This window comes from Aquarana catesbeiana, linkage group LG01, assembly GCF_042186555.1.
Source record: "Aquarana catesbeiana isolate 2022-GZ linkage group LG01, ASM4218655v1, whole genome shotgun sequence".
Taxonomy (NCBI): domain Eukaryota; kingdom Metazoa; phylum Chordata; class Amphibia; order Anura; family Ranidae; genus Aquarana; species Aquarana catesbeiana.
Genome location: NC_133324.1, coordinates 926,197,191 through 926,269,279, shown reverse-complemented (window position 1 = coordinate 926,269,279; position 72,089 = coordinate 926,197,191). Strand labels below are relative to the sequence as shown.

The following is a 72,089-nucleotide window of genomic DNA, read 5'->3' as shown; positions in this document are numbered from 1 at the left end:
AAGACATATCCATGCTAACCCGATGAAGGAAGATCCATACCTACTCTATCAAGGAAGATCTATGCCTGCTCTATGAAGATGGATTCATGCCCGCTCTTTTAAGGCGGATCCATGCCCGCTCTATAAAGGCAGATCCATGCCTACTCTATGAAGACAAATCCATGCCTGCTTTATCAAGGCAGATCCATCCCTGCTCTATCAAGGCAGATCCATGCCTACTCTATGAAGATGGATCCATGCCCGCTCTATTAAGGCAGATCCATGCTTGCTCTTTGAAGGCAGATCCATGCCTGCTCTATGAAGGCAGATCCATGCCTGTTCTTTAAAAGTGGATCTAAGCCCACTGTATGAAGAAAAATCCATGCCCACTCTTATCAAGGCAGATCCATGCCTGCTCTATGAAGACAAATCCATGCCCACTCTATCAAGACAGATCCATGCCTGCTCTATGAAGATGGATCCATGCCCGCTCTATCAAGGCAGATTAATGCCCGCTCTATGGAGACAAATCCATACCCGCTCTATCAAGACAGATCCATGCCTGCTTTATCAAGGCAGATCAATGCCCACTCCATGAAGGCAGAACCTTGCAGTGCCGGATTTAGACCTCGGGGGGGCCTGGGGCACTTCAAGTTCAGGGGGCCCATCAACAAAGAAATTAAATTATATGACAAATATAAAACTCAACTGAAATGATTGATAAATTGCATTTGCTCAAAAATAAATATAAAAATAAAGTTAGGTTCTGAAGACACTGATTTTTTTTCTTAATTTTATTGACTGTAAGAATATGCATTACAAAGGTAATTGGAACCGGCAAGTCATGCATTACAAATATGCATCATACTACAATATTTACAAAAAGTCTTTCTTCCTGCACTCAGCATCTGAAAAATCTTTAACTAACTTATCAAACTGTATCATCTTGAGGACACTGCTCTCCACAGCCAGTAGGCACAGGACACTTAGAATTCCTTTACAATTCAAAATGTGGCATTGGACACGTTTTTTTAAAGCAGGAGAAACTAGCATGGTGAGCAGCATGGGAGCAATATAGTGGAAGGTGAGCAATGACTGGAGAAAGAAAGAACTGAGTTGCAGAGAATCAGCAGAGCTGGGGACAAGAGCAGGAGAAACTACCAGATGTCAGACATGGTGTGCAGCATGGGAGACGGGACTGGAGAGAGAGGAGGATCAGCAAAACCAGAGGATCAGCAGATCTTGGGGTTACTACTGAGTGGAAGATCAGCAGAGTTGGGGGTTAATAATGAACGGGGGATCAGCAGAGCTGCAAGTTACTACTGAGCAGGGAATTCGCATAGCTGGGGGTACCACTGAGTGGGGCATCAGAAGAGCTGGGGTACTACTGAGCCAGGGATCTGTTGAACAAGGGTACAAATGAGTTGGACGGGGTTCTACTGGGCTCCTCAAATAGAAAATCAATACACACAGGGCATTTACCAAGCTTCAGTAAAGCTTCAAAAAAACATCACGGAAGCATCAAAAACACATAAAAAAAAGCATGCTGAAGCAGTAGGCACTTTAATGTGAGTTAAAGTTGAAGCAAGTGTGAATGAGCCCTTGGTCTTTCATGGGTCATCGTGGTTCTCAGGTAATTCTTTATTAGTGCCAATTTGCTGAATGATCTTTCTCCGGAACAACTAGTGACCATCGTGCTCAAAGATATTCTTATGCCCCGTACAGACGATCGGACTTTCCGCCAACAAAACCGTGGATTTTTGTTCGAAGGTTGTTGTGAGCCAACAACTTGTCTTGCAAACACACGGTCACACAAATGTTGGCCAACAACTCCGAACGTGGGAGCGCGGTGACGTACAAGACGTACAACGAGCTGAGAAAAAGGAAGTTCAATAGCCAGTGCGGATCATACACACGATCGGACTTTCCGACAACAAGCTCACATCCAACATTTCCCATCGGAAAATCCGACCGTGTGTATGCGGCATAAGAGCTACAGTAGCACCAGGAAAGGTATCAACAAGCTTTGAAATAAAACTGCCTGTTGGGATGGAGTAAAACATGACCAGAACTTGGCAAAGGCTGCAAACTGGGCAATTTCCTCAGCAAACACACTACTGAAGTCTCAAGGGAAAATAGGTTTCTTTTTTTTTTTTAAAGAAGTCTTGGGCCCCCTCTGGAAAGGGGGCCTGGGGCAGTTGCCCCTTTTGTTCTCTTTTAAATCCGGCACTGGATCCATGCCCCCTCTATTAAAGCAAATCCATATCTACTCTATGAAGGCACATCCATGCCTGCTCTGTGAAGTTGAATCCATGCCCACTCTATGAAGGCAGATCTATGCTGGCTCTTTCAAAATGGACCTATGCCCACTCTATGAAGACGGACCCATAACTGCTCTATGAAGGTGGATCCATGACCGCTCTCTGAAGTCAGATTCATGCCTGCTCTACTGAGGTGAATGCATGCCTACTCTATTAAGGCAGATCCATGCCCACTTTATGAAGGCAGATCCATGCTGGCTCTATGAAGACAGGCTTATGTCCAATATGTGAAGATGGACCCATACCCGCTCTATGAAGGCGGATCCATGCCCACTCTATGAAGGCAGATTCAAGCCTGCTCTATTAAGGCAAATCCATGCCCACTCTATGAAGGCGGATCCATGCTGGCTCTATCTAGAAAGATCCATGGTGCTCTATGAAGGCAGATCCCTTCTGGGTCTATGAAGACGGACCCATGCTTGCCCTATGAAGATGGACCCATGCCTGCTCTATGAAGGTAGATCCATGCCTGCTCTACAAAGGTGTATTCACGACCGCTTTATGAAGGCGGATCCATGACCGCTCTATGAGGCTGAATCCATGCGCGCTCTATGAAGGCGGATCCATGCCCGCTCTAGGAAGGCAAATCCCTGCAGATTGAGCAGAGTTGACAACCTATCATCAGTGTCTTTCTGCTCTAAGACCTTGTTTACACTTCTAGTTTTGGGGGGGGGGAGTGATAAAACAACATGGCTGTTGCCTGACAGGCAGTGCTGCCTGACAAACGGGACCCATTCACCTGAATGAGGCCACATAGCAACTGCCCCACAACCATGTGCAATGTATGTGGTCGTGATGCTGTGTTGCAGGTTTGTGGGTGTTATGTCTCCTTCTCACCACCTGTAAAATGCCCTGTGAAAAGCAATCCACCTTGGATCACTCTTCAGATGGCAACACAGGTATACATGAGCCCTTGAATTGCCCAATTAATAGACTACAGGAGGAGACATGAGACTAAAGTATTTCTTGAAGCTTAATCCTGGGATCCTGCCCCCTGTGATATTCCCTCTTACGTAGAGGCCCCTTATATATGTAGGTTTTATATATATATATACTTTTTTTTTTACCAGTTACAGGTCCATAAAGACATGGAGGAGCGAGTTTGGGGTGTTGTTTAAAAAAAAAAAAAAGAAGCTCTATTTGCGGGGAAAAAATGGCGTCAATTTTATTTGGATACAACATTGCACGACCGCGCAATTGTCAGTTAAAGCACAGTACCGTATCGCAAAAATGGCCTGGTCAGGAAGGGGGTAAAAGCTTCCTGAGCTGAAGTGGTTAATGGACTGACAGAGCAATAGGTGAGAAGAATGAACTCAGTGATGTTCTAATTCTACAAACATGAAGTTTGTAGAATTAGAAATCCTCGTCTAGTAAAGCAGCTTCGTGCCGTGAATGGCAGCCTAGTGAAACATTTCCATTAAGATTAGAACACCTGAATATCCTAAACTGAACGTACCTCTCAAGCATGAAACTTTTTTTTTGCAAATATTTCATATGGTTCTTTCTGATAACGGGATTAATACAGCATGGCTGGATAACACCATCCAGGCTGTTTATCTAAAACCAGCTGATTGCATGTTTCTATTTTATCAATAAAATTTACAAAAAAAAAAAAAAATGCAATGCTTCCTATTTATAAAGCTTTTAATCTGCTTATATTTTGTGAGTCTTCATTACATACATTTTTTTAAACCCATTGATGTCCTCATTGGGACTCTGTGCTTCTCCATGCAATGCAGGCAGATCATGGCTGGTGGGAGGGCCCAGCAAGAGGCAACAGCTTCCTGAAAATATCACAGCACCCTGCCTAAGTACTATTCTCATCCACCCTAAGCCCTAATGCAAGAAGTGGGCTGACCAGGGTAGTTTGCATGCAATTGCATCCTGGTAGGAGGGTTCGCTCCTCCAGACTGACATCCAGCCAGCAAGGAATTTTGATATTTGTATAACTCGAGTTATACAAATATCAAAATTCCTTGCTGGCTGGATGTCAGTCTGGAGGAGCGAACCCTCCTACCAGGATGCAATTGCATGCAAACTACCCTGGTTTACTCCCACATGTGATGCTGAGTAGGAAGGGGCTTGGTCAGGGCCGTCTTTAACACAGGGCAAAAGGGGCAGCTTCCCCGGGCCCAGTCATTGTTGTGGTTGTTATTGTTAATTGGTTGGGTGATCAGAAGCGAGTGAAGGGATTAAACAGTGGACGCTATGCAGATATCCATTTTCCTGTACGTCTTTCCTCTATCTCACCACCCTCAGCTGTCCTCCAGTTCTAGCATATTACCTTTTAAAGTAATATAGTATATTACCTTAAAAATAATATATAATAATTATTTGTATATTACTTTCTTATGGTAATTAACCCCTTGCCACCCAGGCTAATTCTGACACTTCTCTCCTACATTTAATCATCATAATTTTTTTGCCAGAAAATTACTCAGAACCCCCAAACATTATAAATATTGTTTTAGCAGACACCCTAGGGAATAAAATGGTGATCGTTGCAACTTTTTATGTTACACGATATTTGCGCAGCAATTTTTCTAATGCGAAAAAAAAAAAAAACACTAAAGATAATTTTTGTATAATGTGAAAGATGATGTTATGCCGAGTAAATAGATACCTAACATGTCACACTTTAAAATTGCTCACGCTCGTGGAATGGCGCCAAACTTCAGTACTTAAAGATCTCCATAGGAGACGCTTTAAATTTTTTTACAGATTACATGTTTAGAGTTACAGAGGAGGTCTAGTGCTAGAATTATTGCTCTCGCTCTAACGTTCATGGAGTATGTAACCTGTGTGTAGGGATGAGCCGAACACCCCCCTGTTCGGTTCGCACCAGAACATGCAAACAGGAAAAAAGTTCGTTCGAACACGCGAACACCGTTAAAGTCTATGGGACACGAACATGAATAAACAAAAGTGCTAATTTTAAAGGCTTATATGCAAGTTATTGTCATAAAAAGTGTTTGGGGACCTGGGTCCTGCCCCAGGGGACATGGATCAATGCAAAAAAAAGTTTTAAAAACGGCCGTTTTTTCAGGAGCAGTGATTTTAATAATGCTTAAAGTCAAACAATAAAAGTGTAATATCCCTTTAAATTTCGTACCTGGGGGGTGTCTATAGTATGCCTGTAAAGGGGCGCATGTTTCCTGTGTTTAGAACAGTCTGACAGCAAAATGACATTTTGAAGGAAAAAACTAATTTAAAACTACCCGCGGCTATTGCATTGCCGACAATACACATAGAAGTTCATTGATAAAAACGGCATGGGAATTCCCCAAAGGGGAACCCCGAACCAAAATTAAAAAAAAAAAAATGACGTGGGAGTCCTCCTAAATTCCATACCAGGCCCTTCAGGTCTGGTATGGATATTAAGGGGAACCCCGGCCAAAATTAAAAAAAAAAAAAAATGACGTGGGGTTCCCCCTAAATTCCATACCAGACCCTTCAGGTCTGGTATGGATTTTAAGGGGAACCCCGCGCCAAAAAAAAAAAAAAAAAACGGCGTGGGGTCCCCCCAAAAATCCATACCAGACCCTTATCCGAGCACGCAACCTGGCAGGCCGCAGGAAAAGAGGGGGGGACGAGAGTGCGGCCCCCCCTCCCTCCTGAACCGTACCAGGCCACATGCCCTCAACATTGGGAGGGTGCTTTGGGGTAGCCCCCCAAAACACCTTGTCCCCATGTTGATGAGGACAAGGGCCTCATCCCCACAACCCTGGCCGGTGGTTGTGGGGGTCTGCGGGCGGGGGGCTTATCGGAATCTGGAAGCCCCCTTTAACAAGGTGACCCCCAGATCCCGGCCCCCCCCCTGTGTGAAATGGTAAGGGGGTACATAAGTACCCCTACCATTTCACGAAAAAAGTGTCAAAAATGTTAAAAATGACAAGAGACAGTTTTTGACAATTCCTTTATTTAAATGCTTCTTCTTTCTTCTATCTTCCTTCATCTTCTGGTTCTTCTGGCTCTTCTGGTTCTTCCTCCGGCGTTCTCGTCCAGCATCTCCTCCGCGGCGTCTTCTATCTTCTTCTCCTCGGGCCGCTCCGCACCCATGGCATGGGGGGAGGCTCCCGCTCTTCTCTTATTCTTTTCTTCTCTTCTTCATTTTCTTCTCCGGGCCGCTCCGCAATCCATGCTGGCATGGAGGGAGGCTCCCGCTGTGTGACGGCGCTCCTCGTCTGACAGTTCTTAAATAACGGGGGGGGGGGGCGGGGCCACCCGGTGACCCCGCCCCACTCTGACGCACGGTGACTTGACGGGACTTCCCTGTGACGTCACGGGGAATGCCACAGGGAAGTCCCGTCATGTCCCGTGCGTCAGAGGGGGGCGGGGTCACCGGGTGGCCCCGCCCCCCGTTATTTAAGAACTGTCAGACGAGGAGCGCCGTCACACAGCGGGAGCCTCCCTCCATGCCAGCATGGATTGCGGAGCGGCCCGGAGAAGAAAATGAAGAAGAGAAGAAGAGAAGAAAAGAAGAAGAGAAGAGCGGGAGCCTCCCCCCCATGCCATGGGTGCGGAGCGGCCCGAGGAGAAGAAGATAGAAGACGCCGCGGAGGAGATGCTGGACGAGAACGCCGGAGGAAGAACCAGAAGAGCCAGAAGAACCAGAAGAACCAGAAGATGAAGGAAGATAGAAGAAAGAAGAAGCATTTAAATAAAGGAATTGTCAAAAACTGTCTCTTGTCATTTTTAACATTTTTGACACTTTTTTCGTGAAATGGTCACACAGGGGGGGGCCGGGATCTGGGGGTCACCTTGTTAAAGGGGGCTTCCAGATTCCGATAAGCCCCCCGCCCGCAGACCCCCACAACCACCGGCCAGGGTTGTGGGGATGAGGCCCTTGTCCTCATCAACATGGGGACAAGGTGTTTTGGGGGGCTACCCCAAAGCACCCTCCCAATGTTGAGGGCATGTGGCCTGGTACGGTTCAGGAGGGAGGGGGGCCGCACTCTCGTCCCCCCCTCTTTTTCTGCGGCCTGCCAGGTTGTGTGCTCGGATAAGGGTCTGGTATGGATTTTTGGGGGGACCCCACGCCGTTTTTTTTTTTTTTTTTTGGCGCGGGGTTCCCCTTAAAATCCATACCAGACCTGAAGGGTCTGGTATGGAATTTAGGGGGAACCCCACGTCATTTTTTTTTTTTTAATTTTGGCCGGGGTTCCCCTTAATATCCATATCAGACCTGAAGGGCCTGGTATGGAATTTAGGGGGACTCCCACGTCATTTTTTTTTTTTAATTTTGGTTCGGGGTTCCCCTTTGGGGAATTCCCATGCCGTTTTTATCAATGAACTTCTAAGTGTATTGTAGGCAATGCAATAGCCGCGGGTAGTTTTAAATGAGTTTTTTCCTTCAAAATGTCATTTTGCTGTCAGACTGTTCTAAACACAGGAAACATGCGCCCCTTTACAGGCATACTATAGACACCCCCCAGGTACGAAATTTAAAGGGATATTACACTTTTATTGTTTGACTTTAAGCATTATTAAAATCACTGCTCCTGAAAAAACGGCCGTTTTTAAAACTTTTTTTTGCATTGATCCATGTCCCCTGGGGCAGGACCCAGGTCCCCAAACACTTTTTATGACAATAACTTGCATATTAGCCTTTAAAATTAGCACTTTTGATTTCTCCCATAGACTTTTAAAGGGTGTTCCACGGCATTCGAATTTGCCGCGAACACCCCAAATTGTTCGCTGTTCGGCGAACTTGCGAACAGCCAATTTTCGAGTCGAACATGAGTTCGACTCGAACTCGAAGCTCATCCCTACCTGTGTGTATCTGGCTCATATACTAGCCAGTCCCTCACCAGCCACTGACCTCACCACATGTCCCTGCCATACTGTCAGCAAAAGGGACCTTTTATTACAAGTCTGGTTTACTTTGAACTAATCTATATATGCATCAGTGGCGGCTGGTGAAGTTTTAGGATGGGGGGGCGCCAGGCCCCGCCCTTCCTTTTTGACCCCTCCCACTTGGTGAAAAGGGGCGTGGTTTCAGCTAAATAGTGGGCGTGGCTCTAAGGTGGTGTGGTTAGTGTCTGAGTTGAACGAGGGATGGAGGGAGAGGGAGAGAGGGATGGAGGGACAGCAGGCCCAGATCCTACACAACAATAGAAATATGTGTATTCTAGAAAGTTTAACAATTAACAGATAAAGAAATTGCAGCAGTGTCCCCAAATTGCAGCAGTATGTGTCCCCAAATTGCAGCAGCGTGTGTCCCCAAATTGCAGTAGTTTGTGTCCCCAAATTGCAGCAGCATGTGTCACCACCAAACCCCCCTCCCCCATTACTTACCTTGCTATGTGTCCTCTCCAGCGGTGTCTCCTGTGGAGAGCTCCGTTGTTCTCATACTTCCTGTTTCCTCTCTCTCTCTCTCTCTCTCTCTCTCTCGAGAGAGAGAGAGAGAGAGAGAGAAGCAGGAAGTGACATCATACTCAGATGTCAATCAAACCGCCCGGCCATAGTAAAAGATACTAGCGCAGGGAGGAAGCTACTCGGCGCTTCACAAAGCACCGCAAGGCGGGCTAAACGCCCGCAAATGCAGCGCCACGTCTGCAATCTTGTGATTGCATAGACGTGGCCCTTCCCATAAGTGCACTGTGTCCGGCGTCCAAATACAGTGCACTTAAGGACCTTTTTTCGTATTTTTTTTTTTTAAAGGGCCTGCTTACAATTTTTTTTTTTACTTTTTTTTTACAGCCGGGGGGGGGAGGCGCCCAGGCGCCCCCTATGGATAGGCCGCCACTGATCTGCATCTATATTTCTTGACTGAAATGTCTGAACCCAGGGTGTCAGCAGACTTGCAAGGTCAGGGCAACCATTGGGGTACCGTACATTTAAGCGGCCCTCATGGGGTAGCGCTACATGTGAGTGATCTCTGTGTCATCAGCTGGACACACCTGGGGGCCGTGACCTGGTTCCAGCTTGCTTCAAGTCCACCCCCACCAGCGGCTGGTAAAGTTTTAAGATGGGGGGGCGCCAGACCCCACCCTTCCTTTTTGACCCCTCCCACTTATCATAAGCCCCACCCCTAATAGAATACACCCACTCCGTCCCCTGTATTCCACTTGCTTCCACCCATAGTGTCAGGAGTATACAGCTCAGCATCACAGGACAGAGTATACAGCCCCAGCACCACAGGACAGAGTATACAGCCCCCGCATCACAGGACAGAGTATACAGCCCCAGCATCACAGGACAGAGTATACAGCCCCAGCACCACAGGACAGAGTATACAGCCCCCGCATCACAGGACAGAGTATATAGCTCAGCATCACAGGACAGAGTAAATAGCTCAGCATCACAGATCATGGTATATAGCACAGCCTCACAGATCATGGTATATAGCATAGCCTCACAGATCATGTTATATAGCACAGCCTCATAGATCATGGTATAAAGCATAGCCTCACAGATCATGGTATATAGTGCAGTCTCACAGATCGGCGCAAACAAACTGAAAAATTACACTGTTAGTAATAAAGGACTCTATTATGCGTTCTGCATATTGTAAATCGCACATGTCTGCATTCTGCACAATGTAAATCGCACATGTCTGCATTCTGCACATAGAAAATAGCACATGTCTGCATTCAGAGTATCCCCCATCAGTGTTCCCCATCAGAGTATCCCCAATCAGTGTCCCCCATCAGAGTGTTCCCCATCAGAGTGTCCCCATCAGTATCCCGCATCAAAGTCCTCTTCGCATCAGAGTCCAACCCCTCTCCTCCCCCTTCCACGTGTACTCATAGCCAGTGGCGGCACAGCTCTCTCCAGCAAGTGTCAGCAAACTGGGAGTGACGTCTTCTTAACTCGGAGAACAAAGCACCCAGCCGCCCTTAGTGATACTACGGGCAGAAGTTGTCCGGCGCGATGGACTGCGTCACAAAGCAGGTCAAAAGCCTGCAAATGAAGCGCCTCGTCTGCAATCTCGTGATTGCATAGATGTGGCAGTTCCCATAGTGCACTGTTTCCGGCGTCCAAACACAGTGCACTTAAAGGACATTTTTTCTATTTTTTTTAAAGGGCCCTTTATTTTAACTGTATTTATTTATGTATTTATTTATTTATTTTTTGTGACTGCTGTTGGGGGGGGGGGGGGCGACGCTCCTGCGCCCACTGTGGACGGGACACCACTGAATTCCCCACCATCAGGGGACTTGGTGAAGAAGCAGTCTGGGGCTTAGACTCAGTATCCTGGGGAACACCAGATTGACATTCTACAAAGGGTTCACTATCATAGAAACCTAACAGAGGTATCACCTCCTTGTTGCTCTGGATAACCCAGTACATCTACTAAGGTTTAATGGTCTCTTATTATGATTATTATTATTATACAAGATTTGTATTGCATTTTACAATATAAACAAAGACAGCACAGATATAGTTCAAGAGAAGAAGGTTTGAAGAGCCCAGCTTGTGGGAACTTACAATCTAAAGAGAAGGACGAGTACGAGACTTCTCTGAAGAGATAGGTTTTCTGTAGGCTTGCACTGATGCTGTTTTTTTTAATTGCCGATACCGAGTACCGATACTTTGCAGTGCGATTGGCTCAAATTAATCTGCAAAGAATTGCATGTGATTTCCCCCACTGCTCCTGCGTGTATGTATAGAATAGGAAAATGGACATCTAGTGGGCAGTTTATTAAAAAAGTTAGAACTCACAGTACATATCTGGCCAAATGCAAAATCTTCATAGGTGTCCCTGCCCCACCAATGATAGCAAATCAGCTGGAGGTGCTCACAAGGCTGGAGGAGAAGTTCTGGAAGCCCTGTGGATATAGGCTTAGGGGCGGACTGCCTCTACTTCTCCATCCCTGTGAGCACCTCTAGCGGCCGTGATTTGCTATCATCGGCGGTACCGGGACACCTATGAAGATTTTGCATTTGGTCCGATACTGTATGTACTGAGTTCTAACATTTTTAATAAATTGCCCACTAGATGGCGCTTTTCCCTTTCTAGACACACACAGGAGCAGTGGGGGAAATTGCATGCGATTCAAACAGGAATCACACCACATTCCGGTTCAAATCACCTGGGATTCTTTGCAGTGCGATTTGCGCCAGTTCATTTTGTATTGACGCAAATCGCACTGCAAAGTATCGATAGCATTTGCGTGAGTACTGATACCCGCGCAAATGCTTGGTATTGACACTGATACCGGTGTTGGTGCATCCCTAGTTTTCAGGGATTACCTAATGGTGGACAGAGTAGGAGATAGCCAAAGAGATTGGAGAAGGGAGTTCTAGAGGATGGAAGAAACTCTGGAAAATAGGTGATCATGGGATGAGGTGACAAGGTAGCTAGGAGGTCTCAGGAGGAATAGAGAAGACAGTTTGGATGATATTTTGAATTGAGGTTGGTGATGTACCTGAATGCAGAGTGGATGGCTTTGTATGTCATGGTTAATATTTTCAATGTTATTGGTTAGATCAGGGTTTCTCAACCAGGGTTCCATGGAACCCTAGGGTTTCTCCAGAGGTTGCTAGGGGTTCCTTTAGCAATGAGTAATTTCTACCTCTCAGATAAGTTCCTACAGATTTTTTTAGCTATCTGTAAGGTGGTATTTTTTTTTTTTTTCTGAACACAAGCGTAAATAGTATTCTTCCCACTGACCATTACACGAATGTATGAGTTTTAGATATGGTAATTTTTTAGCAGTGGTTCCCTGAGACTAAAAAGTTATTTCAAGGGTTCCTCTTTGTTGATAAGGTTGAGAAAGGCTGGGATAGATGATGATCAGAAGCGAGTGGAGAAATTGACAGCGGACACTATGCAGATATCCATTTTTCCTGTACGTCTTTCCTCTATCTCACCACCTTCAGCTGTCCTCCAGTTGTAGCCTACATTCTAAATCTACATTCAATGCGTAACAAGTTGCGAATTTGACAGCTATTTATATATTTCACTCGATTTCCCACTCCTTCTTGAAATTGGTGGCAGCGATGGGGCCAAATTAATAAGAGCTTTGTCATGAAATGTGCTGAAAACTGGGCAGAGGTGATCTCTTAATTGGTTCTCCGAGGTTTCCGAGTTGTGAGGCTCCGGGAGAGGTTGGGTCATCTTTCAGGTGCTTCTCCCTACTAATAAACTCCAAACCGTCTGATGCAACACAAAGAGAGACATCAAATGACAAGTACTTTAGAGGTTGGAGAAAAATAACCATTTCATCTCTATAAAACAGGTTTTATTGATCCACGTGGTCTGAACTCACAGATTTTCCTTATTAGCAGTATTATAGGAAATCTAATCTGAAAGAAGGATATTTATATATTAACTCTTTCTGTACTGGGTTGGGTATCACACATAATTCACCCCTGGAAGCTCTGGAAGAGGTCCAGCCTGGCCTGTTGAGAACTCAGTGCCACCTTCATTAAGCCCCTTTGACCTGTAGATCACATTAGGTTCCTCTGAAAGGTGCCAACTATACTGTAGAATGGTAATCAAATCATACAAGTCTGGTGAGGGTTCAAGCCTAGTGAACCCTCGTTTTGGGATTAATTAGTTAAGCCAATCATTTTGTTTCATTATATTTGTTATGTTAGAGTGATTTGTTTTCGAAAATTTGTTTCGTATATTCTGATTCATTTTGTATATTGGCTGCTCTGAGTCGATTAGTATTTTCAGAAGTTATTCTAGAAGATTGGGATTTATTCCATATGTTTCCAGTGCGACTTGAATGTTATGTGGCTTTGGCCAATCATAACAATATGGAGAGTGACACATATGTTTGAAATAAAAAAAAAAAAACCTTTAAAGTCACAAATGAATGAAACCAATAAATAAAAATGAATGAGTTGTTTTCATTATAAATTATGAAGTGTTTGCTGAAATTCCCTACTATTGTGATTTCAGGAGATTCAGTATATTATTCAAACCCATTCAAATTTTTTTTTTGCAAATGTGAAAGCATGAAGGCCCATTCATATTTATGTGTTGTAATGCGCATTGACACACGTGCAAAATTCTGCCTTGATTTTAATCACTTGTCCTCTGGAAGATTTAACCCCCTTTATGAAAATAAAGGAATAGAATAGAAAACAATATAACTAAATAGAAAAGAATATAATAGAAAATGAGAAAATAGAATATAATAAAACAGAACAGAATACAAAATAAAAGAATAGAAAAAAATCGAATAGAAATAACAGAATAAAAATAAAGAAATATAATATGATAAAATACAATAAAAAATAGAATAGAATAAAATAGACTATAACCATCTTATGAAATTCAAATTTTAAATAAATTAAATTCAAATTCAACAAGGGGGCCCCCAGAACCCCCCCCCCCCCATGTGAATGAGTATGGCCTACCCATTCACCAAAAAATTGTAAAAAGCAAGTAAACACACTACATGAGTTTATGTTCTTTATTAATTGAATATAATAGAATAGAAAAGAATAGAATAGAAAATAAAAGAATATAACCATTTCCCAAAATTTGAACACATTTTTTTTAATAGAATAGAAAAGAATAGATTAGAACAGAATAATAGAATAGGAAATAAAAGAATAGAATTGACTATAATAGAAAAGACCAGAATAGAATGGAATAGAAGAAAAAACAATATAATAGCGTAAATTAGAAAGAATATAACCATCTTTTGAAATTTGAATTTCGAATGGAATAATATTGAATTCAAATAGAATAGAAAATAATAGAATAGAATAGAAAAGAATATAATAGAAAATAAGAGAATATAATATAATAAAACAGAACAGAATACAAAATAAAAGAATAGAAAAAAACAGAATAAAAAATAAAGGAATAGCATATAATAGAATACAATAAACAATAGAATAGAATAAAATAGACTATAACCATCTTATGAAATTGAAATTTTAATAGAATAAATTTGAATTTGAATAGAATAGAATAGAAAATAAATATAACCATTTACCAAAATTGATTTTTTTTAATAGAATAGAAAAGAATAGATTAGAAGAGAATAGAAAATAAAATAATATAATTGGCTATAATAGAAAAGAATAGAATAGAAAATAAGAGAATAGAATATAATAAAACAGAACAGAATACAAAATAAAAGAATAGAAAAAAAAACAGAATAAAAAATAAAGGAATAGAATACAACAATAGAATAGAATAAAATAGACTATAACCTTCTTATTAATCTGAAATTTTATTAGAATACATTTGAATTTGAATAGAATGGAAAATAATAGAATAGAAAATAAAAGAATATAACCATTTACCAAAATATTTTTTTTAATAGAATAGAAAAGAATTGATTAGAATAGAATAGAAAATAAAAGAATATAATTGACTATAATAGAAAAGAACAGAATAGAATAGAAAAAAAACAATAGAATAGAGTAGAATAGAAAGAATATAGCCATCTTTTGAAATTTGAATTTTGAATAGAACAAATTTGAATTCAAATAGAATAGAAAAGAATTAAATAGAAAATAAAATAATAGAATAGAATAGAATAAACAAAAGAAAAGAATAGAGTAGAAAGAATATAACAATATAACCTTTTTCCGAAAATTTGAATTTCGAATAGAATAAATTTGAATTAGAATAGAATATAAACAAATAGAATATAATAGAAAAGAAAAGGATAGAAAATAAAAGAATAGAATAGAAAAAACAATAGAATAGAATGGAATAGAAAGAATATAACCACCTTCCAAAATTCAAATTTTGAATAGAATAAATTCGATTTTGAATGGAATTTGAATAGAATTTGAATGAAATTCGATTTGAATTTGAATGCAATTAGAAAAACTTGAATCAATTTGAATTCAAATAGACATAACTAATTCTGAAAACAAATTAAGCCAATTTAACAAACTAACAAATTTATGTAAATAACAAATCCAAACAAAGCGAAAATAATTTTTTTTTTTGTTCTGCACGTCTAGTCAGAACGTTGATCCGCTTTGTTTTCATATGCAGATCACAGTTCTGGCTCTCTGCCTAACGATCGGTGGGTGCCGGTGAACATCGGGTATTGCGCACCAGCCGATCGGCTTCTGCTGTGTGTAATCAGCAGAAGCGCGCCGGCGGCGGCACACATGCGCACCCCTCTATCTGAAAGTGTTAGATGACATATATATATATATATATCTGATCTGGCACACAGGTGCTGCCCTGTTGCAGTAAAACTGCTATAGGGCAGACCTTAACCACTTGCTGCCCGCCATATAGCAAAATGACGTTGGCAAAGTGGTTGCGATATCATGACGTCTTCAGGATATTAGGCCGCTGCGCGCCCCCGGGGGCGCGCATAGCGGCGATCGTTGTTGCAGGGTGTCAGTCTGACACACCACAACTCCGATCTAGGTAAAGAGTCTCTGACAGAGACTCTTTACCACATGATCAGCCGTGTCCATTCACGGCTGATCACGATGTAAACAGGAGGAGCCGTTTATCGGCTTTTCCTCACTTGCGTCTGTCAGACGAGAGTAGAGGAGTGCCGATTGGCTGCTCTCCTGGCAGGGGGGTCTGCGCTGATTGATTATCAGCGCAGCCCCCCTGAGCATGCCCACACTGGACCACCAGGGACGCCACCAGGACCACCAGGGATGCCCACCACTAGTCACCACAAGGTATGCCACCCTAGACCACGAGGGATGTCAATCAGTGCCCACAATGGATGCCAATCAGTGCCCACAATGGGCATCACTGATTGCCAAGCATTATTGTTTGGCACTGATTGGCATCCATCAGTACCATCCATGCCACCTATCAGTGCCCATCCGTGCCGCCTTTCAGTGCCCATCAGTGCTACCTATGTGTTCCCATCAGTACTGCATATCAGTGCTGCCGAATAATTATCAGCGCAGCCCCCCCGAGGATGCCCACACTGGACCACCAGGGACGCCACCAGGACCACCAGGGACGCCACCAGGACCACCACGGATGCCCACCACTAGTCACCACCAGGTATGCCACCCTAGACCATGAGGGATGTCAATCAGTGCCCACAATGGATGCCAATCAGTGCCCACAATGGGCATCACTGATTGGCAAGCATTATTGTTTGGCACTGATTGGCATCCATCAGTACCATCCATTTGTGTACATCAGTGCCCATCCATGCCACCTATCAGTGTACATCCGTGCCTCCTATCAGTGCCCATCAGTGCTACCTATGTGTACCCATCAGTACTGCATATCAGTGCTGCCCTATCAGTGGCCATTAGTGCTGCCCTATCAGTGCCCATCAGTGCAGCCCCATCAGTGAAGGAGAAGACTTACTTATTTACAATGTTTTGTAACAGAAACAAAAAAAAACATTTTTTTTTTCCAAAATTTTCAGTCTTTTTTTATTTGTTTAGCAGAAAATAAAAATCCCAGAGGTGATCAAATACCACCAAAAGAAAGCTCTATTCGTGGGAACAAAATGATAAAAGTGTAGTTTGGGTACAGTGTAGCATGACCGCGCAATTGTGGTTAATGGCACTAGATCACATCTAGCATTGAAAAGCATTGACCAAAAATAGTTCAGGTCTGTTTTTTCATCCATTGATGCTCCTTATGGTCCCTTTTAAGGCTCGGTGCTTCCGGTTGGTTGTCTTCCTGCCATCAGAGAAAACAAAATAAGGTCACGTTCGCCTGCCTGCATCCCACACAGCTGCACGAGGAGGACAGCAAGGAATTCATGTGTTAAAAAGCGGTGCCCTTGGAGAGAGGCAGCGCAGTGAATCGTGGCTCTCACTACATTCATATTAAATAGCCTTGAGATCGGAGTTAGAGAAATTTCCATGTGAAAAGAAAAAAAAAAAAAAACTTGCACAAACTATGACCACAATGCAGTAAACAGTTCTTATACAATCATCCAAACACCATCTAGCTGGAGTGATATTCTGCACCAAATTCATTCCTGAAGGTTGCAGAGTATTCTGTGTTTATCTGCTTATATAAAGACAGAACAAAATGAAGAGTTATTCTTTTGTGCGCAGGTTATATCCCCTACATTGCTGGAGGCAAAGCACAAAAAGGAATAAAACTGCGGCTTAAAGTGAACCTGTCAGTATGTCAATATAGACACTTGCATTGACAATCCATGAAAAAAAAAAATGCTGCTCGCCACGTGTAGGCATGGGCTCGAACATCAGCTGTTCATTTGTTTGTAGAATAAACAAACATATGGGGCGCTCGCAGCAAGTTCACCTGCCGCGAAGCGCCCCATAATTCACTGCGAGATCGCAGTGCATTGACGGCTGCTGATTGGCCAAAGCATGCACCTGACCTGTATGCTTTGGCCAATCACAGTGTGATGTGCTGTGAGAGCCATGATTGGACAAAGGCAGGGTGCCTTTGGCCAATCATGGCTCAGGGGCTAAGTCCATAACCCACGCTATATATGGCTGCTGCTTACACGGCAGCCGTATATAGTGAATGAATTGAGATTAGGCAGGTAGTGTACAGACAGTCAGTATGTTATATATAATAGAGTCCAGAGTACATAGTTTTCAGAGCTGGGCTCAGCCCTTCCTTCTCTAAGCTGGCCGCTCAGGTGTTGGCTAATTGCCAACTCCCATCTCTCTCCACAGTTACCCAGCTGTTGTTGATTCTGCTCGTCAGTCCTGCCTACTTAAAGCCATCCAGCTCACTTGATTTCTGCCTTCACCTTTGTCAACATCACAGAGACTTTCTCCTGCATTTCTGTTGAAGGCTTGCTCGGCTGACGTTCTTTCTGGCTCCTGATCCTGCTTGCTGTAATACTACGTTTATCTTTGGCTCTTTGACATTTCCTTGGCTGACTACCCGATCCAGTTACTGAACTCTGGCTTGTTTTGACTACACTTACTCTGTTTACCTTATTATTATTATTATTAAACAAGTGTGATTTAACGTTACTTCTGTCTCGGTCTGAATCATGGTTCCTGATAATAGTGCAGTCAGTGTAGTATATATAATACAGTTCAGAGTATATAGTGCAGTCCGTGTAGTATATATAATACAGTTCAGGGTATATAGTGCCATCAGTGTAGTATATATCATACATTGCAGAGTATATAGTGCAGTCAGTGTAGTATATATAATAAAGTGGAGAATATATAGTGCAGTCAGTGTAGTATATATATAATACAGTGCAGGGTATATAGTGCAGCACAGAGTATATAAAATAGTGTATTGAAGTGGTTAAGGGGAACCCTATGACAGAATTAAGAAAAAAAACGGTGTGGGGTCCCCCACAAAATCCATACCAGGCCCTATAGGTCTGGTACAGATTTCAAGGGGAACTCCACGCCACTTGAAAAAAAACAAAACAGCGTGGGGTCATCTGGTTACGTCAGTGGGTGGCCCCGCCCTTGCCTATATAAGAGCTGTCAAAGTGAAAAGACAGCAGTCAACGGGAGGCAGAGTTTTTTTCGTTTTTTCTATTTTTTGGGTCCATCGGGCAACGTGATTGGATTTACATCGTGGGATACTTTTTTTTTTTTTTTTTTTAATAAAGGAATTGTCAAAAACTGTCTCTTGTGGTTTTTACTATTTCACACTTTTTTTGGTGAACTGTTCTACATATCACACAGATGTGCCACTTTGGAAATCCCGGGCCGTGCTGAGGGGATAGAAATCCGTCAGTTTTCTCGGTCCTTCTCTGTCCTTACGTTTGGACATCGCTGCCGCTGTGTGCCCCACGTCCTAAGGAGTCGATAGATGTGTGTTAGGGGTGTTGTAATGCGCTGTGAGCCGCTTAATGTCGCCCGTTGTAGCAGAGCTTAGGTGTCACACATCCATCAGCTCTGGCTGCCGGCTCCGCCCCCCAAGATGTGCCACTTTAAAGGCAGACTAAGAGCACCCCCCAGGCACGATATTTAAATGAATATTTCATTTTTATTGTTTCACTTTAAGCATTATGAAAATCATTGGTCCTGAAAAAAATGATCGTTTTAAAAACTTTTTTTTTGCATTGATACATGTCCCCTAGGGCAGTACCCAGGTCCCCAAACACTTTTTATCACAATAACATGCATATAAGCCTTTAAAATGAGGACTTTTGATTTTTCATGTTCGTGTCCCATATACTTTAATAGGGTTTGTATGTTCACTAGAACTTTTTGCCTGTTCGAGGTGTTCTGGTGCAAACCAAACCGGGGGTTTTTCGACCCATCCCTAACCACATGTGACACCTGCTAGTTTCTCTTGCTCCGGTCCCCCAGCTTTGCTGATCCTCTGCAGCTCTGCCCTCTCTCTCTGGTTCCGCTCACCTTCTGCTATAGTGTTCCCATCTTTCACACCACGTCTTAGATAGCAAATGTCACCATGTGGCAATGTGTGGATGAGAAGGGATCATAGTTAGTAACGTGGGTTCTGGAACCAGTGCAGCTGGACAACAGCCATAGCTATAGGATATGGATAAAACAATGTACAACAAAATGATCCAGCGCTCAATGGGTTGACGGAGAAGGCAGTCTCACAACAGGCAATGGAAAGTAAACATGGATAGTTTATTCAATAATATACATATGAGCCAATCCTGTTGTCAATGCAAGAATAGGTGGGGAGAGATGAAAGGGAAAGCAAATAGCTCACGGTGTCACTGGAGGTCCTCGGAACAACAGGGGGCTGACGGCATCCAAGTGTGGGGAACACGCTCGTAGCAGGGAAGGCGCCAATGTCCCTGCTACGCTTCAGCCAAATAGAAGATCCGCTCACCGGCGTGTGGAGGACAGCTGGACGTGATAGAGGTGGAGGCAGAAACAACGTTCAGCGGGAAGATGCAGAGCCGAACTCCGTGCTTCACATTTCAGAGATGCCAGCTGGCGTGCTGACAGGGAGTGGGAAGGTGCCACGATCCACGGATGGATCCTAAGCCACTCTCTCCTGATGGAACCAACCTCGTTTGTGGCTGCTCACTGCTGGGTGGAGGTGTCCTGAAAGGATGCAACATCCGGGAGGATGGAACCAGAGCTCGGTTGGTTGGCGTGGATGGTGGTTCCCGTGATGACGCATTTCGCGCACATGCACTTTTACAAAAAAAGCGCATGCACGCGAAACTAATCGTCACGGCAACCGAGAAGCTTGCGGGTCACACTGGCCCTCGAGTAGATCCAGTCACCATAGCCTCCATTAGCGCTGACCGCCATCCACGCCAGCCAACCGAGCTGCACCAGACACTTCCAGAATATATACACATGAACTGGGCGTGACTGCTGATGACGTCTTTCTAGATCGCTTGTTGGTTTCCCAGTGCATTCTGGGATATCTCAAACCTGCAATACCTCCAAAACAAAGCTAAAGCTGAATAAAAACCCCTCAAAAGCTTTAGGTGATGTAAGAGAGCGTTGTCATAGACTTCTATGGAGGCATTGGTGATGTTTTAAAGCATCAAGAATGCAACATGGGTATCATTTTTTAAGGGAAGCAAAAGCAACGCGTGAACAGGACAGTAAGGTAACTATTTGGGTGCTTCGATTACATTCAGAGTGCTTTAAAAAAGCGTCTCCAATGCCATATTTTGAAGCAAGTGTAAACGAGCGCTTAGGGTACTTGTATACGGTAATGATGTACAAACATCAGAAATTCCTGGAGGAAAATAATGTAAGAATGGACTGCAACACATGAGTGTATTTGGGCATATTCGCAGGTACACATGCACGTAAAAATTCTTCTAGCTTTTTAAATCAACAGTGTGCGATGTATGCATGTAATCATACGTACACGTGAAAAAATACTGACTGGCAATGCAGATTTCTGTCTTTTTTGTACCATTTAGCTCAGTAAAAAAAAAAAAAAAGCCCGTAAGCCTAAAATCTTGGCACTTTTAGGTTACCTTGTGCAAGAGGCCTTAGTGTGGTTAACCTTTTCTGTAGTCCAGACTATTTTGGTTTCATTTTGGATAGAGTAGAGAATCAATAAAACCCTTTTTTTTCATCTACATCCCTTTTGGAGATATTTTTTTTCACCATCTTGACTTTTTCTCCCCCTACAAGTCCATGGAAATAGCAAAGCAGATGAACCAGGTCAATTGACGGTCAACTGCATCTGCAATTTATTCTTCTGAAGATTCTCAAACAGTATTTCAAACTGACGTCAAAAGCAGAAAGCGTTTACCCATTGGCTTGTCATGGGAACAAGTGTCCTCGTGGGAAGATTCCTGCTATATTCCTGTTGTGGTGGCAACTAAAATGTTGGGTTTTCCCTCACTTTAAGTCCCAGTGACAATGGTGAACGGGACAAACAGAGAGGGTAAATCCTCCCAGGGGGGACACAAACAGTACTTTATCCAAGGTCTACAGTACACTTTTACACTGTAGCTGAACTCTAATGCCCCATACACACGATCAGATTTTTCAACGACACATGTTGAATGTGAGCTAGTTGGCGGAAAGTCCAACCGTGTGTATGCTTCATCGAACATTTGTTGGTGGACTTTCCGCCAACAAATGTTTGCTAGCAGGTTCTCAAATTTTCCGCCAACAAATTTTTGTTGTCGGAATTTCCGATCGTGTGTACACAAGTCTGTCACACAAAAGTCCACGCATGCTCAGAAGCAGAAGCGGCCGGTCTTGTAAACTAGCGCTCGTAATAGAAAATTAACATTCGTGACGTGGCAAATTATGAAATCTCCAAATGCAGCGCACAATTCTCTTCTTCTTTAATGGGATAATAATGAAGCTGCTTTTCTGGTGTTACTGATGGAGTTATTGCAAACAAATTTTTAAAGGCTTTTCAAAGGCTTTTTTTTTCAAGTGATATCAATAATAATAATAATAGTGCTAAGTGAAAAATGCAAAAAGAAAAGCAAAATCAACACTCACCAAACTTCTACTAACATGAAATTAGCAGAAGGAGCCCAAGGGGTGGCGCTAAAGATCTGAAAAACCACATGGTACGTCTAGTACGTCACTACATTCATAATTGTTGGCCAACATTTGTGTGACCGTGTGTATGCAAGACAAGTTGGAGCCAACAACCTTCAAACAAAATTCCACAGTTTTGTTGTCGGAAAGTCCGATCGTGTGTACAGGGCATTAGCATTCATAAAAAACACACATAATGAAGCCCTGTAATCAATAATAACTCATTAAGCGTAAGCTGTATAACTACCTGAATTACATTTGGTATTAGCCTCTTGCAGAGACTGTATGACAGAGCTAGAGTGTGAGAGGAAGAAGCAGTACAACGAGCCAAACAGTTTATATGCTTTCAAGAAGCATGCTGCTTCTTTTTTCACTGTCCAGTTATAGAATGAGGGCAGTTCCATGGCAGCCTTGTCCAGAGGAAGTGAGTTGAATGATACTGCATTTAGTACAGTTGTCCTTTAAATAAACTCATCATATCCCCGAGTGCCACCTTCCTGGTAAAAAGATAAGCTTATTACAGTGCTGATTCTCCTTTCACTGTCCAGTTATAGACTATGGGCCGGTCCATGACAAGCCTTGTCCAGAAGAAGTGAGTTGAACAATACTGCATTTAGTACAGTTGTCCTTTATTAAGTAAACGCATCACACCCCTGAGTACCACCTCCCTGGTGAAAAGATAAGCTTATTACAGTGCTGCTTCTCCTTTCACTGCCAGTCACAGGCTGTGGTCCAGGATGACCTGGGATCAGAAGAAGTGAGTTGAATGATGCAAGACATCTAGCAGCAGAACAAGTGCATTACTTGGGCAATCTCTAGAATGAGAGCAAATGTTGCAGCAAGGTCCTCCATAGAGGCTCTTCTCTTTTGGGGTGTCAGGGCCCCCTATTCTGTGACACCACCCATGCTCACCACCCTTAAGGCCTGAAGAGTGAGTTTGAGCTTTGAGTCCCTCACTCCACAGCTACTCTCCGCGAATACCCCACTGTGGTTAACCCCACATTCTCACATCTGTACTGCCTTCTGGACTTTCCCCAGGCTCGGTCAAAATATAAAATTAAACTATTCTCCCACATAGTTGATCAGGGCAGATTGCTTCCTTTCCCTACTATCTGCATGAAATACAATGTCTCTGCCACTCATTTGTCCTGATACTGGTAACTATTCCATGCTTTTGACAGTCAATTTTCTAACTCATCTGTGATTTTAAATATGTCAGTTCTAGAGGAAGTTGTGAGGACAGATTGTTCTGTCAAACCCATGTCTGTTCTGTATAATCATCTGTGTATGGTCACACTTACAGATTTGACCTCCCTATGGAATAGGTGGCTGGCTGATATACCAGACCTGGATGGAGATGACTGGTCAGATATCTGGGACTTCCACTTTAAACAACTCATCTCTTTCAGGGACAGGCTCATCCAATTCAAAATACACAGGACGTATTCAACTCCGTACAGGGTTTACAAAATAGACCCGAACTGCCCCCCCGATGTGTTGGAGATGTCCCCATACTCCGAGTGACGCATATTTTTTTGTGCCTGTCCCGCTATTGTCCAATATTGGGTGGATGTTGTCCACATTATTATCTCTGTTTCCGGAATTACGTTTTCCCCCTCTCTGCGCATCTGCCTGTTGGGTCTAGTTGAGGATCTAGCACCTACAATAGCTGAACAGACCTTGCTGGGGCTCCTCCTGTTTTACGCCAGGAAGGCCATCACTCTCACCTGGAAAAAACCCACTCCTCCATCAATTATGTTCTGCAACAGCCACAGCTAGTTAAAACTGCTCTACCCTTGTATAAGGATACCTATATGTAGCACCCTCTTAGGTAGGTGCTAGAGAGAGTATAGTTTTTGGGTTTCCCTGCTTAACAGGGGGCTATTAGGTAAACTTAGGTGCTCTCTGCTTACCAGGGAGCAGTGATCCATTGCCGTGTCATATCTGGTCTATTGGATGACAACATCCGGAGACCAGATTGGCGGCCACATTGGAGACAAATGCCGCCAACACATGGATCTCTAATGACTGGAAAAATTCCAAGAAGAAGAAGAAAAACGACCCCTGAATAGAAATACAGGGGCCTTTGTGTGCTGGGTACATTTGTGAGAGCTTCCCCTCAGGGAAGACTATGCCTCGACCATTACAAAGAGCAAAATTAAACAGATGTAGATATTAAAAAACATCTGTCCACAATACTAAAATAAAAAATACAAACACACAAAGAAACCCAAGCTCACTAAAAGATTAAAGGCAAGAGGGTATACAAAATCCACCTTAAAAAAAGCATTTAACAGTGTAAAAAATACCAAGACACAAGACCTTTTTTCCAAACCCAAGGGGAAGGGAAAGGAAGACAGTGTCACGAGAATTGTATTGCGGTATTTCAATGAACATGATAAAGTGAGGAAAATTCTCACAAAATATTGGCCTATTCCCACCGAGGACCCCGTTCTTGGGAATTTGGTGACTAAGAATCCACAAATTACATACAGAAAGGCAGGATCTATTGGTGGAATGCTCACACAAAGTGAGTACAAGGGAGACCCAAGCAGAGACGCCTGTAACACCTGGGGTACCTTTCCACGTGGAGCCTGCTCACAATGTGTGGTCATTGGCAAAAGGACACATTTTACACTGCACAATGGGGAAAGGCTTTTGGGTCAAACATTTTGCGAATTGTAAGACACAAGGTGTTATATACCTCATGCTGTGTTAATATGGTGCCTTTTATGTAGGCAATTAAAGGGATGATGGCAATTACACACCTGGTGGTAACACGAGTCATCAAATAATATTTTATCTTTTAACTGTTTTAATCTTTTTTATTTTGATGTTATTGGCTGGCATTCTGCCATGAAAAAGATGTGCTGCTGAGCTGAGATGGAAGTGTTCATTTCTGGACATGGAGGGTATCCAATCTATAGCTAATGGATGCCGATCCTTCCTTATTTTTTGATGAGAAAATGAGAGGAAGTATTCAGACGCACATTTAGTGGCCGGCCAAGGCACAAGAACGGATCCCAACAGGTCTGAGGCCGGGCAGATGTCTCAGTCTCCATTATTCCCAGTGGGGCATCCCCAGGAACAAACCTTTTATGTTTCATTATCTTCACCATTCTCGACGGGATTAGAAACATCAACATTGTCTTCCTTTACTTGAATATGCGAAGTTTATATAAATCAGCCCATCATTATAATCCTGCAGGAAGGAATGAGTGTTTTATATGGAAAATACATGTTCTATTGACAGATAATAAAGGATGTCAATTAGCATATAGATGAAGTGATTCTACATTATTGTAATGTGATAAATCCCTAGATGGACCTATTTGTTTAGCAGAGTCTCACCACTGAGGTTTCCACTTTGTAAATGTGACAGATTGGACTGACAGCACTGTGTAACCGATCTCATAAAGACAGATTGAGGTTTGGCGCTGATTAATGAATTCTTCTTGGCTATAGTGAAGCTGACTTGTTAAAAAGCATCCATGCTTAAAGTGAACCTGTATTTGTCTCCTGCAGGACAAAGCAACAGGTTCTCTTTAATTCTGGCTACACCAGAAGCACATAATTAACTTACTTTCACTCTCCAGAGACTCCATTTGGTTGCTAAGAATGGGCTCATCATTAGACATGTGCACTGCCAAAAAAATGTGTTAGTTTTCGTTTTATTCGTTTTTTTTTTTTTCATTTTTCGGGGCATTCGTTATGATCGCAATTAGTAAATTCGTACATTTGTAAATTCGTACATTCATAACTTCGTACATTCTTAAATTCGTACATTCGTACATTCACACATTCGTACATTAGTGAATTCGTAAATTCGTACATTCGTACATTCGAAAATTCGGAAATTTGGAAATGAGAAATTCGAAAATCCGAAAACCAGAAAATTAGAAAATCTGAAATAGTAACTATTAAATTATAGGTATTGTAATCTCCTTTCAAATTTGGCTGTTAGTGAATGTAATGAATACGAATCTATCCGAAGTTACGAATTATCCGAAATAACGAATGCCGCATCTAAACAAATGGAATGGAACAAATTAATAATAAATAATAATAATAAAAAGTTATTATTATTATTGTTATTTATTATTATGAATTCATTACGTTCCATTCGTTTGGATACGGCATTCATTATTTCGGATAATTCGTAACTTCGGATAAATTTGTATTTGTTACGTTCACTAACAGCCAAATTTGATAGTTAATAATAGTTACGTTTTTATTATTATTTCAGATTTCCGAATTTCCGAATTTCCGAATTTACAAATTTACTAATTTACTAATTTCCGAATGTATGAACTTTTACTCATATGCTTTATTATACTATTCTGTATATATGTTATTACATGCAGACTATTTGGTCACTGATGTGGTCCAATCACCAGACATTATTAATACTATGATGCAGTCACATGCAATAAACTGTCTGATGATTTTTTACTATGGCACCATTATGACTATAATATGCTGCTATGCTATCATGCTGTTTTATAATGTTTTTACTATGTATATTACTATGAAATAAAGTCTCCTTGGTTTACTATAATCTACTGTTCACAACTTGTTATTATGCAATACGATGTGGTCGCATACATGGTGCATCCATTTTCTCACCTTTATTATGTTGTGTTACCTTCCCAGCTGCATGCCTCATCTAAAGTCCCAAAACCCCCCTTTTTCTTTTTTGTTGTATACAAATTAGGGATGGAGGTACATTTTTTCAAATGTCCTCATATAAAGTCCCATTTAGTTAGGTTTCTCTTTTTCAATACATGTGGCCACTCATTAAAATTAGAAGAAAAGAGGTGCGTAGAGGGTTCTTTACTGTAAGAGTGGCAAGGATGTGGAATTCCCTTCCACAGGCGGTGGTCTCAGCGGGGGCATTGATAGTTTCAAAAACTATTAGATAAGCACCTGAACGACCACAACATACAGGGATATGTAAGGTAATACTGACATATAATCACACACATAGATTGGACTTGATGGACTTGTGTCTTTTTTCAACCTCACCTACTATGAAACTAAGTGTAGCAATATGTTGCTAAATGTTATACCTTCATTAATTGTAACCATATTGCTACACTTAGAGGCGCCTCTCTTCTCTTTTATACTCAGTTGTGACATGACGCTACTTGTATCTCTTGTATATCAAGTCAAAAAAGTTATTTAAAAATGTTGCTTGTCTTGCAAAACACTCTCAAACCAAGTTACTCTCTAACCAAGGTTTTGCTGTACATAGCTTATAGAATGAAAGATATATTTATTAATACTTTCATTAAATACAATTTTAAACAATAAGAAAACATGCCATGAATCAAAGATTAATCAACACAAAAGGCACACTACAGAGGGGGGTGCAAAAGGGCATAGTACAGGGTGAGGGGGATCAGGACAGCACAGTACTGGTTCTGGGAAGCTCCCTGGGACACGGCCATGCTGGGACAGCATAGTAAAAACCCCCATAGTAAAAATCCCCCTCCGACGCTGGCTCCTGTTGTTGTGTCAGCTCCATTGTCTGCTGGTGACATCACCCGGAGATCCTATCCTTGTGATATCACAGTTTTACTTTCAGAGGGTTGACGGCAGAAGACATCACGGGAGGACATCAGAGAAGGGAGAAGACATCACCGGCGGGAGAAGGCCGGAGGAAGAAGACATCAGAGGAGGGAGAAGACATCAGTGGAGGGAGAAGACCAGAGGAAGAAGATATGTATGACATTCTTCATTTTTAATAAAAGATTTGTCAAGCACCATCTCTTGTTTTTTGTAACACTACACTTTTTTTTTTTTTTTTGGTGAATGGGTAGGGGTACAATACTCATTCACATGGGGGGGGGGGGGTGGAATCTGTGGGTTCCCTTGTGTTTTTTTAATTTTGGATCAGTTAAGATGATGATCCAACTTGGATGTGACTTACATTCAAATCAATGGGCTAAAATCGTGACCAAGTCAGACCAAAGTAGTGCGGGAACCTTTTCCGAAGTCGGACCAACACAAGTCTGACCAGTTAAGATGGCTCTCATAAGGGTCTGGTATGGTCTTTGGGGGGGGGGACCCCAGTATTATCTGCAGTCCTAACTTTATAAATTTTGAGAGCCACCATAGTAGGAGCACATATATAATAATGGATAGATTGAGGGTGGTTAGGGCCTGGAGGGAGTCCACTCCCCTTTAAAGGCTTTGTTGCAGGCTGGCTGGTAAGTTGGACTTCTTTATAAAAAGAAGAGCAATCATGTCAATAAAAATTTGCTCCATGGTTTTCCTACCAAAGACCCAAGAATGAACCAACCCATCTTATGTGGTCAGTCAACATGAAGAGGACCAAGAGTAGAGGTGTTACGCTTATCCTCCCTCACATGTACCCAAAATAAAATCCCTCAGCACCAGAGACAATCAGATTTTGCAGCCTTGCAGATTATGGCCATAGATCAGATCAAGGCCAATAGGAGATAAAATAAAATAGTCACACAACTGAAAATACAACCAAAAGAAAGCTCTATTTGTGGGAAAAAAAGGACGTCAATTTTGTTTGGGTGCAACGTCGCACTGGTCAGGAAGGGGGTAAATTCATCCGGGGCTGAAGTAGTTAATTTACGCTAATCAGCCTTGATTAACTCCTTATTCTCCTTCTCCATTTAATTATTATTTTCCTGCTGATTTTTTTGTCACTTCAATTTTATAAACTATTAATAATTAAAACTTTTTTTTTTTTTTTTTTGCTTCCTTTGTTCGTTATTATTTTTACACCTTTAACATATATTTACAAGTTTCACATTGAAAAAAAGCGCAAAAAAACAAAAAAAAAATGATAATTTCATTTTAAATAACTTTTCAATGCTTTGTACCATTGCTGACAGCTGAATTGTAAGCAAAACAGTTGTGGCGGGTATCGGTAATTGGTATTGGCGAGTACTAAAAAAAAAGTACTCGCAAAAAAAAAAAAAAAAGATGGTATCGGTTCACCCCTAATAATTTTCCAGAAGGTCTTCTGTTCCTGTATATAAATTATTTTATGTAACCTTTCACCTGCATGTGTTAAACGCCGTATCTCAGGTCTGTAGGCTCCAGCAGGTGGCTTTATGATGTTTTATTGTCAACATCCTGAATACTACATTTTCATAGTGAGTGCTCAGCTAAGTAACATCTGTTTCCTGGTTTTAATCTAGTTTTAGATTTACTGTTTACTTTGCTTTTCTCTGTAATAACAGATCTGAAATAGTTCAATTCATTAGGCTTCTGAAAACCATAATTGCCTTTTTTTGATACTCTATGTCGCTGTCCTTCACACCCGATGTATGTTTAATTTTCTCTTCTGTGATTTCCAGTCCCATCTGTTTTGATTGCTCTTCTAATTCAAGGAAACATTTCTAAGAATCGCTGCGTTCTGCTAACAAGTTCTGTATCATCCGCATATGCTGGAGTTCTGTTATAGATTGTACCATCGCCTTTCATCTCCCTAGTTTTCTTATCACTTTTTCCAGACTTGAGATCGACAACATGCGTGACGGGATGCTGGCTCACTCTACTTAACACTGTTTGTTTTTTTTTTTACTTTTGCTCTTGTTCTTTTGGTTTTATTGAGACTTACTGAACCAGCCAATCAGTATAGAGCAACAGCAGACTCTCCAAATGCAGGGGCATCAGTATGTATAAATGTACAAAAATGAGTGCAGCTAATGAAAAAAAAGGTCCTAGGTCCCACAAATATAATGGCCACCCAAAGTGGCAAAAAAATCCCAAAGGAACGTGTGATGATCAAAATAATAAATGTATGAACCAATGAAATGGTATCATAAACAAAAAAAAAATACACAAAATATGTAAGGTGAAAGAAATTCGTGCCTAAAAATGAAATGATGTCACTCAAAATCCATAAATGAAACAATATTCAGTGTATAATAGTCCACTATAGAAAATGAGTCCCATGAGTTGAGAGAAGGTCACCGGTAAGAGGATACAAAAACCTTTTCCCTCGTTGTGTGGTCTGCCACCATACAGTAAGATTGGCACGCTTACCAGAAGGTGTGGACTCATGTACTGGTGTGTATTGAGTCAATCATGCAGCTTTGAGGGATCACCTCAACAATATCCCGCACCTTCAGAAACATGGTAAGGGAATCACCCCGTCCAATGCTGGATGGAAAGGATCCACTTTCAAGAGGCAGTCTTCATCTGGTGAGGTTGCAGTCACCCCATGGGGTAAGGCATGACAACCTTCGTGATCGCAGGTGGAGATGACCCATCTTCACACAGAATGAGCTCAGTTGCTCTTGAAGCCCTGGGGGTCCGATCCCGAGTCCTCTGGGTTGGTGTCAAGCGGGTGGTAAAATTAGACCACACTATCATAGATAGTGCCAATCTTACTGTATCGTGGCGGACCACACAACGGGGGAAAACTTTTTTGTGTCCTTTCATGGGTGACCTTTTCTCAACTCACGGAACTCATTTCCTATAGTGGACTATTATACACTGAATGTTGTTTCATTTATGAATTTTCAGTGACATCATTTTATTTTTAGGCACAAATTTCTTTCACTTTACATATTACGTGTATTTATTTTCATTTATGATGCCATTGGTTCATACATTCAATATTTTGTTCATCACAAGTTCCTTTGGGATTTTTTGCCACTTTGGGTGGCCATTATATTTGTGGGACCTAGGTCCCTTTTTTTCATCTTTTCACATATATTTATTTTGAGATTTTTTTCATCTTTTCACATATATTTATTTGAGAGCTGCACTAATTTTTGTACATTTATGCATATTGAAACCCCAAATGATGCCCCTGCATTTGGAGATTCTGCTGTTGCTCTATACTGATTGGCTGGTTCAGTAAGTCTCAATAAAACCAAAAGAACAAGAGCAAAAGACAAAAAAAAAAATAACAGTGTTTAGTAGAGTGAGCCAATATCTCATGTTCAGTAGAGTGAGCCAATGTTTTCTGCCCTTTACTTTTATTCATTTCACTTTACAATTATCGCTGAAAATAAGATGTAAAGGAGGTTAAAAAATGACTCTGCATCAGCAATGCTACTAATATTTGGGTTATTCTACTAGAGCAGTGGTTGCCAACCAGTGGTCAATGGACCACGGATGGTCCATGAGAAGATGTTGGTGGTCCACAGGGGTTCTGCCACAAATCAGCATTGTGACGAAGGTAAACTGACCAATGTTGTTTCCAGTGTTGTTCTCAATGCACACCGACTCAATACGTATTGATACCCAATGCCTCCTCTGTAGTTCCAGCTTATGTGAACTCAGGGGGAAGCACTGGGAGAAGTGCAGAGAGCGGGAGGTGAAGAAGGAAGAGACTTCCAATGGCAGCACTGGCACTAATCACAGACTGGGAGTGAGCACGGAGCTTGAGCACATTGCTGGATAAGGAGGTGAGATCCAATGATGAGCATGTGTAAGGCAGCAGTGCAGGGGGGGGGGGGGGGGTTGGCAGAGAGCCAGAGCATTGTGTGTATAAAGCAGCAGTGTGATCCAGGGGGAGGGGGGCAGTGCTTTGTGCACTGGTCCAAATCATTTAGTGGAGGGGAGATTATGGTGTGGGGTTGTTTTTCAGGGGTTGGGCTTGGCCCCTTAATTCCAGTGATGGGAACTATTAAGGCATCAGCATATCAAGACATTTTGCACAATTTCATGCTTCCAACTTTGTGGGAACAGTTTGGGGATGTCCTCTTCCTGTTCCAACATGACTGCGCACCAGTGCACAAAGCAAGGTCCATAAAGACATGGATGAGCGAGTTTGGGGTGGAAGAACCTGACTGGCCTGCACAGAGTCCTGACCTCAACCCGATAGAATGAATTAAAGCGGACACTGCAAGCCAGGCCTTCTCGTGCAAAATCTGTGCCTGACCTCACAAATGTGCTTCTAGAAGAATGGTCAAACATTCCCATAGACACACTCCTAAACTGTGTGGACAGCCTTCCCAGAAGAGTTGAAGCTGTTATAGCTGCAAAGGGTGGGCCAACTCAATACTGAACCCTACGGACTAAGACTGGGATCCCAATACTTTTGGTAATATAGCGAATATCCTTTTTTAAAGGACAAAAAACTTTTTCATGGCAATATTGTCTGCAAAAAAATATTTTATTTCATTTTTTATGCAATCTACAGCCACAAAAATGTGAAAAACAGAATTAACTTATTTTGCAGTTTGACCAGTGTCCGTTTTAAAACAACTATTGTTATTGTAGATAAGAATTTAACATTTTATTCTATAATTTGTTCTATTTCAAATGATAGTAAAATGATGTTTGTAATACAAAACATGGTGAGGGCAATTGCAAAATGAAAGCAGTATTAAACCCAAAAAACTTTACTGCGCCAATGCCACCAAAAAGCCCAGTGAGGCGTGTCGTGTTGTTTGGCATATTGTAACTGGGCTTTTTTGTGGCATTGGCGCAGTAAAGGCTTCTTTCAGGCAACTTGGCTATCCTCATACTGTGGTCCTTGAAACGACCATACTGTCTTTTCCCAGAGCAGCCTTTATTTCTCCTGAGGTATCCTGTGTGTTTTTCTTTGTATCCCGAACAATTCTTCTGCCAGTTGTGGCTGTAATCTTTCTTGGTCTACCTGACCTTGGCTTGGGATCAGGAGATCCCTGAATTTTCCACTTCTTATTAAGTGATCGAACGGTACTGACTGGCTTATTCAAGGCTTTGGATATATTTTTACAACCTTTTCCATCTTTATAAATTCAGTTCTGGGGAGTAGAAAAGAACCGTCAAAAGACCCACGTAACAAGGTAATGGACTTTATAACTTTGAACTGAACATCTTTAGAATTTTGACAGTGGTCTACCTGACCTTGGCTTGGGATCAGGAAATCCCCGATTTTTCCACTTCTTATTAAGTGATCGAACGGTACTGACTGGCTTATTCAAGGCTTTGGATATCTTTTTACAACCTTTTCCATCTTTATAAAGGTCCATTACCTTGTTACTCGGGTGTCAGGGCTGGGCTCAGCCCTTCCTTCTCTGAGCTGGCCGCTCAGCTGTCGGCTAATTGCCAGCTCCTATCTCCCTCCACAGTTAACCAGCTGTTGTGGATCTGCTTGTCAGTCCCACCTACTTAAAGATCTCCAGCTCACTTCATTCCTACCTTCGCCTTGGTCACATCACAAGAAGCCATCTCCTGCCTTCCTGTTTAAAGACTGGCTTTGCTGACATCCCTTCTGGCTCCTTATCCTGCTTGCTGTTTCTCTACTTGGATACCTGACTTCTGGCCTGGCTGATGACCTGATCTGGTTACTGAACTCTGGCTTGGCTTACTACCTGATCCAGTTACTGGACTTTGGCTATGCTTTGACTACGCTTACTCTATTTAACTTTTTATTAATAAACGTGTGATTTTTACTGTACTTCTGTCTCAGTCTGGTTCATGGTTTCTGACAGCGGGTCTTTTGCCAGTTCTTTTCTACTCCCCATGGCTCAGTGTCTAGCCTGCTCAGTGCATTCACGTGAGAGCTAACAAACTCATTGATTTTTTTTAAACAGACACTAATTGCAATTTAAAAAGACACAGATGTTGGAAATTAATCTGTGATTGCCATTTTAACCTGTGTGTGTCACATTGTGTGTCTGTACCAAGGCCAAACATTCCTGGGGATGGAAACTTTTGATCAGGGCCATTTGGGTGATTTCTGTTATCATTATGATTTAAAAAGGAGCCAAACAACTATGTGACAATAAATGGCTTCATATGATCACTATCCTTAACCGCTTTAAAACCATCCGCCACATTTATATTGCGGCAGGTTGGTTCTCCTGTTCGAATCGCCGTCATTGTACATCGACTGCTTTAAGAGCTCTAGGGGGCGCGCACGATGCCGATGCCCGTGGCCGGCGGCCGCGATGTTCTCTGGCCACCCGCGATCTCTCCACAGAGAGCCAGAACGGGGATCTATCAATGTAAACAGACAGATCCCCGTTCTGAGAGGGTAGGAGAGACAAATCTGCTGTTCTGAGTGATCAGGAACAGTGATCTCTCTCCTCCTCCAGTCTGTCCCCTCCCCCCCACAGTTAGAAACACTTCCCCAGGGAACACATTTAACCCCTTGATCGCCCCCTAGTGTTAACCCCTTCCCTGCCAGTGACATTTACACAGTAATTTTTTTTTTAGCACTGATCGCTGTATAAATGTCACTGGTCCCAAAAATGTGTCCAAAGTGTCCAGTCTGTCTGCCGCAATGTCGCCGTTCTGCTAAAAATCTCAGATCGCCGCCATTACCAGTAAAAAATAAATAAATAAATAAATAAAAATGCCATAAATCTATCCCCTATTTTGTAGATGCTATAACTTTTGTGCAAACCAATCAATTTACCCTTATTGCGATTTATATATTGGCCTAACCTGATGAAGAAATTTGTTTTTTTTTGGATATTTATTATAGCAAAAAGTAGAAAATATTGTTTTCTTTTTCAAAATTGTTGGTCTTTTTTTGTTTATAGCGCAACAAATAAAAACCACAGAGGTGATCAAATACAACCAAAAGAAAGCTCTATTTGTGGGAAAAAAAGAACGTCAATTTTGTTTGGGTACAGCGTCGCACGGCCACGCAATTGTCAGTTAAAGTGACGCAGTGCCGTATCACAAAAAATGGCGCGGTCATTAGGGGCAAATCCTTCCGGTCCTTAAGTGGATAAACAAACATTTTTTTGTTGGCATGATCAGTCATATTTTCAATTTCAATGTCAAAATTTCACTATTTCTGTCAGGGTATGCAAACTTTTGAGTACAACTGTATATTGCAGCTTATCAATTCCTGGATGGAATGGCTGCATTCGTTTTTTTTTTGTTTTTTTTTTAGGCTTTCTTTCTTCTATTTTCATCTGGTGGTCCAGCCAGTAAGTCTGTTGTATTTCAAAAGAACATGCTCTCTTTCAGATGTATCAGTTTACAGAGTTGAGACAAACCATTTACTGTTGGCAGGGGTGCTTACAATAATCAGATTTTATTTATTTATGTAAAACCTTTATCCTAAAAGGAAAAAAAAACAGTTTGCTGTTACTGCTTATAAAGTGTGAGCTGGTATTTGTCTTCAATTTGTTAGAGTATCTAAATCTGCAAGTAAATTTAAAGTGGCTGTAAACCTCAGACATGAACTATGAACAAAGCAAAGCCCTCTAAAGCGTGTCTCAATTAAAAGCTGTGTTGCCCTGCTATAAGCACGAATCACTTCTGAAAAGTTTTCTTGACACCAAAAGAAAAAAGGTGACGGGGAGGGATCTCAGCTCTGTTCCTGTGTGCTGTCTTGAGGGGGGGGGGTGTCTCTTCTCTCCAATTAGCTCTCAGAGCTCCCCTTACTGAGCTCTGCAGAGTGTTACTTCAGCTCTCTGCCCCCTTTTTTCTGAACCCTTGGACAAGCTGATAAATTCAGCACATTGAACGAATGTAGAGAAGAGAAGACAACACATAAACAGGTACAACTTATGTAGAAGGATAAGGTACAGCACTGGGATGTGTTTGATGGTCAGGGAGACCCTGCAGAGGTAAAGCTACCACAAGAGAGCGAGGAGAATGAATGTTATGTTTTTGCAGTGATGGAGAGAAGTGAGAACCCCCTGCGTGGGAAGACCTATCTGTATGAATTTTGACTTGCCTTTAACCACTTTAGCGCTAGAAGGTTTACCCCCCCCCCTTCATGACCAGGCCATTTTTTGCAATACGGCACTGCGTTAATTTAACTGACAATTGCGCGATCGTGCTACGCTCTACCCAAATAAAATGTATGTCCTTTTTTTCTCCACAAATAGAGCTTTCTTTTGGTGGTATTTGATCACCTCTGCAGTTTTTATTTTTTGCGCTATAAACAAAAAAAACAATATTTTTTACTTTCTGCTATAAAAGATATCCAATAAAAAAAAAATGTAAAAAATCTTCTAATTTCTTCATAAATTTCGGGCAATATGTATTCTGCTACATATTTTTGGTAAAAAAAAAAGTCCCAATAAGTGTATATTGATTGGTTTGCGCAAAAGTTATAGCATCTACAAACTATGGGATAGATTTACAGATTTTTTATTTATTTATTATTACTAGTAATGGCGGCAATCAGTGACTTATAGCGGGACTGCGACATTGCGGTGGACAAATCGGACACTAACTGACACTTTTTGGGGACCAGTGACACTAATACAGTACAACAAAACAAAACAAAAACTCTTGCGCATAAATGTGTGGCCTGACAGTTCAAAGTTTTCGATTGATGGTAGCTTTCAGCCTTGCTGCCCTCAAGGATAGGGAAATCCTAACATGCAGACAAAAAACAGAAAAGAGAGGGCGCACCGGCCTTGTGCATTATCTTTAAAAAAGTTTATTAAAAGAAGGAAACGTAAAAATACTACTCACAAGGGTAGATAATAATCGCGCATAATGGTCTATTGATGGTGATAATGGATACACCGATAGCAGTCTCCAGACCTACGGACAAGATGCGCAGCTGCTGGCTGACGCGTTTCGAAGGTAGCACCTTCTTCCTCAGAGCCTAGCAGTGTCCATCTCTTATAGCTACATAAATAGTGTGCTCATCTAAGGAGCACAGACCAGGCTGACCCAAGAGCCACTCCCACGTGAATGGGCGGTCAAGAGGCGGGCCCTGGCGTAACACCATAGAAACCATATGTATACATATATGTAGGCACACCACAGTGTGTGGGGAACACAAGTGCACAAGTGTGGCAAGTGTCTCAAAGAGGATGGGAAAGGGGAAAAGCCAGAGGGGGAAGGGTGGGGGGGAGGGGTGGGGGGGAAAGATATATATCATGGTGGTGACGGTGATAGCAGGGGTAATGTGCGCATGGAATGTGTGATGCAGCACATCAGACAGCCAGGCACCTCTAAGCTTAGGATTCCCATAAATGCAACCACTTACATAGACAAAGAAAGTTGTAACATTCGAATCGCACTTTCTTTGTCTATGTAAGTGGTTGCATTTATGGGAATGGGGTGGTGCGCGTGCATGCCCCAGACCCAGAAGTGCAGGATCACGTACAGGTAGAGTCAGGTCCATAAATATTGGGACATTGGCACAATTCTAATCTTTTTGGCTCTATCCACCACCACAATGGATTTGAAATGAAACAAAGAAGATGCACTTTAACTGCAGACTTTCAGATTTGAATTGAGGGTATTTACATCCAAATCAGATGAATGGTGTAGAAGTTACAATGGCTTGTATATGTGCCTCCCACTTTTTAAGGGACCACAAGTAATGGGACAATTGGCTGCTCAGCTGTTCCATGGCCAGGTGTGTGTTATTCCCTCATTATCCCATTTACAGGGAGCATTTAAAAGGTCCAGAGTTAATTTCAAATGTGCTATTTGCATTTGGAATCTGTTGCTGTCAACTCTCAATATGAGATCCAAAGAGCTGTCACTATCAGTGAAGCAAGCCATCATTAGGCTGAAAAAACAAAACAAACCCATCAGAGAGATAGCAAAAACATTAGGTGTGGCCAAATCAACTGTTTGGAATATCCTTAAAAATAAAGAACGCACCCGTAAGCTCAGCAACACTAAAAGACCCGGAAAACCATGGAAAACAACTGTGGTGGATGACTGAAGAATTCTTTCCCTGGTGAAGAAAACACCCTTCACAACAGTTGGCCAGACCAAGAACACTCTCCAGGAGGTAGGTGTATGTGTATCAAAGTCAACAATCAAGAGAAGACTTCACCAGAGTAAATACAGAGGGTTCACCACAAGATGTAAACCATTGGTGAGCCTTAAAAACAGGAAGGCCAGATTAGAGTTTGCTAAACAACATCTAAAAAAGCCTTCACAGTTCTGGAACAACATCCTATGGACAGATTAGACCAAGATCAACTTGTACAAGAGTGATGGGAAGAGAAGAGTATGGAGAAGGAAAGGAACTGCTCACGATCCAAAGCATACCACCTCATCAGTGAAGCATGGTGGTGATAGTGTCATGGCGTGGGCATGTATGGCTCTCTTGTATTTATTGATGATGTGACTGCTGACAAAAGCAGCAGGACGAATTCTGAAGTGTTTCGGGCAATATTATCTGCTCATATTCAGCAAAATGCTTCAGAACTCATTGGACGGCGCTTCACAGTGCAGATAGACAATGACCTGAAGCATACTGCGAAAGCAACCAACGAGTTTTTTAAGGGAAAGAAGTGGAATGTTATGCAATGGCCAAGTCAATCACCTGACCTGAATCTGATTGAGCCTGCATTTCACTTGCTGAAGACAAAACTGAAGGAAAAATGCCCCAAGAACAAGCAGGAACTGAAGACGGTTACAGTAGAGGCCTGGCAGAGCATCACCAGAGATGAAACCCAGCATCTGGTGATGTCTATGCGTTCCAGACTTCAGGCTGTAATTGACTGCAAAGGATTTGCAACCAAGTATTAAAAAGTGAAAGTTTGATGGATGATTGTTAATCTGTCCCATTACTTTTGGTCCCTTAAAAAGTGGGCGGCACATATACAAACTGTTGTAATTCCTACACCGTTCACCTGATTTGGATGTAAATACCCTCAAATTAAAGCTGAAAGTCTGCAGTTAAAGCACATCTTGATCATTTCATTTCAAATTCATTATGATGGTGTATAGAGCCAAAAAGATTAGAATTGTGTCGATGTCCCAATATTTATGGACCTGACTGTATGTGATCCTGCCCAGGTGAGCCACTTTGCCGTATGCAGTATACGGTCAGCAAGTGGTTAAAAAAAAGTGGGCTGGCATGCCCTAAAAATACAGGTTGGGAGTGGCGCAACTCATTGTAAAAGCACCTATTGCTTAAGTTTAATCACCCCAATCTCACAGGGTTTACAGCCACCATAACTTTATGTGACATCCTTTGATGTATTATCTCCATCCAAGCATGTAAGGAATTCAATGAATACAAGGCTCAGTCTAGACCTCACCCTGCATTTACAAAACTGGTCACACTTTTTAACGAGTGTCAAGGCTTTTGCCTTCATTTCCTCTATTTTGCTCTCAGTGATGGCGTGTGCTGATCTAAGGAAGGAGCTGGAATGTTCCATCTGTCTGAGCATTTATACAGATCCTGTAATCCTGAAATGTGGACACAACTTCTGCCGGATCTGTATTGACCGTGTGCTGGATACACAGAGGCAGTCTGGGAGTTATTCTTGTCCCGAGTGCAGACAAAAGTTCAAAAAACGTCCTGCTGTTCAGAGGAACATGAAACTGTGCAACATCGCTGACAATCTCCTTTCTATTCCTTCAGATGGAGAAGAGACCGGGATATTCTGTACTTACTGTATTCATGCTGATGTACCTGCCGTGAAATCCTGTCTGCATTGTGACGCTACTCTGTGTGACAATCACCTGAAAGTCCACAGCAAGTCACCAGAACACATCTTATGTGACCCCACCACTTTCCTGGAGAACAGGAAATGCTCCGTTCAGGAGACAATCCTGGAGCCTTACTGCAGGCTGGATGGAGAACAATTGGGACACCAGGAAAAGACCCTGGATGAGGCTTCTGAGATGAAAAAGAAATTGAAAAGTGTTCTTCAGAGACTGATGAAAAAGAGAGGTGAGACTGAGAAGAGCGTCCATAGCCTGCGGGAGCGCAGTAGGAAATTACAAGGAAAAGCAGCTGGTGAAACCGAGAGAGTCACTGCCCTGTTCAGAGACCTCCAGAGAAGGCTGGAAGACCTTGAGAAGAGAGTCCTGAGTGAGATCTCTGGGCAGGCAGAGCGGGTCTTGCTTTCACTTTCCAATCTAATTCAGCAGTTGGAAATAAAGAAGGACGAGCTGTCCAGTAAGATAAGACAAGCTGAAGAGCTATGTAACATGACAGATCCACTGATTGCCTCACATGAATCAGACGTGGGTTTCTTGTGTGCTACTGAAGATGAAGACAAAGAGGACAGAGAAAGATATGATAAACTCCTCCAGGATGGAGGGGATCTGGATTTAGCTGGGATCTCACACACATTGCACACAGGTATATCTAATATAATGTCTGGTGTAAATGAACAGAAATGTAAAGACATACATCCACCTTCTAGCACAAGGGACAACATCATTGCTCAACCATCCAGCCAACACCCTCAACCCTTCCCCACTTTACAACACTTACTCCACCATGATGGTGGGCCGAATATTGGGACTGTACAGCAACCATTGAAGCCAATGGTTAAAGATATATTACTCAATGTGTGTACAGCTAGTTTTAATCTACACATATCAGATGACAGGAAAACTGCATCCTTTACAAATGAAATCCAAAATCGCCCAGAAACACAAGTGAGGTTTCGGGATTATCCTCAAGTGTTAAGCAGTCAGAGTTTCTCCTCGGGGCACTACTATTGGGAAGTGGATGTTGGGGGGTCAGGGCACTGGACGGCCGGGATGTGTTACCCTAGTATAGAGAGGAGACGGCCTCAGTCAGCGATTGGACATAATAAGTCATCCTGGTGTTTGGAGAGGTGGAATAATCAGGTTTCAGTGATTCATAATAAGAAAGAGATCCTATTACTTGGCAATGTCTCCAGTGATAGAGTCAGGATAGATGTGGATTATGAGGCTGGGCGGATCTCCTTTTATGATCTGTGTGACCCAATCCTACACCTTCATACTTTCACCACCACCTTCACTGAGCCCCTCCATGCTGTGTTAGGTGTCTGGGGAGGTTGGATCAAGATATTTGGGGGGATGAGATATGAATAAATTTGCCTAATCAATGGTGACATCTGCGATTTTGGCCACTCCACTGTTTGCATTATATATAGACTTTGATGTTCTTACTGTACTACAACTTTAATTACATATGTTTATCTGTAATTACTCTACCCCCCCACTGTGATTGGCTGATACATGTCACTATCATGACAGCTGTGTTAGGTGTCTGGGGACGTTGGATAAAGATATAAGGGGGGATGAGATATGAAAAACTTGCCTAATCAATGGTGACATCAGAGATTTCGGTCACTACACTGTTTGCATTATATATAGACTTTTATCAGCTTATTGTACTGCAACTTTAATCACATATGTTTATCTATAATTACTCTACCCCCCCCCTCACCCACCCACTGTGATTGGCTAACAAATGTCACTATCATTACAGCCTGTGCTATTATTGTACCTACTAGTTATTATGTATGGGGGCGGGGATGGATATCTGATATAATAATAATAATTATTATAGAAATAAAATATTATAATAATTGTGAGTTGCTACCAGTCAGCGGTGAGTGTTTTTCTGTGTGGAGCTATTAATTTATTTTTATTGATTTATCAGATTTATTGATAATAGAGAACTAGACTGTTGGCTGGAGCGCTGTCTAGTGAGGGGTCTTCACCTGCATTGATGGATCCCTGTGTATTGTGAGGGGAAGGAGGAGCCAGCTAGGGGAAGGGTCTTCTTTGTGACACCTGTGCAAAGCTCCATATTGATTATTATTATTATACAGGATTTATATAGCTGCAACAGTTTGCACAGCGCTTTAAAATATAAAGGAAGGCAATACAGTGACAATACAATTCAATACAAGAGGGTTAGGAGGGCCCTGCTCCTGGGAGCTTACAATCTAATAGATGTCTATAAGTCAATCCCTAAGTGTCTGCCAGCCTTGCCATGTTCCCCAGTTCAGAGTAGAAGCATCTACAACATATATTAGCGCAGGCTGCCATTCAAGGATGGAATTGACCTTCTGGAGGTCTATTGAAATACAAGTGGTTGAAACAATCAGTCCCAGAAATTGAATTGTTACTTTTTGTAATTCACATTTTTTTGACTTTCACAATTTAGGTTCCCTTAGGCCTTTTCCACATGGGCGGACCGATCACACCCTTCAGTCTCCTCTATAGAGTGGTGGGTTTCAACAGACATGTTCATTGACACCTGCCGACATCCGATCCTATCCACTAAAAATACATTGCTGGGGATCCGTTTCCCATCCGTCTGGCAGAGAGCGGATTAGAATGCAGTCGGGTGTAAAAGAACAGGTGGTCTGTTTACATCCGATCACCAATAGAGGAGAGTGGGCTGTGTCCGCTCTGCATAAGCGGAGTGGACACGGACCAGCCATCTGCCTGCTCAGCGGGGATCAACAGACTCCAACGCAACCGGCCCCCTGTGGAAGGGGCATTAGACAGCTGATAATTTTCTTAAAGCGGAGTTCCAGTCATTTTGGTTTTTATTAAAAGCCAGCAGCTACAAAAAGTGTACTTTTAATAAACATACACACCTGTCCCACGATCCAGCGATGCGGTTGCCCAAACCCTCTCTTGCAGATACTGTAACTCACTTAAGCAGTATTCAACTTGCTTACACATGGTAGAGGCACAGGTTATTCTGTCATCGTCAAAACCTTTCCTCAGTGGAGAGGGGAGAATGTATCAGTCTCAGCTACACAGGCTCGACGGTGGAATGTGATAGCACGGAAGTTGGAGCTAGTGGAACAGGACCTGATAATACTTATGGCAGCATCCAAGTGGGATTGCTGGACCGTTCTACTCACCTTTCTCTAAGTCTACGATCAAGCTGAATACCCTGTTTCCCTGAAAATACGACCTAGAGTGATTGTCGGGATGGCTGCAATATAAACCCTACCCCCCAAATAAGCCCTACCCTGTTTCCCCGAAAATAAGCCCTACCCTGAAAATAAGACCTACAAGGACTTTAACTAGGGCTTATTTGGGGGGTAGGGCTTATATTGCAGCCATCACTAACAATCACGCTAGGTCTTATTTTCAGGGAAACAGGGTAGCAAGGTGAATGAGGTTCTTGAGAGAATTAGGAGTTTCCATCCTGGATAGTTTGTCTTTAAGCGTCTCAGGTAGTCCTAGGTGAAAATAATATTACCCTGGAATGTAATCTTCAGTTAACAGTCTTGTCGAAATGCATGCAAAGTGGATTGTGCAGTAGAAGTCTACTGGGGATCATTATAGAGCTAGGCCGTGGCTTTGAATAAAGGATGTAATGGTTCCCAGAACTAGACAATTCTGCTGTAACTGGCAGTGGGCCCAGGACTGTGGTTCTTTCTGAAGCGGAGAAATGATGAAGCCCATTTTGGTAGACTCAAGAGAAAAAGTCTGTGATTGCTGAGCAAATTATAGTCAACAGGTGTTTCAAAATGCCCACAAATGGATCTGTGTTGCAGATGTGTATAACTGGTAGATGAGGGTCACTGAGCAGAAACCAGGCACAAGAACAACGTGATAGCAGATCAAAAGGCAAAGACAGAGTCCCAGAAATAAGCCAAGGTCAGTAACAGCCAAGCTAACAGGATGTGAGGCAGTAGCAGAATCCAGAAAGCAAGCCTGGTCATATAGTACACAGCGAGGTAGAATTAGTAGATCAAGTCTCAGGTAAACAAGGACAAGCTGAAGACCACTCAGCAGCTTTCTTCTGTGGTGCTTTTGTTTCTATAGCCCCCTGGATGCCAACACCAGTGCTGACTGTGCACGCTACGTTTGGCACATGCTATATTTTGCACCTACTGACAAGAATCCGACCTTCTTTACAGCAGGACAGTAAAATGCAAACAATTTAAAAAAATCATTGGAAGTTTTAACCTCTCTTTGGTTTTCTACTAATGTGTTTTTATCTGTTGGATTGATTCGCCATCAATTTCTGTCACTTCCAATAGAGGCAAAGTTGACAATACAAATCTAAAAAGGCAGATCCAAGAGTTGCTGGCACTTCAAAGTTTATTCATTCAATAAACAGAGAAAAAAAGTCATTAAACAAGCTTACATGCTTTTTTCTCACTCACGCTATCCAAAGCTAAAAAAAAGTTTTTGGTTTTATATTCACACAATTGCGTTGCTTTGCCCTGTATAGGCAAATCACGTGTTGCTTTTCAAAATCTACATACTATAGTAGTCCATGTCTATGGTGGATGGTGTTAAACTCATCACAGTGATACTGTACATGCAAACTGTCTTTTACATTAACCGCTTCAATACTGGGCACTTTCACCCCCTTCCTGCCCAGGCCAATTTTCAGCTTTCAGTGCTGTCACACTTTGAATGACAATTGCGCGGTCATGCAACGCTGTACCCATATTACATTTTTATCATATTCTTTTGGTGGTATTTAATCACCACTAAAAAGGCCAGAAAAAAAAGAAGTTTTTTCTCAGTTTCCGTTAAAAAATGTAAATAAGTCATTTTCCTCCTGCACTGATAAAGCTGCACTGATGAAGCTGCACTCATGGGCACTAATGAGGCTGCACTGATGGGCAGTTGGGCACTGATGAAGCTGCACTGATAAGCTGCACTGAAGGTCACTGATGAGATGAAGGGCACTAATGAGGTGGCACTGATGAGGAGCCACTAATATGCAGCACCGATGGGCACTGATAGGTGGCACTGACATGCAGCACTGATGAGCACTGATAGGTGGCACTGATAGGTGGCACTGATAGGTGGCTCAGATACGCGGCACTGATGAGCAACACTGATTGGCATCACTGATGGGCACTGTTGGCGCTGCACTGATAATCAGGGCACTGTTATCTGTGCGGGTCTCCCCTGAGAGGAAATGCCCGCTGATCGGCTCTCCTGTCAGTGTGAGGAGAGGAAAGCCGATAACCGGGATTTCCTTGTTAACATGTGATTGGACGTAGCTAATCACGTGTGTAAAGGGCAGCGTCATTGGCTCTTTACTGAGATTGGGGATGCGCCATGTCCCAAAGACACAGCACCCCTCTGATTGTCGCACTGTTCAGCCCTGTGGGCACACAAGCGCGCCAAGATTGTGACGACGTCATATGACCTCGTCCCAAAACAAGAGAACCACCCCGCCACCGCCATTTGTCTAAAACCGGGCGGGAGGTGATTAAAGCAGATTTTCACTGCATTTGAGCACCACAAACCAAAAACACAATTTAATTCACTTTTAATATTCAAAGCAAATTCCCCCATCTATCCATGTCTCCATGCTTTATTTTGTTCAGAAATCTCTTTGAAAAACAACCCCCTAAAAGTCCCATCATGCCTCTGCCTCTGGGTGTCATGCTTGTGGCTGTCAGGTTCTTGCTATGCCTCATGGGACTTGTAGTACTGCAACAGCTGTAGGTCCGCTAATTGCATAACCCTGCCCTAGTGTTTCTGGTCGTGCCCATCTTGAGTAAGGGCAAAAGATTCATGTAGCATTTACTTCCTGGAATCCATCTGCCCTTAGCTTTTTTTTTTTCACTTCCTGTTTCCTGTTTCACTCACATGCAGCAGTTTAATGGATACTTGGAGATCTTTGGTGACACATTCCCTCATCCCGGTCTGGTCTGCCCCCCGTTTGTGCTCTGTTGGGTTGGTTTTCCAAGCCGGAAAATGAGCCGGACGCTCATTACTGCCGCCTCTGGGTATCAAGCAATTGGTAGTCTGATCCAGCCTTTGATGTACTACACACGCATCGACCCCTGATGAAGCGAGCATGGTCTTGCGAAACGCGTTGGGATACTTTTTATGCATGTGTACTCTGCAATTTACATTTTATACCTTGATACGTGTAATGACATTTTCTACTGTATGTATCATTTCAGTGGCTTAGCTATGATTCATGTTAATGTATGCATGACTATTTTAATACATTTTGAGACTGCATTTACTCTGTCAATTGTTGGCTAAAAGCATTCACCTCATTTAAAGTCCCAGGGCAATTTCCTGTTTTGTGTTAGCTCAAGCATGCATGCAGGAGAGTGTGCCTAGCTGGGAAACCCCTCCCCCTCTCCTCCTGAAGACTCCTGGGATGTATGACATAATTTGCCTAGGCAAGAAACCAGGAAGTAACTGAATAAATGTAAAAAAAAAAAAGTTTAAAACAAGTAAATATGATATACTTTCCTATCTATTTACTAATGCTAGCAGCATAAGGATTAAAAATAATCAATGTTGATTGGGAGAGTGAAGTTCCACTTTAAGAAATGAGAGCATGATGGTTATCCCAGTGGCTTTCTTGCCTTTATCGTCTCCCTAGAACACCCAGCAGATGTCTCCCTTAAAGTGGCTTTTACTTGCTCTTTAAATGGAGTTTGTACTACCGTATCAATTGTGAAAATGTCACAGGATTCTTTCCAATTGAGTTCAGCACCTCAATTTATAAGACTTCCAACAGAAATTGTCCTTCGGAACATCTTCTCATAAACTGTACATTATATTGCCGGTTCATCCATCACAAAGCTGGCAAGAAAAAGAGCTCCATTCACTGGAAGAATATGTGGCAAGGAATAATGAAAACGGTTCTTTGCAACCTCGATGGAATTCACATCCCTGTTACCACTTCTTCCAATACATAAAACGACAAGTAATATTTGAAAATGTCTACATTTTAATATGGCAGCTTCTCTTTTTTTGGTTGGATATGGCCACTAATGTGTTCAAGGGTATATTACACATTTGAGGGTGGGGGGGTTGGGGAATGGGACCATATTTCATGCTACACCAGTGGCGGCCCGTCCATACGGGGCTCACGGGCGCCGCCCCCTATCTATGTGCCTGGCCTCCTAATCTACATGCGGGGCGCCAGATGCATGGATTCCAATGTTTTTATTTATTTATTTATTTTGAAGCACGTGATTGAAGCCAGAGGCTCTAATAGGCTTTAAAAAAGGGTGGGCTCGGGTTGCAGAGCATTGAATTTTCACTACTAGCACACTGATTCTCCTCCCGGTCAATCAGGAAGCCCCATTTTCCGACTGGCCAAAAGGAGAAGCGAGCCCATTGGCCTAGGAGGAGGAGGGAGAAGACGCACAGCTGCCGTGAAGCCGAGGAGGGGAACCCACCGCCCCTCGGGAATCGCTGCCCGCGCCATTGATGGGGTGAGGGGGGTTAGTGGGTGCGGGTGACCCCAGCCACCAGGCGCCACTGGGCTACACCGTAAATATAGAAAGTAAATATAAGAAAGTCTTTAAAGCTGAACTTCAGAGAGAAACATAGAAAAAAAGAAGCTGCGTAGTCATTAATCATTAACACATCATTATATATTTGGTAAAATTGCCTAGTTTTAAATTGGTATCTGTCTCTTGCAGTCCCTGCACAGCAAAAATTGTAAAAATTATCTTTTTTCCTTTGCTAGAAAATTGCTCAGAACCCCCAAACATATATATATATATCAGTCACCTACTTTGAAGTAGGTGAGCTTTCTGAGTTTAAATGATAGTACGGTTTCAGGTAAATTTAGGCAGGCTTGTATTGGGATTTCAGGCCTGGTTGTTTGTTTTGAGAACTGGGAGTGTCAGTGTAGTGCAGGGTGTGGTCACCTGTGCTTGGACCCAGAGATGCCTCCTCTTGCTTTCACTGGAAATGGTTCTGGAAGAGAGGTTGGACTTGGGATCTGAGTGACAGGCAGCTCATGTGTTAGTTCTGGCCAATCATTAATTTGTTTGGCAGGAGGCGGGACTCTCATATAAAGCTGGGGTCACATTCTACTAGAGAGTCGCGGAGAGGGAGAGCAGAGAGAAAGCTCCCTGCGGGAAGCCAAGCGGAGCCCCCCCCCCCCTACAGGGAAGGAGGGGGAAGACCAGGCCACACGGAGGAGAGAAGTTAGTGACAACGCACAGCATGTAGTCGCTGGTGTTACTGGATGCCCCTGTGGGGAAGGGAGCGTGCCAGACTGGAGAGAAGGGATGGAGAAACCATTTCGGAAGAAGTAGCAACTAAGCGGAGGACAACTGGGTGATCGATCGTTTATGAGTGGCACATGGACTGTTGATCAAGTCAGTGAAAGCCCAGGGGAAGGGTACTACCAGAGGCTGAGGGATGTTGGTACGCAAGTCAGTGAGACAGGTGGTGATGGCCTGTGACTTTGGATTCAACAATACCCTGGGATTCCAATCAGACAGGCGGGAGGAATTATTCAGAGTAATCTCTTCCTTAGTTCAACTTGGAAGTACTGTACAGATGGGAAGTAGTGGTCAAAAGGCGGTGGTAGAGCTCCAAGCACAAGCAGAGATACAGATTGTTCTAAAAAGGTCTACGGCTGAAGAGTTTATTCAGAGTAACTCTTTATACAACAGCCTATGTATTCTCTAGTAAATCTACCCAAGTCTATATGCAGAGTTATTGCTGTTCGTTTTCATTGTTCTCAAGGACCAGACTACTCCTGTCTTCCCAAAGAAAAGTTATTCGGAGTGACTTTTCATAGATCGCATTTGTTCTATGTCTTTGCATGAGAAGGCAAAGGAAAGACTATAAAGCAGCAAAAGAGCATCTCAGAAAACCCTTCTTCTATCCCAGTTCATGTTATACCAATAAAAGCAAGAGAAAACGACAATATGGACTGTTTCTATTCCTATGGGCTGCGATAGAACACACAAATTGCAGCTTCTTTGGGGTAGTGCTATATATACATACATACACACACACACACACACACACACACACATCTATATACACACATATATATATATATATATATATATATATAGCAGAAACCCTAGGGAATAAAATGGTGGTCATTGCAACTTTTTATGTTACACAGTATTTGCGCAGCAATTTTTCAAACGCGTTTTTTGGGGGGAAAACCGGTTTTATGAATATAAAAAAAAAAAAACACTAAAGTTAGCCCTATTTTTTTTTTATAATGTGAAAGATGATGTTACGCCAAGTAAATAGATACCTAACATGTCACCCTTTAAAATTGTGAACACATGTGGAATGGCGCCAAACTTCGGTACATAAAAATCACCATAGGCGACGCTGTAAACATTTTTACAGATTACATGTTTTAGAGTTACAGAGCAGATCTAGTGCTAGAATTATTGCTCTCGCTCTAACATTCGCGGCGTACATAACCTCCGTGTATCTGGCTCTGATACTAGCCAGTCCCTCACCAGCCACTCACCTCACTGCATGTCCTTGGTCTCAATGCTGTCAATCAAAGCCAGTGAAGAGGGAGCGGGGGGGTTGGGTCAAGTCCTGCTATCTGTAACTAAAGACGCAGTCAGCGAGACTTGGGGGTGAGCTTACATAAAAGCTTCCTATGGGGGCACTTGCCGGAGAGGAGGAGCCAGGAGCACCAGCGGGGGACCCGAAAGAGGAGGTTCGAGATACTCTGTGCAATTTATTGCACTGAGCATGTACGTATAACCTGTTATTTTTTTTAAAAAAACGTACATTTCCAATCACTTTAACCCACAAAATACCACACATCTTCGAAAGTGCGGTACTGTACCAGAGCACAGTGGAGAAATCTAAAGGGGCTCTAAATGTCTACCTGCTCCAGTGATGGAAATTCTGGAGTATAGAAGAGATTGTGCTATACATCTTCTCTTATCTATGTGTGGCTCAGACCCAGAATGATTCACTAAGGAGTCTCTCTAGGTGGCATATCTTGTAACTAATATTATCAGTTTTCAGAACAAATGCTATACACATGGTGTGACAACCACGGCAGGGAGCAAAAAAAAATCCTCTATGAGATATAATCAAATGTGACACGCCAAGCAAGTAATAATGTGAGTTACATACAAAAGTACAAATTTCACAATCACTCAGGACCTGTATTCTTAGAAAATTTCCTTTAAGCAAAACTCCAACCAAACAGCTAAATACAAAGCTGAAAGAAAATGTATCCATCCATTCACCCACCTATCTACCATCTACATACCTGGGGACTTTTGTAAATGAGGGGGCAATACAGGGGGTAGGGCTAAAACTGGGGCACATAGCGAGTTGTGCCAAAGCCTAGGAAATGGTTGCAGCATGCGCCAAAATAGTGCTAATGGTGGCACACTTCGGCAAACAGTTACAAGGTCTGGTTGAAAAAAGCTAAAGCTTGTTAAAGCTATGCCACGAAGAATGAAGGAAGTTCTGAAGGCAAAAGTGGGTCCAACCCGGTACTAGCAAGGTGTACCTAATAAAGTGGCCGGTGAGTGTATAATTTAGATCAGTACTCTCTGCTAAACTGAGTGAGCCAGATGGTACTAAATGTTCCATAATGTTTGCTTTTTGACCAGTGTAATATTATAAGGCAGACACTCAGGGGCAGAGCCATGGCGCCCTGCACTCACAGTATTTCCTCAATTTTCCAAATTCAGTGACACCTGGAAGACAACATCTAGTGGCCGAACTGAGTTACCACAAAGGACATCACTGGAAAAAAAAAGTGAGTATGGCAGCGAGAGCTATTCTAAGTTTTAAAATTGGCTCAAAGAACTTTTTTACAAATGTAGCAAGGTCCCGGCCTATTGGTGACCTCCAGAGTTAGGGAGAGCTGACATCCGTCTTTGTAGAGTGGGTTACAAGGCATGGTGGGTGTAATGCAAGATGGAGTGATGGGCGTCAAACACTTTTTAAATGCAAAAGAGATTTACTGTCTCTTAACAGAACTGCGGGAGAGAGGGTTAGGGCCAGGACACCCTTAAGTAGATGCAATGTTAATTTGCAGACTCCGAGACTTCTATAGGTAGACATCTATACAGGGGAGGGCCTCCAGCTGGATACCACTTCTGTATAGATAGGACCGCTGTCTCCTATGGCAACAGATCTTGGAACAGTCACTAACGGTAGTTGTACTTAACTTTTGGCAACACAGAATAGTTCTTCTTACACTACAGTCTCTCACTGTAGACTTTCAATCACTGAGCTCCCAGTCTCTCACTAGACTTCCAGATCTGATTGCCATTGAATCTCCTGAACTCTTCCACGGCTAGCACGCTGCATACTCCTCAAGCGTCACCCCCGCTTTCCTGCTAGGTCCCTGGCTTGGCACTTGATGCTCCTCAAGCGTCATCCCCACTATCCTGCTGGGTCCCTAGCTTGGCACCTGCTGAAGCTTTCCCCCTTCTTTACCGTCCCCGGCTGGTGAGAAGACTGCTCAGGTACTGGATCCAGCTTACTCACTGTAGTCTTTGGTAACAAGGTGGATGGTCCCTTAGTGGCGACAGCTTCCCCTCTACCTCCGACCACAACTGGTTCCCCGTCCGGCTGAACCTTCACAACTTGGTTGGACTCCAATCCTGCAGTCTGAACCCTACGCTGCTTCTCTTGCTCCTGGATAGGCTTTAGGCAGCCTAACAGCCAGGTGTCCCCGGGATAGGCCTCTGGCTTGACCTAGCAACCCGGGGTGACGTAAAACACTTCCACTGTCCAGGTGGCACAGAACCCCGATCACTTGACTCCACCCAAATAAATTGGCTCTCTCAGCAGGCCAAGGGACCAAAGAAAACCCCATCCATCCATAGTCTGACCTTGCTACACCTTTGTCAATCTAATGCCACCAGAAAGCACCACCTAGTGACAGAAGAGAAAAGGTACAGCAATCCAGAGTTAGAGAGGAATCAGTGGATCTTCTAACAATCAGCCAGGATGAATAATACCTGACAAACTAAATGTATTAGCAACCCTGCCTAAACACCAGGGTGCTACACAAGAAAAAAAAATACTATTAAAAGAGAGTAAGCTTAGCGAGTACTTTAACCGCTTGCCGCAACCTTTCATTATACTGCAGCAGGTTGGCACGATTCCGCGAACACCGTCGTAGCTATACGTCAGCTCGCGGGATCGGCATATCAGGCACGTACGCGCCCGCTGCACTGCGGGGGTGCCGATGCTCGTGGCCGACGGTCGCGATAACCGCCGGCCACGAACGATCACGAGCACGAGAGGTAGGACAGGGATGTGTGTGTGTAAACACACACACATCCCTGTTCTGTTCTGAGAGGAGTGACAGATCCTGTGTTCCTATTAGCTAGGAATCACGATCCGTCACTTCCTCTAGATCAGTCCCCTCCCCCTACAGTTAGAAACACACACAGGGAACACAGTTAAACCTTTGATCACCCCCTAGTGTTTAAACCCTTTCCTGCCAGTGACATTTTTACAGTAATCAGTGCATTTTTATAGCACTGATCGCAGTATAAATGCCAATGGTCCCAAAAATGTGTCAAAAGTGCCCGATGTGTCCGCCATAATGTCACAGTCCCGATAAAAATCGTAGATCGCCGCCATTACTAGTAAAAAAAAAAAAATAAATAAAAATGCTATAAATCTATCCCCTATTTTGTAGACGCTATAACTTTTGCGCAAACCAATCAATATACGCTTATTTCAATTTTTTTTTTTTTTTTTTTTTACCAAAAATATGTGAGAAAAAATTAGCTTTTTTTTAATTTATATTTTATATTTATTATAGCAAAAAGTACAAAATATTTTTCAAAATTGTCGCTCTTTTTTTGTTTTTAGCGCAAAAAATAAAAACCACAGAGGCGATCAAATACCACCAAAAGAAAGCTCTATTTGTGGGAAAAAAAGGACGTCAATTTTGTTTGGGCGCAGCGTCGCACGACCGCGCAATTGTCAGTTAAAGCGACACAGTGCAAATCGCAAAAAAAAATGGCCTGGTCATTCAGCAGCCAAATCTTCCGGAGCTGAAGTGGTTAAATATCAAAAGTTCTACTTAAATGAACATGAAACTCATAAGAAGAATAAAACTGCACATTAGATTATATAGAGCTGCCAAGGGATTATAACATTTTACAAACCTATCTGTATACAAGACTGATTAGGAGTAGGGATGAGCCGAACACCCCCCCGGTTCGGTTCGCACCAGAACCCGCAAACGGACCGAAAGTTCGCACGAACGTTAGAACCCCATTGACGTCTATGGGACTCGAACGTTCGAAATCAAAAGTGCTCATTTTAAAGGCTAATTTGCATGGTATTGTCCTAAAAAGGGTTTGGGGACCCGGGTCCTACCCCAGGGGACATGTATCAATGCAAAAAAAACTTTTAAAAACGGCCGTTTTTTCGGGAGCAGTGATTTTAATGATGCTTAAAGTAAAAAAAAAAAAGTGAAATATTCCTTTAAATATCGTACCTGGGGGGTGTCTATAGTATGCCTGTAAAGTGACGCGTGTTTCCCATGTTTAGAACAGTCCCTGCACCAAATGTCATTTTTAAAGGAAAAAATCTCATTTAAAACTGCTTGCGGGTTTAATGTCATGTCGGGTCATGGCAATATGGATGAAAATCAGTGAGACAAACGGCATGGGTACCCCCCAGTCCATTACCAGGCCCTTTGGGTCTTGTATGGATATTAAGGGGAACCCCGCACCCAAATTAAAATAAGGAAAGGTGTGGGGCCACCAGGCCCTATATACTCTGAACAGCAGTATACAGGCGGTGCAAACAAGACAGGGACTGTAGGTTTGTTGTTAAGTAGAATCTGTTTGTAATTTTGAACATTTTTAACGTGTTTAGCTCCAGCCAAAAAATCTTTTCTAAGCTTTTTGGAAAACATAGGGAAGGGTTATCACCCCTGTGACATTTGTTTTGCTGTCTTTCCTCCTCTTCAGAAGATTTCACCTCACTTTTTTGTCCCAATGAAAAATGTTTTTTGAAAATTTGGGTTTTTTTGTGGAACAAGGATTGGAAAGCATCAGTGGAAAGGAGAACTTGTTTTCCCATATTAACTCTTACAGGAGAGAATTTCCCTTCCTAGGGGTAGATTTCATCTCACTTCCTGTTGTCTCCTTCCGTTTGCAAGTAGGAGTCGTTTGTAAGTTAGATGTTTGAAAGTAGGGTCCTGCCCTATATACTCAGCAGAAATTTGGGCCTTAGGTGTTGCTGTGGCCACAACACTGTAAGCCCTCACAGGGCCCTGCTGTGAAATATTAGATCAAGAATTGTAATTACATGCCCCTGTTGAACAGGAGCTGAAAAATTAGGCCTTAGGCACTGGTGCTGGTGCCACAACACTGCAACCCCTCACAGACACTCTAGTTGGAACGCAGGAACGAGCCCTGCTGCAAATTATTGCTTCAAAAATTGTAATTACACGCCCCTGTTAGACAGGGGCAGAAAAATTGGGCCTTAGGCACTGGTGCTGGTGCCACAACACTGCAACCCCTCACAGACACTCTAGTTGGAACGCAGGAACGAGCCCTGCTGCAAAGTATTGCATCAAAAATTGTAATTACACGCCCCTGTTAGACAGGGGCAGAAAAATTGGGCCTTAGGCACTGGTGCTGGTGCCACAACACTGCAACCCCTCACAGACACTCTAGTTGGAACGCAGGAACGAGCCCTGCTGCAAAGTATTGCATCAAAAATTGTAATTACACGCCCCTGTTAGACAGGGGCAGAAAAATTGGGCCCTAGGCACTGGTGCTGGTGCCACAACACTGCAACCCCTCACAGACACTCTAGTTGGAATGCAGGAACGAGCCCTGCTGCAAAGTATTACATCAAAAATTGTAATTACACGCCCCTGTTAAACAGGGGCTGAAAAATTGTGCCTTAGGCACTGGTGGTGGCGCCCAGAACCAAAAATGTTCTTACAAGCTATCAGCGTGATGATTGAGGAGGAAGAGGATAATTACTCAGGGATAGTCACTCGGCATCAGCATAGGCAGTCTTTGAAGGGATCTGAGATTTCAAAAAAAATTATTCGGTTACATCAGCATCAGGTGCTTGGTAGCTGGTGGTGATCCAAGACTCATTCATTTTTATGAAGGTCAGCCGATCGACCGAGTCGGTGGACAGACGCACCCTGTGATCGGTTACCACGCCTCCAGCAGCACTGAATGTGCGTTCCGAAAGAACGCTGGATGCAGGACAGGCCAGTAGCTCAATTGCATACTGTGCAAGCTCTGGCCAGTGATCCATCCTCAAGACCCAGTAACCCAGAGGATTTTCGGTGGGAAAGGTGTCCAAGTCTGATCTTGCCCCTAGGTATTCCTGCACCATGTAAAACAGACGCTGGCGATGGTTGCTGGAACCGATCATACCTTGGGGCTGCGGACCAAAAAATTGTCTGAACGCATCGGTCAGACGGCCACCTTCTCCACCGCTCCTTCTTTGACTGACCGAAGCCTCAGCAACACGTTGTCCAGAAACAGGAGTTTGTAACCTCCCAGTCTCTGGGAACGCGTTGCACAGACCTTTCTGCAAGGCCTCCCGAAGATGTTTCATCCTCTGCTCCCTCTGCGATGGCAAGATAAGGTCCGCAACCTTACCCTTGTAACGTGGATCAAGGAGGGTTGCCAGCCAGTATTGGTCCTTCTCCTTGATACCACGAATACGAGGATCCTTACGCAGGCTTTGCAGGATCAGGGAGGCCATGCAGCGTAGGTTTGCTGAGGCATTCGGTCCGGAGTCCTCTGGGTCACTAAGAACGACATGGTCCGCAGCCACCTCCTCCCAGCCACGTACAAGTCCATGTGTTTCTTGGGACTGATCCCTTAAAGACTGCTGCTGATGCTGAGTGCCAGGCTCCACCTCCATACTGACACAATCTTCCTCCTCCTCCTCTTCCTCCTCGTCCTCTTCCTGTGTGATTGGCGGGCACGCAGGAACACTGTCTGGATAAAGGGGGCCTTGAGAGCTAAGGAAGTCCTCCTCTTCCTGCCTCTGTTCTGCCTCAAGTGCCCTGTCCATTATTCCACGCAGCGTGTGCTCCAACAGGTGGACAAGGGGGACAGTGTCACTGATGCATGCACTGTCACTGCTCACCATCCTCGTGGCCTCCTCGAATGGTGACAGGACAGTGCATGCATCCCTGATCATGGCCCACTGGCGTGGGGAAAAAAAACCAAGCTCCCCTGACCCTGTCCTGGTGCCATAGTCGCACAGGTACTCATTTATGGCCCTCTGCTGCGTGTGCAGCCGCTGCAGCATGGCCAACGTTGAGTTCCACCTGGTGGGCATGTCACAGATTAGGCGGTTCTTGGGCAGGTTAAACTCCTTTTGGAGGTCCGTCAGCCGAGCACTGGCATTATATGACCGGCGGAAATGCACACAGACTTTCCTGGCCTGCCTCAGGACATCCTGTAAGCCCGGGTACCTGCCCAAGAACCGCTGCACCACCAAGTTAAGGACGTGAGCCAAACAGGGCACATGGGTCATTTGTCCCTGTCGGAGGGCAGAGAGGAGGTTGGTGCCATTGTCGCAAACCACCATTCCTGCCTTAAGTTGGCGTGGCGTCAACCACCTCTGAACCTGCCCCTGCAGAGCTGACAGAACCTCTGCCCCAGTGTGGCTCCTGTCCCCCAAGCACACCAGCTCAAGCACCGCATGGCATCTTTTGGCCTGCGTACTCGCGTAGCCCCTTGAACGCCTACGGAGCACCGCTGGTTCCGAGGAAGAGGCCATGGAGGAAGAAGAAGAGGAGGGGGTGGAGGAGAGAGGTGTGTCACAATCAGCATTTTGGAGGCGTGGTGGCGGAACAACCTCCAACACTACTGCACCTTGTCCTGCATCCTTCCCAGCTGCCAGCAGAGTCACCCAATGCGCCGTGAAACTTAGGTAACGTCCCTGTCCATGCCTGCTGGACCATGAGTCAGCGGTAATATGCACCTTACCGCTGACCGCCCTGTCCAGCGAGGCATGGACATTGCCTTCCACATGCCGGTAGAGAGCCGGAATCGCCTTCCGTGAGAAAAAGTGGCGTTTGGGTACCTGCCACTGAGGAACCGCACATTCCACAAACTCACGGAAGGGGGCAGAGTCTACCAACTGAAAAGGCAGCAGTTGAAGTGCTAGCAATTTTGCCAAGCTAGCATTCAACCGCTGGGCATGTGGATGGCTGGGAGCAAACTTCTTTCGGCGGTGCAGCAGCTGGGGCAGGGAAATTTGCCTGGTACAATCTGACGTCGGTGTACCAAAAGCAGATTGCCCACAAGTACTTGGCTGTGACACACCTAATTCTACACCTTCATTCCTCTCACTGCAGGTCTCAGAGAGGACTGAAGGTCTAGTGGGGTTGGAAATCTCAGCTGATGAGGAGCAAGGAGAGATCCTCTTTGTTCTTTGGTGTGGGTCTTTTAGATACGCTTGCCAACGAACTGCATGGCAGGTCAACATATGTCTGGTCAAGCATGTGGTACCCAAGCGGGAGATATTTTGGCCACGCGAGATACGCTTGAGACATATGTTGCAAATAGCAGCGGTGCGATCTGATGCACTCGTCTCAAAAAAGGCCCACACCAAAGAACTTTTTGAATAACGCGCAGAGACTGCAGCGCCCTGCACATGTGGAGCTTTGGGGTGTGATGCAGTCAATGTACTGCCCTTAGGCTGGCCCCTGGAGGGCATCCTGCCTCGTTGGTGATGTGCTGCCGCCTCCTCCTCCTCCTCCTCCTCCTCCTCCTCCTCCTCCTCTCTCCTATCAGGCACCCACGTTGAGTCAGTGACCTCATCATCCCCTCCCTCCTCATCACTGGAGCAAACCTGGCAGTATGCTGCAGCAGGGGGAGCATGACTGCCAGATTGCTGTCCTTCTTGGGCACCCCCTCTGTCCGCGCTCATGTTACTGCCTTCATCGAGCTCAGTATCGTCATCAGAGCCTTCCAAACGCTGGGCATCCTCCTGGAGCATGTACCCAACACTGTGGTCAAACAGTTCGAGGGAATCCTCATGAGGACATGGTGGAGCTAGGGAAGGAGTCACTGATGACATTGAGCTGAGGGAAGAGGCCGCTGCTTTGCCAGACAAAGCACCCTGGGCATGGGTGAGAGAGGATGAGGAGGATGAGGACGGCTTGGTCATCCACTCGACCAAGTCTTCCGCATGTTGCGGCTCAACATGGCCAGCTGCCGAAAAAAAGGCCAAGCGTGTCCCATGGCCACGTGCTGATGAGGATGCACCGTCTCCACGACCAGCACTAGACACAGAGCCTGCTTGCCCTCTCTTATTGGCTTGTGACTGTCTGCCTCTCCTTCTTGGCCTTCCAGACATACTAATGGCCTGTAGCTGCACTAAGCTGGGATAGAACACCTGTAATTTTCTTCAAGTAGCTTTATATACTGTAACCAGACAAGCCTGCCTGTCAGTAGGAAGATAACAGGAACGGATCTAGCTGAACACTGTGAGCAGGACGCACTGTACTAAATGTAAATAGTCTAGCTGCCTGACCGTGGTACTAATAGGATCAAATAGAACACCTGTAATTTTCTTCAGGTAGCTTTATATACTGTAACCAGACAAGCCTGCCTGTCAGTAGGAAGATAACAGGAACGGATCTAGCTGTACACTGTGAGCAGGACGCACTGTACTAAATGTAAATAGTCTAGCTGCCTGACCGTGGTACTAATAGGATCAAATAGAACACCTGTAATTTTCTTCAGGTAGCTTTATATACTGTAACCAGACAAGCCTGCCTGTCAGTAGGAAGATAACAGGAACGGATCTAGCTGTACACTGTGAGCAGGACGCACTGTACTAAATGTAAATAGTCTAGCTGCCTGACCGTGGTACTAATAGGATCAAATAGAACACCTGTAATTTTCTTCAGGTAGCTTTATATACTGTAACCAGACAAGCCTGCCTGTCAGTAGGAAGATAACAGGAACGGATCTAGCTGTACACTGTGAGCAGGACGCACTGTACTAAATGTAAATAGTCTAGCTGCCTGACCGTGGTACTAATAGGATCAAATAGAACACCTGTAATTTTCTTCAGGTAGCTTTATATACTGTAACCAGACAAGCCTGCCTGTCAGTAGGAAGATAACAGGAACGGATCTAGCTGAACACTGTGAGCAGGACGCACTGTACTAAATGTAAATAGTCTAGCTGCCTGACCGTGGTACTAATAGGATCAAATAGAACACCTGTAATTTTCTTCAGGTAGCTTTATATACTGTAACCAGACAAGCCTGCCGGTCAGTAGGAATTTAACAGGAACGGATCTAGCTGAACACTGTGAGCAGGACGCACTGCACTAAATGTAAATAGCAGGAACGGATCTAGCTGAACACTGTGAGCAGGACGCACTGCACTAAATGTAAATAGTCTAGAAGATAACAGGAACGGATCTAGCTGAACACTGTGAGCAGGACGCACTGCACTAAATGTAAATAGTCTAGAAGATAACAGGAACGGATCTAGCTGAACACTGTGAGCAGGACGCACTGCACTAAATGTAAATAGCAGGAACGGCTCTAGCTGAACACTGTGCGCAGGACGCACTGCACTAAATGTAAATAGCAGGAACGGATCTAGCTGAACACTGTGAGCAGGACGCACTGCACTAAATGTAAATAGCAGGAACGGATCTAGCTGAACACTGTGAGCAGGACGCACTGCACTAAATGTAAATAGCAGGAACGGATCTAGCTGAACACTGTGAGCAGGACGCACTGCACTAAATGTAAATATAAAAAAATCAGATGTATAAAAATCCGCCCACTCATACACCCAAAAACGCTGCGCTGATGGCAAAAACCTAAATCTGAGCTGCTGCTTAAATGATAAGTATACAGTAAAAAATTGATTCACCACAAACTCGCTCCTAGTGAACTCAAAATAGCAGCGCTAAAGGTGATCCCTAATCAAATAATGAGGTGAAGTGAAGAGTGATAAGCTGATGTATCAACCTGTGCAATGATTACATCACGTCCTCATCCTTCATCATTAATGTGCATACAATGACATACTCAAAAAAATCACAAACGAATGGTGCATATAAACCAATTAAGTGAATAACGTATCTGTGCACATACAAATATAATGTGAAAATTATAACTGAGAGCCAATGTGAATTAACTCGCAAAAAAATTATTATATCTATAAAGTGTGTCCACAAACAATCCAAAAGTAAAATAGTCCAAAACAAAATCCGTGACGTGTTTGTAGTGCAAATCTTCTACTTAAATGAATCTTCCACCGCACCTCTGTGACTGTGAATCCACTCCCCTTAGGTGAATGCAATACTACAGCACAGCTGGCTTTAGACCATGTGACCGACCACCACCAATCAGCTCCTGCGTGAGCTCACGCAGGAGCTGATTGGTGGTGGTCGGTCACATGGTCTAAAGCCAGCTGTGCTGTAGTATTGTCCATGGGAAGCACATGGAGGCGAGGTTTGCGTCTGCCCGGATAGGAGAGAGCTCTTGGGCATTACACTTTGGAGAAGTAAAGGTGTACAGGTTTACCACTGAAGACCAATCTTATCCCTTGTGAGTGTGGGATAAAAGCTTGTTGGCCCTGACACGAGAGTGTGGGCAAAAGGAGCTGGTGAGTGCATTCACCTAAGGGGAGTGGATTCACAGTCACAGAGGTGCGGTGGAAGATTCATTTAAGTAGAAGATTTGCACTACAAACACGTCACGGATTTTGTTTTGGACTATTTTACTTTTGGATTGTTTGTGGACACACTTTATAGATATAATAATTTTTTTGCGAGTTAATTCACATTGGCTCTCAGTTATAATTTTCACATTATATTTGTATGTGCACAGATACGTTATTCACTTAATTGGTTTATATGCACCATTCGTTTGTGATTTTTTTGAGTATGTCATTGTATGCACATTAATGATGAAGGATGAGGACGTGATGTAATCATTGCACAGGTTGATACATCAGCTTATCACTCTTCACTACACCTCATTATTTGATTAGGGATCACCTTTAGCGCTGCTATTTTGAGTTCACTAAATGTAAATAGCAGGAACGGATCTAGCTGAACACTGTGAGCAGGACGCACTGCACTAAATGTAAATTGCAGGAACGGATCTAGCTGAACACTGTGAGCAGGACGCACTGCACTAAATGTAAATAGTCTAGAAGATAACAGGAACGGATCTAGCTGAACACTGTGAGCAGGACGCACTGCACTAAATGTAAATAGCAGGAACGGATCTAGCTGAACACTGTGAGCAGGACGCACTGCACTAAATGTAAATAGCAGGAACGGATCTAGCTGAACACTGTGAGCAGGACGCACTGCACTAAATGTAAATAGCAGGAACGGATCTAGCTGAACACTGTGAGCAGGACGCACTGCACTAAATGTAAATTGCAGGAACGGATCTAGCTGAACACTGTGAGCAGGACGCACTGCACTAAATGTAAATAGTCTAGAAGATAACAGGAACGGATCTAGCTGAACACTGTGAGCAGGACGCACTGCACTAAATGTAAATAGCAGGAACGGATCTAGCTGAACACTGTGAGCAGGACGCACTGCATTAAATGTAAATAGTCTAGATAGAAGATAACAGGAACGGATCTAGCTAAACTGAATACAGTGTATATATATATATGCAACACCTGGGATGCATATATATACACAATACACTGTAAGTGCAGCTAACTGACTGACTGTTCTGCCTAATCTATCTAACTCAAATCAAATGACACTGTCTCTCTCTCTCTCTATCTCTCAGCACACCGGAACACACACTACACAGGGCCGCCGTGCAGGCGGCCTTATATAGTGTGGGGTGTGTACTAAATCCCCTGAGCCATAATTGGCCAAAGCCACCCTGGCTTTGGCCAATTACAGCTCTCTCTACTGACAGCGCTGTGATTGGCCAAGCATGCGGGTCATAGTGCATGCTTGGCCAATCATCAGCCAGCAATGCACTGCGATGCCGCAGTGAATTATGGGCCGTGACGCGCCACACGAATTTAGCGCGAACGGCCCATAACGTTCGCAATTCGGCGAACGATCGAACAGCCGATGTTCGAGTCGAACATGGGTTCGACTCGAACACGAAGCTCATCCCTAATTAGGAGTTACCAGTGTAATGAAACGAGAATGAGCCAAGTATGAAATAAGCAGAAGTCTTCACCGATGAAGTCTGGAAGCTCCTGTAGTCCTCGAGTCCTCTAAGTATATGGGAAGGCTCACAATGGACTATTCTGAAAGATATAGTTAGGAATAGGGATGAGCTTCGTGTTCGAGTCGAACCCATGTTCGACTCGAACATCGGCTGTTCGATCGTTCGCCGAATTGCGAACGTTATGGGCCGTTCGCGCTAAATTCGTGTGGCGCGTCACGGCCCATAATTCACTGCGGCATCGCAGTGCATTGCTGGCTGATGATTGGCCAAGCATGCACTATGACCCGCATGCTTGGCCAATCACAGCGCTGTCAGTAGAGAGAGCTGTAATTGGCCAAAGCCAGGGTGGCTTTGGCCAATTACGGCTCAGGGCATTTAGTACACACCCCACACTATATAAGGCCGCCTGCACGGCGGCCCTGTGTAGTGTGTGTTCCGGTGTGCTGAGAGATAGAGAGAGAGAGAGACAGTGTCATTTGATTTGAGTTAGATAGATTAGGCAGAACAGTCAGTCAGTTAGCTGCACTTACAGTGTATTGTGTATATATATGCATCCCAGGTGTTGCATATATATATATACACTGTATTCAGTTTAGCTAGATCCGTTCCTGTTATCTTCTATCTAGACTATTTACATTTAATGCAGTGCGTCCTGCTCACAGTGTTCAGCTAGATCCGTTCCTGTTAAATTCCTACTGACCGGCAGGCTTGTCTGGTTACAGTATATAAAGCTACCTGAAGAAAATTACAGGTGTTCTATTTGATCCTATTAGTACCACGGTCAGGCAGCTAGACTATTTACATTTAGTACAGTGTGTCCTGCTCACAGTGTTCAGCTAGATCCGTTCCTGTTATCTTCCTACTGACAGGCAGGCTTGTCTGGTTACAGTATATAAAGCTACCTGAAGAAAATTACAGGTGTTCTATTTGATCCTATTAGTACCACGGTCAGGCAGCTAGACTATTTACATTTAGTACAGTGTGTCCTGCTCACAGTGTTCAGCTAGATCCGTTCCTGTTATCTTCCTACTGACAGGCAGGCTTGTCTGGTTACAGTATATAAAGCTACCTGAAGAAAATTACAGGTGTTCTATTTGATCCTATTAGTACCACGGTCAGGCAGCTAGACTATTTACATTTAGTACAGTGCGTCCTGCTCACAGTGTACAGCTAGATCCGTTCCTGTTATCTTCCTACTGACAGGCAGGCTTGTCTGGTTACAGTATATAAAGCTACCTGAAGAAAATTACAGGTGTTCTATTTGATCCTATTAGTACCACGGTCAGGCAGCTAGACTATTTACATTTAGTACAGTGCGTCCTGCTCACAGTGTACAGCTAGATCCGTTCCTGTTATCTTCCTACTGACAGGCAGGCTTGTCTGGTTACAGTATATAAAGCTACCTGAAGAAAATTACAGGTGTTCTATTTGATCCTATTAGTACCACGGTCAGGCAGCTAGACTATTTACATTTAGTACAGTGCGTCCTGCTCACAGTGTTCAGCTAGATCCGTTCCTGTTATCTTCCTACTGACAGGCAGGCTTGTCTGGTTACAGTATATAAAGCTACTTGAAGAAAATTACAGGTGTTCTATCCCAGCTTAGTGCAGCTACAGGCCATTAGTATGTCTGGAAGGCCAAGAAGGAGAGGCAGACAGTCACAAGCCAATAAGAGAGGGCAAGCAGGCTCTGTGTCTAGTGCTGGTCGTGGAGACGGTGCATCCTCATCAGCACGTGGCCATGGGACACGCTTGGCCTTTTTTTCGGCAGCTGGCCATGTTGAGCCGCAACATGCGGAAGACTTGGTCGAGTGGATGACCAAGCCGTCCTCATCCTCCTCATCCTCTCTCACCCATGCCCAGGGTGCTTTGTCTGGCAAAGCAGCGGCCTCTTCCCTCAGCTCAATGTCATCAGTGACTCCTTCCCTAGCTCCACCATGTCCTCATGAGGATTCCCTCGAACTGTTTGACCACAGTGTTGGGTACATGCTCCAGGAGGATGCCCAGCGTTTGGAAGGCTCTGATGACGATACTGAGCTCGATGAAGGCAGTAACATGAGCGCGGACAGAGGGGGTGCCCAAGAAGGACAGCAATCTGGCAGTCATGCTCCCCCTGCTGCAGCATACTGCCAGGTTTGCTCCAGTGATGAGGAGGGAGGGGATGATGAGGTCACTGACTCAACGTGGGTGCCTGATAGGAGAGAGGAGGAGGAGGAGGAGGAGGAGGAGGAGGAGGAGGAGGAGGAGGAGGCGGCAGCACATCACCAACGAGGCAGGATGCCCTCCAGGGGCCAGCCTAAGGGCAGCACATTGACTGCATCACACCCCAAAGCTCCACATGTGCAGGGCGCTGCAGTCTCTGCGCGTTATTCAAAAAGTTCTTTGGTGTGGGCCTTTTTTGAGACGAGTGCATCAGATCGCACCGCTGCTATTTGCAACATATGTCTCAAGCGTATCTCGCGTGGCCAAAATATCTCCCGCTTGGGTACCACATGCTTGACCAGACATATGTTGACCTGCCATGCAGTTCGTTGGCAAGCGTATCTAAAAGACCCACACCAAAGAACAAAGAGGATCTCTCCTTGCTCCTCATCAGCTGAGATTTCCAACCCCACTAGACCTTCAGTCCTCTCTGAGACCTACAGTGAGAGGAATGAAGGTGTAGAATTAGGTGTGTCACAGCCAAGTACTTGTGGGCAATCTGCTTTTGGTACACCGACGTCAGATTGTACCAGGCAAATTTCCCTGCCCCAGCTGCTGCACCGCCGAAAGAAGTTTGCTCCCAGCCATCCACATGCCCAGCGGTTGAATGCTAGCTTGGCAAAATTGCTAGCACTTCAACTGCTGCCTTTTCAGTTGGTAGACTCTGCCCCCTTCCGTGAGTTTGTGGAATGTGCGGTTCCTCAGTGGCAGGTACCCAAACGCCACTTTTTCTCACGGAAGGCGATTCCGGCTCTCTACCGGCATGTGGAAGGCAATGTCCATGCCTCGCTGGACAGGGCGGTCAGCGGTAAGGTGCATATTACCGCTGACTCATGGTCCAGCAGGCATGGACAGGGACGTTACCTAAGTTTCACGGCGCATTGGGTGACTCTGCTGGCAGCTGGGAAGGATGCAGGACAAGGTGCAGTAGTGTTGGAGGTTGTTCCGCCACCACGCCTCCAAAATGCTGATTGTGACACACCTCTCTCCTCCACCCCCTCCTCTTCTTCTTCCTCCATGGCCTCTTCCTCGGAACCAGCGGTGCTCCGTAGGCGTTCAAGGGGCTACGCAAGTACGCAGGCCAAAAGATGCCATGCGGTGCTTGAGCTGGTGTGCTTGGGGGACAGGAGCCACACTGGGGCAGAGGTTCTGTCAGCTCTGCAGGGGCAGGTTCAGAGGTGGTTGACGCCACGCCAACTTAAGGCAGGAATGGTGGTTTGCGACAATGGCACCAACCTCCTCTCTGCCCTCCGACAGGGACAAATGACCCATGTGCCCTGTTTGGCTCACGTCCTTAACTTGGTGGTGCAGCGGTTCTTGGGCAGGTACCCGGGCTTACAGGATGTCCTGAGGCAGGCCAGGAAAGTCTGTGTGCATTTCCGCCGGTCATATAATGCCAGTGCTCGGCTGACGGACCTCCAAAAGGAGTTTAACCTGCCCAAGAACCGCCTAATCTGTGACATGCCCACCAGGTGGAACTCAACGTTGGCCATGCTGCAGCGGCTGCACACGCAGCAGAGGGCCATCAATGAGTACCTGTGCGACTATGGCACCAGGACAGGGTCAGGGGAGCTTGGTTTTTTTTCCCCACGCCAGTGGGCCATGATCAGGGATGCATGCACTGTCCTGTCACCATTCGAGGAGGCCACGAGGATGGTGAGCAGTGACAGTGCATGCATCAGTGACACTGTCCCCCTTGTCCACCTGTTGGAGCACACGCTGCGTGGAATAATGGACAGGGCACTTGAGGCAGAACAGAGGCAGGAAGAGGAGGACTTCCTTAGCTCTCAAGGCCCCCTTTATCCAGACAGTGTTCCTGCGTGCCCGCCGATCACACAGGAAGAGGACGAGGAGGAAGAGGAGGAGGAGGAAGATTGTGTCAGTATGGAGGTGGAGCCTGGCACTCAGCATCAGCAGCAGTCTTTAAGGGATCAGTCCCAAGAAACACATGGACTTGTACGTGGCTGGGAGGAGGTGGCTGCGGACCATGTCGTTCTTAGTGACCCAGAGGACTCCGGACCGAATGCCTCAGCAAACCTACGCTGCATGGCCTCCCTGATCCTGCAAAGCCTGCGTAAGGATCCTCGTATTCGTGGTATCAAGGAGAAGGACCAATACTGGCTGGCAACCCTCCTTGATCCACGTTACAAGGGTAAGGTTGCGGACCTTATCTTGCCATCGCAGAGGGAGCAGAGGATGAAACATCTTCGGGAGGCCTTGCAGAAAGGTCTGTGCAACGCGTTCCCAGAGACTGGGAGGTTACAAACTCCTGTTTCTGGACAACGTGTTGCTGAGGCTTCGGTCAGTCAAAGAAGGAGCGGTGGAGAAGGTGGCCGTCTGACCGATGCGTTCAGACAATTTTTTGGTCCGCAGCCCCAAGGTATGATCGGTTCCAGCAACCATCGCCAGCGTCTGTTTTACATGGTGCAGGAATACCTAGGGGCAAGATCAGACTTGGACACCTTTCCCACCGAAAATCCTCTGGGTTACTGGGTCTTGAGGATGGATCACTGGCCAGAGCTTGCACAGTATGCAATTGAGCTACTGGCCTGTCCTGCATCCAGCGTTCTTTCGGAACGCACATTCAGTGCTGCTGGAGGCGTGGTAACCGATCACAGGGTGCGTCTGTCCACCGACTCGGTCGATCGGCTGACCTTCATAAAAATGAATGAGTCTTGGATCACCACCAGCTACCAAGCACCTGATGCTGATGTAACCGAATAATTTTTTTTGAAATCTCAGATCCCTTCAAAGACTGCCTATGCTGATGCTGAGTGACTATCCCTGAGTAATTATCCTCTTCCTCCTCAATCATCACGCTGATAGCTTGTAAGAACATTTTTGGTTCTGGGCGCCACCACCAGTGCCTAAGGCACAATTTTTCAGCCCCTGTTTAACAGGGGCGTGTAATTACAATTTTTGATGTAATACTTTGCAGCAGGGCTCGTTCCTGCATTCCAACTAGAGTGTCTGTGAGGGGTTGCAGTGTTGTGGCACCAGCACCAGTGCCTAAGGCCCAATTTTTCTGCCCCTGTCTAACAGGGGCGTGTAATTACAATTTTTGATGCAATACTTTGCAGTAGGGCTCGTTCCTGCGTTCCAACTAGAGTGTCTGTGAGGGGTTGCAGTGTTGTGGCACCAGCACCAGTGCCTAAGGCCCAATTTTTCTGCCCCTGTCTAACAGGGGCGTGTAATTACAATTTTTGAAGCAATAATTTGCAGCAGGGCTCGTTCCTGCGTTCCAACTAGAGTGTCTGTGAGGGGTTGCAGTGTTGTGGCACCAGCACCAGTGCCTAAGGCCTAATTTTTCAGCTGCTGTTCAACAGGGGCATGTAATTACAATTCTTGATCTAATATTTCACAGCAGGGCCCTGTGAGGGCTTACAGTGTTGTGGCCACAGCAACACCTAAGGCCCAAATTTCTGCTGAGTATATAGGGCAGGACCCTACTTTCAAACATCTAACTTACAAACGACTCCTACTTGCAAACGGAAGGAGACAACAGGAAGTGAGATGAAATCTACCCCTAGGAAGGGAAATTCTCTCCTGTAAGAGTTAATATGGGAAAACAAGTTCTCCTTTCCACTGATGCTTTCCAATCCTTGTTCCACAAAAAAACCCAAATTTTCAAAAAACATTTTTCATTGGGACAAAAAAGTGAGGTGAAATCTTCTGAAGAGGAGGAAAGACAGCAAAACAAATGTCACAGGGGTGATAACCCTTCCCTATGTTTTCCAAAAAGCTTAGAAAAGATTTTTTGGCTGGAGCTAAACACGTTAAAAATGTTCAAAATTACAAACAGATTCTACTTAACAACAAACCTACAGTCCCTGTCTTGTTTGCACCGCCTGTATACTGCTGTTCAGAGTATATAGGGCCTGGTGGCCCCACACCTTTCCTTATTTTAATTTGGGTGCGGGGTTCCCCTTAATATCCATACAAGACCCAAAGGGACTGGTAATGGACTGGGGGGTACCCATGCCGTTTGTCTCACTGATTTTCATCCATATTGCCATGACCCGACATGACATTAAACCCGCAAGCAGTTTTAAATGAGATTTTTTCCTTTAAAAATGACATTTGGTGCAGGGACTGTTCTAAACATGGGAAACACGCGTCACTTTACAGGCATACTATAGACACCCCCCAGGTACGATATTTAAAGGAATATTTCACTTTTTTTTTTTTACTTTAAGCATCATTAAAATCACTGCTCCCGAAAAAACGGCCGTTTTTAAAAGTTTTTTTTGCATTGATACATGTCCCCTGGGGTAGGACCCGGGTCCCCAAACCCTTTTTAGGACAATACCATGCAAATTAGCCTTTAAAATGAGCACTTTTGATTTCGAACGTTCGAGTCCCATAGACGTCAATGGGGTTCTAACGTTCGTGCGAACTTTCGGTCCGTTCGCGGGTTCTGGTGCGAACCGAACCGGGGGGTGTTCGGCTCATCCCTAGTTAGGAAATATTATTCAATACGTGAATTCTAAGCAGAAAGCTAGAACAGCTTCCACAAACTGTGCTTTTCTTATACTAGACGATCTATTAAAATCTGTATCCAGAAAACCATAAATTACTAAACGGAGAAGAGCAATAAAATAAGAAGCTTACTCAGCAGAAAACTGAAACCTCAAATTGTCGGAGAAAAGAATTGCCTGCCGCTAGTCCCAAGCTGGAAGAGCGAGAAGAGAGTAATGAGGAGCCCGGGGGGAATGTACAAAGGAATAGACATTGGCACTGAAACAAAGAGAATAAAGAGAACCAGTCACAACTGGGCTTGTGAAGGAATCTGGATATTTAGTTTTAAAGTGTATCTAAATCCATAAATAAAAATGTAATATGTTGCAATTTATCAGTCCTCAGGCATGTTGGTTGCCTTCGATTTCTTTTATGCAGGCTTTTTTCCCCTTGTTTTTCATCTGGTGATCCTGCCAGCAACACACTTCCTGTCCTAAGGTGACAACGCTTACTGCCTATGCTGTATCTATGGAGCAGCAGTGTTGTCACCCAAAAAACAGACTACGGAACACTTCTCTCCTCCTCAAAATATTGTGTGTGTGTGTGTGGGGGGGGGGGGGTTAATTCTGTAGTCCATTGGGGACAGTGGCACACCTCCCAACTTTTTGAGATGGAAATGAGGGACACCTATCAGCAAAAGTATGCAGGCATAGGACACACCCCTTGCCATGCCCCCTTAAAGGAGAATTGTACAAAAAAACAAGATTTGTTAAACCCACAAGTGCTTTTTTTTACCACTAATATTCCTTTATTTTGGCTTTTGGAATTTACAAATGCAGCAATTTCGAAATCAGATGAAAGGTTTAGAGCTGGGGAACACTTATTGATAGATAAAAAGTGCATTTTATATACAACTATATAGATCAGACCAAAATGAGGGACAAATGAGGAGGGACAGAGGGACATTGCTCCAAATCAGGGACAGTTGGGAGCTATGCAATGGGGAGGCTGAAAACAATGTTTAACCGCTTCAGCCCCGGAAGATTTTACCCCCTTCCTGACCAGAGCACTTTTTTTGCGATTCGGCACTACGACGCTTTAACTGACAATTGCGCGGTCGCACGACATTGCACCCAAGCAAAATAGACATCCTTTTAACCCCACAAATAGAGCTTTCTTTTGGTGGTATTTGTTCACCTCTGCGGTTTTTATTCTTTGCGCTATAAACAAAAAAAGAGCGACAATTTTGAAAAAGAAAGCAATTTTTTTTTTACTTTTTGCTATAATAAATATCCCCCCCAAAAAATATATATAAAAAAACAATTTTTTTCCTCAGTTTAGGCCGATATGTATTCTTCTGCATATTTTTGGTAAAAAAAAAATCGCAATAAGCGTATATTGATTGGTTTGCGCAAAATTTAGAGCGTCTATAAAATAGGGGATAGTTTTATGGCATTTTTATTATTTTCTTTTTTGTTTATTAGTAATGGCAGCGATCTACAAATTTTTTGGGACTGCGACATTATGGCGGACACATCGGACATTTTTGACACTATTTTGGGACCGTTGTCATTTATACAGCGATCAGTGCTAAAAAAGTGCACTGATTATAGTGTAAATTACACTGGCAGGGAAGGGGTTAACTATTAGGGGGCAATGAAGGGGTTAAGTGTGTCCTAGGGACTGATTCTAACTGTTGGGGGGATGGGCTTCAACACACACTACAGCGATCATTGCTTCCGATGACAGAGGTGACATCTTTTCCTAGTGACATCTCTGTGATATCACTAGCCAGAACGGGGAAATGCTTTTGTTTACAAAAGCATCTCCCCGTTCCACCCCTCCGTGACACGATCATGGGCACCCGGCGGACATCGAGTCCGCGGGACCCTCGGTCACGGAGAATGGGGTACGTGCGTCCGTAGCACCGCTTCCTAAAGGGGACGTACCTGTACGCCCTTTTGCCCACCAGTGCCATTCTGCCGACGTACATCAGCGTGCGCTGGTCGGCAAGCAGTTTAAGTGATTGTAAACCCTCAAGGTTTTTCACCTTAATGCTTTCTATGCATTAAGGTGAAAAACCTCCTGTGATGCAGCAGCCCCCAGAGCCCACCTTTTACTTACCTGATCCCGGTCTTTCCAGCGACGGGGACGAGCACACCAGCTCCAGCCGGTGTCTCGGGTCCTGATTGGATAGATTCATAGCAGCGTCGCCATTGGCTCCCGCTGCTGTCAATCAAATTCAATGGGGGGGGGTGGGGTTGAGTCTTGCTGTCTCTATCAATACATGCAGCAGCAGGACACAGGAGTGCACCCGCCCGAGTGTCCACATGGAAAGCGGCTCTCCAACGGGGGCACTTGAGAAGAGGAGGAGACAGGAGCACCGCTGAGGGACCCCAGAAGAGGAGGATCGGGGCCACTCTGCGCAAAACCAACTGCACAGTGTAGGTAAGTATGACATCTTTGGGGTTTTTTTGTTTTGTTTACATATCCTTCAAAAGCTAAGTTCACCTTTTGCAAAATAAAAAAATAAATAAAAAAATAAAATAAAATAAAATAAATGTACATACACTATGCTGCAAAATTTTTAGGCAGGTGTGAAAAAATGCTGTAAATGAAGAATGCTTTCAGAAATAGGAATATTAATAGTTTATTTTTATCAATGAACAAAATGGAAAGTAAATGAAATGAAGAGAAATCCACCGGGCAAGGGTTGTGGGGATGAGGCCCTTGACCCCAAAACACCCTGCTCATGTTGAGGGCATGTGGCCTGATACGGTTCAGGAGGGGGGGTGCTCTCTCATCCTCCCCTCTTTTCCTGCGTCCATGCAGGTTGCATGCTCGGATAAGGGACTGGTATGGATTTTGGGGGGGACCACTACTCCATTTTTTTTTTAAATTTCGGCACAGGGTTCCTCTTAATATCCATACCAGACCTGAAGGGCCTGGTATGGATTTTGGGGGGACCCCCAAGCAATTTTTTCACCCAACCACAGACAGCTTCAGTTGTCAACCCAAGACAGCTGTCTTTTTGAAGCTTGGCTGTGAGGCCTATTCGGCTGTTATTGTATCAGTAGCCATTCTCTGTTGCGCTGCTCTCGCTATTTATAACCCATTGGCCCATATTATACTGTATTGTTTTATATGGATCGGTTTTCTGACTACTCTTTTATATATTACCTTTTGTAAAAGAAATTTATGATCATTAGCACCTGCTTGGTATAATTGTCTACAAGTGTACCTAGAAGAATTGATGCTGGTTTGAAGCCAAAGAGGAGTCACACCAAATATTGATTTGATTGAACTTTTTCTTCTGTTCACTCACTTTACACTTTGTAAATTGATAAAAATAAATATTATTGAAAACATTCTTACTTTACAGAATTTCTTCACACCTGCATAAAACATTTGCACAATACTGTATAGTATTTTTTTTTTTTTTTTTTAATGAGAATGCAAAGCATTGCAGACTTTCAGTTGTAGAGCTGGAGAAGGTGACAATGGATTCCATTAGGAACTACTCTGTGATCTCTGTGAATGAATGACACTGCTGTGCAGGTGGAAGAATAGCTGCAGTGAGGGTGAAGATGGGGATGTTTTTGGGGATGAGGCTCCTCTTGGCAACATGTTAAACCCTAATTATGAGTACAACATGTAACATGTAGACATATGCAATTCATTTAATTCTGAATTAATTTTTTAACGGATTTAGACAAATTTGTTAATTCGGAAATATCCAAATTAACGAAAACCCGTTTAACTAATTTTTCCGAATATTCTTAAATTCGAATATTCAAAAATTCGGAAATTTGAAAGTTTGGAAATTCGAAAATTCATAAATTTGTAAAGTCAGAAAACCGG

At 43.8% G+C, this 72,089-nt stretch overlaps 1 protein-coding gene across 1 annotated transcript; it reads left to right on the top strand.

Annotated features, from left to right (window-relative positions):
* Nucleotides 1-39,021: 39,021 nt before the first annotated feature.
* On the top strand, nucleotides 39,022-50,517 carry LOC141128061 (tripartite motif-containing 13-like). Its single transcript, XM_073615126.1, has 3 exons — nucleotides 39,022-40,056; nucleotides 50,099-50,166; nucleotides 50,467-50,517. The coding sequence occupies exons 1-3, from the start codon at nucleotides 39,084-39,086 to the stop codon at nucleotides 50,515-50,517; spliced, it is 1,092 nt and encodes a 363-aa protein (XP_073471227.1). The 5' UTR covers nucleotides 39,022-39,083.
* Nucleotides 50,518-72,089: the final 21,572 nt, after the last annotated feature.

Coding starts and splice junctions, on each gene's coding strand:
- LOC141128061 (XM_073615126.1), top strand. CDS start 39,084: ATGGCGTGTGCTGATCTAAGGAAGGAGCTGGAATGTTCCATCTGTCTG. Junction 40,057..50,098: donor CTCACACACATTGCACACAG/GTATATCTAATA, acceptor TTCCAAATTCAG/TGACACCTGGAAGACAACAT. Junction 50,167..50,466: donor GACATCACTGGAAAAAAAAA/GTGAGTATGGCA, acceptor AGACTTCTATAG/GTAGACATCTATACAGGGGA.